Below are 71,656 nucleotides of genomic sequence, written 5' to 3' on the forward strand. Positions count from 1 at the left end.
TCAAGACTCAGGCTATTCCTTTCTAGATGGATATTTTCAGAATGTGGCTTCTCCTCTTGGTCCAGAGGACCAATAGAGGCCAAAAGCTGGTGGTTTTCAGGGATGTCTAAAGGGAGTAATGGAGGATCCTGGTTCTCCATGGCAATCTGGTAGGCATCCAGTGGTTCTAAGAGCATGGTGTTAATCTCACACAAATTCTTAATCTCTGTTTGTTCCTGGCTTTGATTTGGAGGCAATGCCAAGAAATCAGTAGAACTCTGGACTGGAGTTATTGTGGAAATGTCCCCAAGTTCAGTTTGTGAGTTTTTCTCAATTATTTGGCTTTTTCTGTTTTTGCAGGTGTACGGGAATTCTGGAGGCTGTGGCAGACAAAATATCTGACTTGGAGAATACAATCCCAAGGAAGCCTCCATCCCTAGGGAAGTTTCCAACACTGCAAAGAAAGGAATCAAGGATGATGGTAAGTAGGATGCTCCCCCTGCCCAGCAATGCACTAATTAGGGAACCTGTGGACTGTGGATAAGGCATTTCTATTAGCTCTTTTTAAGAACTGCGGACTTGTCTCTTTCAGAGGTCCCTGTTAGTTACAGGTGATCACTTGTTGACACAATTTTGGGCTGACACATCATCATGGCAGCATGACTCAGTGGTGGAGCACTTGCCTACTCTCTGGGAAATGCACAAAAACTGTTTTAGGAACTCTCTCATTCTTATACAGGGTCCTCTCAATTCTCTCTACTCTCCCCAGAATGTAAGAACACTTAACAGCCTGAACTAGGAAAGCGTGAAGCTCTTGCTCAGGAAATATATGTGAAAGAACAGATTTTTAGACCCCTGCTTTGGACAGCATCATTGCATACAAAGTTTAAGTCCTGCAGCAAATTAAGGAAAAATTATAGTGTCACTCCCTGGTATATTATGCAGTGTCTTCCTAAGAGATCAAAGTAAAAATATGGGAAATAAATGTATAATGTTGTGGTGTAGGGGGACTGATCTGCAAAAATTGTGAAAATAGCCTCCTTCAGTGTCCTGGAGGTCTCTTAAATGCATCCTGGATGGCCATTATGGAGTCTTGCATTCTTGTTTACAGAGTCTGACAATGTGGAATGCTAAACAAGAATGGTGGATAAAGTTTTGGGACTTAAATATTACAGGTCTGTGGACCACAGCAACTAGCTGTAATCTGGACCCTCATTTGAAAGGTAATCTTAATCCTTCCGCTTCTTGCTAATTGTACTCACTTTGAAAATTTTCTTCTGTAAAAGTTGAGCGAACACTGAGCAGTAGATCCCAGGGTTAGAGACTGATGGTAGGACATTTGTGGGCTGAACTTCCTTCAGCGCTGTCACCATTTCTGGTTGAGGGGCAGTGGCACTACTTCCTGCATATGGCACAGAGACATAGGATTGCAGACAGGGGCCATGTCCTCCACAGAGCAGAGTCCCCAGAGTGTTTTGGTCGTAGTCGTAGAGCTGGCTTCCTTCTTGGTAGGTAAGTAAGAGGCTGTGTCCCTGATTTGGAATCTGAACAAGCCTGGCATATAGTGTTGGATACACACAGACCATGACATTGGCTTCAGAAGTTTTGTCATATTGAGATGTCATAGATATGGAAGAACCTGCTGTGTCCTGGTCAGTGAGAGTCAGATTAAAGTCCCCAAGTGAAGATGAGTTCTTTTCAGCCCTTCCTGGAATATACCACTCAAAAATACTTGGATAGGAGGCAGGTGCCATGGGCATCTGGTTCTGGCCAGTAACCCCAGACACCATGGCTGTGCTAGCATGTTGATAAAGGGAGGCATTGCCCATGAGAGGCTGGAAGGAGGTGCCAGGTTGAGGGCAGTAACCATGCTGAAGTGGCAGCTGGAGCAGAGGTTCTGAAGAAGTTGCAGACACTTCCTGTCCCAGAAGCTGCATTGGTCATCACAGGAAGAGAGAGCTGCAGAGAATGTGCCGTTCCATGTAAAGAAGAATTTTGGGAATTTTCTGTAGGAAGAAAGAGGTTGGTGAAAATATCATGAGACTGAGAGATTCTTAGAATATCGGAGGATGATATCATCCTAAGGTTGTGGCAGTCAGGAAGCCTCCAATACCAGAAATCATTGAGCTACCCCAAATCAAACCATTTAGAATGGCTGCAAGTGGGGGAGCAGTTTGGTACTCTTGTGATCAACTGTCTTTTCTGTCCAATTGGGCACAGTAGACCCAAGTGATCTGCTTCACTCATTGTTCCCTAAAAGCATCCTTCTCTCTGACCTCTCTTTCCTTTGAGTGGGCCATAGTATTAACTTATGAATATGCCCTAGAGCTGAAGCATTTTAGAACTTCTAGAACACTTAACATTAACAGTTTGTTAAGTGAGGAAACAGAGGGTCAGAGAAGTAAGATTGATTTGTTCAGTATCAGTACAGGGTCATAGACAATTACTCCCTTGCCTGGACTCTGTGCTCTAGACAAAGAGCACAAGTCAGGGAAATAGAATTTTATTTTTCCCTCTTCATAGAAAACAGTTCTGGTATCACCACTGTTTGCTTGTGCAGCTCTCCTGCCATTTTCTAGAGTTTACTTGTACCATTCAGATGGTATATTTAATGGATCTTTTTTTAATATTTATTTTTTTGTTTTAGGTGGACACAATATCTTTGTTTTATTTGTATGTGGTGCTGAGAATGGAACCCAGTGCCTAACGCATGTTAGGTGAGCACGCTACCACTGAGCCGCATCACCAGCCCAATGGGTCTTTCTTTACCCTCTTAAACCTGGCTTTTGATGCTACATCAAAATGACTACCTGAGAGTAAGTTTCTTAAGAAATGCTTTCTGAAGAAAAATGTTATTTAAACTCTGTGATCTTCAGGTTACTAATCTGGAAGGTGATTACAATAATACTAACAGCGATAATTCATCCATGAACCAAAATGTAATATTACTTAAGATTCATATGAAGGATTATATAGTATGTTCTGGAGTGACAGAAAAGTAAAAATGAAAAACAGCATAGAACTAAAAAGAATGCATAGATAACTGATGAAAATTTGGAAATGTAGCATATTTTCTCACAAATGAAGTTCTGTAATCATGCACAAAATATTATGAAAGAGAATGTTTCTAGTCTATTTTCCTGAATACTGTTAACCAAAACACTGCCCCCACCATTGAAGGTGATTTTAAATGAATTTCTATCCAGTGCATATAGGAAGAGAAACTCTATCAGCCAACATAAGCAAGAAAATTAAGTAAAAGTGACCACAATGTATGTAGCTACCTATTTCAAAAACAGTGTTATGAAGCCAGCTGCAGTGGCACACATCTGTAATCTCAGCTACTCAGGAGCCTGAGGCAGGAGGATTGTATGATTGAGGAAGACCTTGGCCATTTAGTGAGACAGTGTATCAAAATAAAATTTTAGAAGGGCTGGGGCTGCAGCTCCTTGGTAGAGCACTTGTCTCATACATGTGAGGCACTGGGTTCAATCCTCAGCCCCACATAAAAATGAATAAATAAAGATATTGTGTCCATAAAAAGGGGGGGGGACCTGGGGATGGAGCTCGTGGTAAAGTGTCCCTAGGTTCATTCCCTGGTGCTGCAAAAAAGCAAAATCCAAACCAATCTCTTTCCCACCACATGCAAAAAGCAAAAACCAAAGCAAAAGCCCACTATGAATTGGGGGGGGGGACTGTGGTCCCAGCATTCAGGAGGCTGAGGCTATGGGGTTGTTGGAGCCCAGGAATTCAAAACCACCATGGGCAATTTAGCAAGATCCTGTCTCAGGACCTCAACAAAATGTGCTGGGGATATAGATTGTGGTAGCATGCCTGCCTAGCATGAATGCGACCCTGCATTTCAATCCCTGCATTCATTCCCCAGCACTGGAAAGAAGAAAGAAAGGAATGAAGGAAGGAAGGAAGGAAGGAAGGAAGGAAGGAAGGAAGGAAATTTTGGCCAAAGTATAGAATGAAACAAGAAGTGTAAAGTAATTTCATCACTGTGCTTGTTCATCTTCCTCTAAATATTACCCACACCAAATAAATGGTATGAATTTTACTATTAGAGTTTTCAATTAATATAAAACCATTTTCTGATAAACATTTCAGTCAAAAATCAGGAAAAATGCTTGAAAATGAACATAAAATTTACATTTGACCTCAAAATCTAGTTTATAATCATGTATAACAGGAATATGTTGTCTCTAAAGTCTGAAAAAAAACATCACCACTAGAATATCATAATACATTTAAATCTATTTTTTTTTAATGGTTACTGGTGCTGGGAAGTGAACCCAGGGCTTCACACATGCTAAGCATGCACTCCGCCACTGACCTACACCCCAGTCCATATAGAACAACCAAAAAGAGGGGCTGGGGCTCAGTGTTAGAGAGCTCGCCTAGCACACGTGAGGCACTGGGTTCATGCCACATATAGATAAAGATATTGTGTCCAACTGAAACTAAAAAAATACATATAAAAAAATAAAACCCAAAAAGACTTCATAAAATTATTTTAGATAAATGTGGAATTAGAGATGTGGAGCTTGAATTTTTATCCTTTTGTAAGTCTCTCTTTTGATTTTTAGGTTTAAAAACCATTAATGACTCTTGAAAGGTATTCTACTTTAGAGAGTAAACTCTTGGAAAACTACCTGTCACACAAAGGAATATGTTCATCTGATGCACGTTAATGAACATCAGTTTTTCAAAATCCATCTAGTTCAAAAATCAGAGTAAAGTAGAACATGGAGATTGCTGTTGCCCCAGCCCTGTCTATAACCACTTTCATGACATGTTTGTATGAAGAATCATTTCTAAAACATACCTCTAAAATGTTCTTGTTCAAACTGTCAACATCATCGGTGTTCAAAGAGGTCATAGAAAAACTGTAACAGACTTTTCTGATAAACTGCTTACTCCAGTGATACCCTAATTCAAGTCTTAGTTTCCTTGCTAGTCCATTAATCTAAACATTCTCTAAACCATCCTCTATGAAGATTCACTCTATGCTGTCTGTTGGTTTAAATAAATCTTTGCTTTTCTTCCACATCCATCCCAACCAACCTCCTTTTTCTTGAGAACATCATGCTTTTCATCTCTTTTATTCTGACATTTTCTTCTCCCTTATTTTTATATTTTTTTCCTCTACCGAGTTCCTGTTGCCTTCTGCTTAAACAGCCTCAAACTTGCTCCGCAAGAACATCTGCCTCCTTACAGCCCTGTCCTCCTACTCCCCTCTCCCTCTTTCTCTTTTCACCTAGTTTAAACAGAAAACTCCCAAATATGTGAATGCCCCTTTTTTGAACAGCACTAAATTTGAAATACTGAAGTGGAAATCTTGGTAGAGGGAAACTGTTCCAGAAAACCTCTTGGTTTCCACCCTGCCTAGGATTTGTCTCTTTCAGTTGAAACAAACACAACCATAAAAGCTTATTTCATTCTCTATAAACATGTCCCTCAAGGGTCAATATTAGAAAACAAAGGGACCAGAGCATGGGCAGTCTGTTATCTTCCTGTAGCAGATCAGGAAACAGATTTTGTGAGAGAGTTAAAGATGGTCCAGTCCCATACCTAGTACATGTCAAAGTCAAAAGTGAAATTAGGTGTCCAGATTTCTAGTTCCATCCTTTCCCTATTATTCTAAGCTCTTTTCACACCATTAGTAAATTGAAGCAGGGAAAAGTCTAACGAAAAACTTTAAAAAGTTTTTTTTCCTTACCTGACATGGTCAGAGAAGAGGTCACATCAATTGCAGATACAAAGGATGAGGAGACCACCCCAGAGGATGTGTGGGTGGCTGAGGCTAGAGAATGCATGTTTCCCAGTATGGGGTTCACTGGTCAGTGTTTACTGTCCACTGGCCACTCTGATTATTGGTTACTGGTCATTGGTCACTTGCGATGATCCAAATTTGTTTACAACTGCATGGCAAGACTAAGATTCTAGCAGGTGGCAGTAGGTTTGGTGGGAGAATGATGTCACAAAACTGTCAGTTTAAAGGTATGAGGTAGCCAATAGGGTGGTCAGATTCCCATGAGAAGGTGGGATTGGGTGGGGAAAATGACAAGAGAGTTGATTGGGTGGAGAAAGTGAGAGGAGAGTTATAATAGAAACTAAATGGCTCAGTTCTGGACAAGTGAATCTCTGTAAGAGGGACATAATGGGCTCACCTCATGGCCTTCCTCCGCAGGCTCTTGTGTTAGGGATATCATCTCCGTGTTCCTTCTAAATGTTCATTAAAGTATTATGCATATGTTTTAAATTATGTTTCACAGTGTAAGAGGTAATAGTGATACATTACTATATTAACGTATACAGTTAATATCCCTGGAGAAGGAAGAAAGAGACATCTAAGTTGAGCAAATATAGTGGTTCTGGAACCATAGAAGTTGATTTGATTAGTGAAGTTACTGCAGTTTTCAAGGATTCAGAAAGGGATTAAAAAGTTTTTGTGTTTTTCTTTCTTTCTTTTTTTTTTTTTTTAGTTGTAGATGGACACAATACTTTTATTTTATTCATTTATTTTTAAGTGGTGCTGAGGGTCAAGCCCTGTGCCAAACACATGCTGGGCTAACGTTCTACCACTGAGCCACAATCCCAGCCCTAGGGGGAAGTTCCTTGAGTGCATTCTCTGGGGAATGATGTGGCCCAAGATTCTCTTTAGTTTCTCCTTGACCCCTATTTTCTTTGGCCTGGGCTGGGCCAGGTTAGACTGGTAACTCTCTTCTGCTCTCCTTCCCCCACCCCTCTTCATTGTAGACATTTTTTCATGGACAAGCCTTGAGTCTGCATTCTTATACACCTTGATATTACTTTCTTTTGACTTCCAGGAGCAGGGGTCTTCTTTTCTGTAAGTTGATTCTTTGAAAAATGAACTCTGAACAATAGAAGCAATTCTGGAGAGGTGGAAGACCTAGCTGACTGTAAAATTTCCCTCTCCGTATTTTTGTTGTCGTTCTTTAAGTTATAATTTCCTGAGAACAGCTCCTTGGTCACGTAGACTTTCTGCCATCAGCCTCTTCCATATGTGAGAAGCACTGAGGATCCTTTCTGTCTTCTTATGTAAGAGGATCCAGTGTGGCAGTTACTGTGACTTCCTCCCCCTTGCAAACAGCCTCTATAGAATCTTGGGCTTCTCACATTCTTTGTCTTGCATGTTTGGGTGGAAGGCCAGGAGAATAGTTAGAACATTAGGATAACATAAAAAAGTATGGATAACATCAAGAAAAGAGAGGTTAACATGGACTTTTAAATTTTAACTTTTTGTTAGAAACAAGTGAACTCATTGAGGTCTCATTTTGTGTTAATAAAAGAGGCAATTTTTTTTTTTTTGCTGGGGGGACAAGTCCTTGGAATTTAAACCAGGGACACTTTCCCATTACCTCACATCCCCAGCCCTTTTTATTATTTTTTTTAGAGACACGGTCTCATATGTTGCTTAGGGCCTTTCTAAGTTGCTGAGGCTGGTCTTGAACTTGCGATCCTCCATCTTCAACCTGTTGAGTCTCTGGGGCCACAGGTGTATTCTACTGCACCTGGCTCATTATATATATATATATATATATATATATATATATAAAATACATATATAAAAAATAAACACATATAAATTAAATGTGTATATATAAATTTAAAAAATATATAATTTTTTAAAAATAGCTAGGTTGGAAGCCCAAAAACTGTCATGAATTCTATACAGTGGATATAAAAATCTTAATTGTTATTTTCTTTTTTGTCATATGATCGCATTTTTGTCACCCATTAATGTGTTTGTAGTGTATGCATAGCTATTTTAGACTCTGGGTTTTCAGCTCACTTTTCTTTTTGTCATATTTGAAAGAAATGCAACATTGTAAGATATATTGCATGTTTTTCCTTTGATGATAGTTTGTGCTCAAGTACTGTGAATTAACTTAATCTGATATATTTGTGTAGACATGCAAAGAGAGGCTTGTGGGAAAAGCATTGTGGTTATGCTATGCACCCAAGGAACAGGTGTGTCTGTTCAGCCCAAATTTATCTAAATAGCTTTTGCTTTTCATCCCCCTAGAGAGTGTTTGTTTTACCAATTTCTCCTGTAATGTGATAAAGTAAGTCAGGACTGAGATGGTAATAATATATATATGAGCACTGAGCTGGTTTGGGGGAGTACAACTATGGGATTTAATGATTTTCCTTGGTGGTAAAGATTTTTTTTTTTTTTGTGGGGGTGTTACCAGGATTTGAACTCTATCACTGAAACCACATCCCCAGCCCTATTTTATGTTTTATTTAGACCCAGGGTCTAACTGAGTTGCTTAGCACCTTGACATTGCTGAAGTTTGCTTTGAACTTGCAATCATCCTGCCTCAGTCTCCGAGCTGCTGGCATTACAGGCATGTGCCACTCCACCCAGAAATGTGGTAAGCTGTTTTTTTAAAAAATTATTCTGTTAGTTGTCAATGGACCTTTATTTAATTTGTGGACTTCTTTAGAGAGAGTGAGTAGATAGTGTGATTCACAATGTCAAGAACCCACAGGAAGACAAGCGCATATATAGAAAAAATTGCTCATAAATAAAGCTAAATATTGCATATAGAGGCCATTGTTCCCATCTCTTACACTGCTAATTATGGAATATATATATATATATATATATATATATATATATATATATATATATATTTGCTGGTTATGTGTGGGATAATGCTTATCTAAGAGGGACTGGCAGTACAAAGATATGGCTTGAACTATGTCAACTTTTTCAGGGTTTTTTTTTTCTTTTTAGTTCAATTGCATACCTCAGATAGCTTATTTCTATAATACTGGCATGTAATATGAGACTAAGTACATACAGTGAGTATCTGCAAGCCAGATCATTCCATAAGTTCTCTGAGAAATCAAGGGTATCCACAGCTACTATAGGTTTAGGATATAAGAACAAAATGGTGGAGACGGGTGCAGACCTCATGAATTCAGCAAAACTTTTTATTCAGCTATGGAGTCATGCATTAGATGGGCAGACTTTTTGGTTAGAAATGTCTACTGGTCTGGATTTATATAGGTTACACACTGGGAGGTAACTTACCCATTGAAGACTTTAGCAGCACGTGGGCATTCAGGAAAAAGGTTGCAAAAACTAGAAATTTGTTTTTATTGGCAGTGTTTTCATAGGGCAAGAATGGAGGGTGCATTGTCCTATCACTGAGAATGGATATATTGGGACAGGTCCAATGCTTGCCCTTTTCCAGGGATGTCTTGTCACCTAGTGATGTTTGCTTCCTTCCCAGCGATTTTTATGTCACTGGGAAAGGAAGTATTGGGAAAGGATCAATGTTATCAATGTTCTGCCTTTTCCCTCCCTCCCTCTTCCTAGGCCACACTGTTTTGGCGGGTTGTCATTTGCATATCCTTCATTCCAGACTCTGGGTAGGCATAATGAATAGGGCAATGATTTCAGATCTGGCTGCTTCTTGCTGAGAAGGTGTGAAGTAGGAGGACCCCTGCTTTCAGAGTTCTGCAAAAGAATATAGGTTCTCTGGTGGATGAGGCTTAAGAGGAGTATATGTGGGAGTAGACTTGGGGTTCAGGCACAGTCCTCCTTTTGTGGTTTCAGAAATTCGGACTGTGTTCTGGAGGGGGCTTGAGCCGGGTCGGTCACCTCATTAAGAAAATTTTTTGTACACAATTAAAAATAGAAAGAAGAAAGATAATTATAATAACAGTGAAGATTAACTGATTTGCTAGTGGTAGGAAAACAATTTTAGCAGGTCCTATCATTGGGAAGCCTATTTCCCTCAATCACGGCCATTGTATCCCTTTCAAACTCAAGGTGCACTTTCCATGATCTTAGGAGTTCGGGTCCTTTGGAGCATGCAAACATGATTAACTTTAGAAGCATATTTTCCTGATGTTTTAATCATTTCCATCCTGCTTGACAGACCCTGCAGAAGAAGAATAGAAATTAACTGTATAGTTATAGCTAGTAGCCCAGCTATAAGTGTAGAAAAGTATTTCAAAGGCTTGAGGGAAGAAATCCCTTTAGCTAAACTGCCACAAATTTCTTACCAAAAATAGGTCTTTTTGCATTAGCTATGGCAGAACCTGAGATTGTGTTTTAATCCAAACAAGTATTTCTATGAAAAGGATCAAGTCCCATTAGGTGATTACATACATTTTGCCATTGAATCTCAGTGTCATCATATGGATCTCTAGTGACACAAAATTGGGTGATGTTATAATGACACTGAAGTCTCTGAGCCCATCGTAAATCTTGTACTTATTCTCTAGTCAAATAATAGAATCTTTTAGTTGTTGAATTTTGTTTGAATGATCCGGATCCATATGTTCTTGAGTTTGTCAGGTTTTGGTAACATTCTTATGGAATTGTTGAAGGTAATGGGTGTTTGGACCTAATGGTGTAATGTCTCCACTGTAGTGGAGGCAGAGGTAATGATGCCAATCAAAACAACAGTCCCAGCTCTCAGCCCCCAGATGAGCCATTTAGTGTGGTGTTTCAGTGCCTTAGTAGTTCCTGCATGAATGCTACTGAAGGGGCCTTCTACCATGGTACTTTTAATTTTATAAGGAGCCTTTTGGGAGTCATAATAGTTTGTGCTGAACTTTGCCATAGAGTTCAAATGTTGTTGTAGCATACACTTTACACATTTAACATAATATAGATTTTTGTGAGGCATCACAAAATTTGAATGGGTATTTGAATGGGTCTGGACCCTAAAACATAGGGATTATACACACATAATGTGAGGTACAATTCCTTATGGAAGGAAATGTTACGATAGATAACATTTTTCAAGTTATTATATTGAGGATTACCATTCCAGATCCCGAAAGTCTCCTCAGTCAGACCTATTTTCCATATCGTGTCCTGAGTTGGCCCAAAATGCATTTTCATGGCAGGTGATAATTCTCCCTTAGACCAATATCTAGTGGAATTGGAATGGAAAACAGTTCTATAAACCAGATCTGAATTGTCCCTATAAGGTAATTTTCATCCCAAAGGTCTAGATTCAGCATCAGTCAGTTCCCCAGGAGAACCCCAATGTATAACTTGTTTTCCTACAACTGAAAGATTCCGAGGATGGGGTGTTCCACCTTCAGACCATTGTAAAATTTTTGGGGAATGATTTCTGTGCCAATGGTAAGAGCATATGGGTCTGCTTAATGAGTAATTAACATTAACTTCCTGGCATTCAGGTGAGTCTCTGCCAGTGAGGAAAATAAGCCTGGCCTCTTGATCCTGTTATTTTTGGATATATATTAGCCAAATTTTGAGGCCCAGTGTGATAACAATATGAGTTTCTGTGAGAAATGCAAAGAGGGGGTCAGGAGAATAGTCCTGAATAATTGAACAAACATTTTTGGGAGGAGCTGGTAGTCAAGAAAGGACCAGGCAAAAGGCTTGGAATTAAGATAGATTGAAGGGGGAGGATCAAACCATGTTACTGGGTGAGCAGTGACAGGCTGTAGAATGTGGGCCCTGTAAGCCTTTGTGTTTCTAGCCAGGCTGGCAGTTGTGCATATTTTGAAGACCAGCATGAGGAACATCTAATAGGAATAATGAACCTGTTTTCCTCAATTTCCTTCAGTTATCTCTCTTAACCTAACCCCATGGCCTGGGGCTTGTCTTCCAGGCTCAAGAAATTAATATTTTTGCCTATAGAGAGAGGATTCTCACTGAGTACATCATCCACTTCTTGTCTCTGCTGTTTCTGGTCTGGTGTGGCAGTTTGTGAAGTTAAAGATGATATGTGGAAAACACAAGGAGAGGAAATAAATTTGGGTGGGGGTCAGAACAATGAATGTTCCTTGAAGCCAGGGATCTCAAATGAGTTTCAATGTTTGAAGAGGAGAAAGATGAAGGGGGAGTAAATATGATGAATTTAATTTGACTCCTGAGTGCTATTAAGAAAAGGTAGTAGAGGCTGGGGTTTTGGCTCAGCAGTAGAGCACTCACCTAGCACATGAGAGGCACTAGGTTTGATCCTCAGCACCATGTGTAAATAAAGAAATAAAATAAAGATATTGAGCCCAAGTATAACTAAAAAAGTATTTTAAAAAAGGTAGAAGGTTATCTGAGAGAACAACTCTAAGATTCTGGGTGTGAGGGTCAGTGGTTTCCGCAGGAATGGCTGGAAGGTAGGTCATGTGTAGTTGGGTGAGGCCTGTGAGAACAGAATGATAAGTGGTATTAGCAGGAACAGATTTGAAATTGCTTAAATGGATTTGGGATGGGTAGCCGTGTATTTTGGCTGTCGTGGATGTGGTCAGAATCACTTTAAAAGGGCCCCTTCATTTTCTTTTTTTTTTTTTGTAAGGGGATTACAGGTTGGATTTTGAGGCAAAACTAAGTCCCCTATGGAAATAGGAGGAGGGGCCCCTGAAGATTGGGTGTGGGAAGATGAATGTGGGCATATTTCTAGAGGGAATCCCTGAGGTGAGGTAGGAGGCCTTTTCTGACATCGGGAGCAATGCTAGGTGGTTGAGGTTGAATGGTGGGGGGGAATGAGGGGTCTCCCATAAAGAAGTTCAAAGGGGCTGATCATAAGAGTTTTTTTTGGGCAGTGCCTGGATCCACATAAGGGCCAAAGGTAGGAGCTTAATCAAATTCAAGGAATGTTTCTACATAATTTGGTTAAGGTTGCCTTTAAGGTCCTATTTGTCCTTTCAACCTTTCCTGAGGACTGCAGATGATAGGGAATGTGGAAATTCCATTTTATATTTAAAATTTAGCCAATTCTTGGGTAATAAAGAAAGTAACTTGGGGGCCTATATCAGACTGGAGAGAGGCAGGCAAATCAAAACATGGAATTATTGCTTGGGAAATTATGTTGCAGTGGTAAAATCCTTCTTATTGTTAGCAGGAAAGGCTTTGATCCATCCAGTAAAGGTGTCTACTGAGTCTAGGAGATATTTGTTTTTCTTACAGGGGACATGTGGATGAAGTCCAGTTGCCAGTCCGTGTCAGGAAGGTCTCCCTAGCTTGCTGTGTCAGAAATGGGTGTGGTGTCACCTTGGGGTTGGGGTTGTCCTTGAGACAAGTGGTGTAGGATTGAGGAACTTGTTGGAGATACTGAATTTAGTGAATTCTTCAGGAATCATTGGAGGGAGTGCATATCAGGGAAACCTAATAGGACTTTAGTTTCATCAGGGAGAAAGTGGAGTTTTGTGGGCATAGAGGCTTGCGATGATTGAGGGTGGTGGTGAAGAGAGAGCAGCCTGCTTCACTAGCTAGTCCCCTGTATTATTTCCTAAGGTAATGTATCCCTTGCCAGCCTGATGTCCTTTACAGTGCAACGCTGCCATCTTGTGGAATAAAGGAGCAGCTTCAATTAGATTTCTTATGTAATATTAAGAATTCCTGCCTGAGGAAGAAAACCTCTTTCCCTGCAGATTAGGATGTTAGAATGAATTATGTTATAAGTGTATTTGGAATCAGTGAAAATGGCCACCCATTACTAGGAGAAGTCTGGATTTATATACTTTTGAATACGATAACTATCATAATTATCTACGGTTTAATCTGTAATTTAGTACTTTTTTCTGTCTTGAGACACACTGTTCTTTGCTCTGCTAATTGTAGGTGAATTCAGAGTTTTCCTAACATGTTGAGTCCTGGTGCCTGATAAGCATGTGCAGATATTGCACTGAGCTGCATTCTTAAGTCTGTTTTGTTTTTGGAATTTGCTAAAACATAAGTGTTACCTACTTTAGCATGATACCTATTATGTAATAGTAACTGAGGAAAAGTCTGTCTATGAATAGGAGTGTAGGTTGACACAATTTTGTTAGATTAAGCAGTATCCTTCTAAATTTAAAGTTGTGTATCCTTAATTTCAGAAATTCTATTTCTAGGAATTTCTATTTCTAGGTATAGTTGTACTTATGTGTAAGGATATTGCATTGCATGGTCTGTAACAGAAGACCCAAACCCAAACCAAAAGCTTGTAATAGAGGTCCATCCATATGGGACTGGTGAAGTGAATGCTGTTATTTTCAGTTATGTTACTTATAGTCCATGCAATTCTCTATGGTCATTAAAAAACTTGGAAGGATATAAGTATAAATCGAGAAAAATCAATATTCTAGGCACATCGTAGAGAACATATCCTATGCTGTAGAGGATACACATATATGTGAAAATACAAATATCTATAAGAGACACAAAATGTAAATGTAAACACTGGGACACATCTCCAAGAACACATCAGGAACTGGGTGCAGAGGGACCTAATTTTTTATTGCAGGTCCTGTACCATTTGAACTCTGAAGTACTCACAGAAACTCACAGACCTGTGCTACGGCCATGAATGGCGCTGTCATCGCCAAAGTCCTGTTTGTCAACCTAGCGACTCAGCAAACAGGTCTGTGACGCCATCACGAAGGGCGGTGGCGCAGGCGCAGTGGTTACTCCCGGGCACTGTGTGGGTAGCTGCAGTTCGGACCGGCATCTCATTCTGGCACAGGGAACCTACAGACGTCTTCGACCCTTTGACTCGCTGGCATTGGGTGGACGGCTTCTTGGTGCCCACATTAGTCAATGGCGTCATGGCCGCAGTGGCTGGGGCCGGGCACCCGACTTTTCTGGACATCTCTCAGCAAAGAGGAAGGATGGAAACCGCATCGCGAAAAGGTAGTAAGCCCTGGGTGCTGGGGATGGCCCTTCTCGCTTCTGGGCGTGGGCTCCATGTCTTGTGTCTTAGCCTCTCACTGTCGCTGTAGCGAGCTTGGCACATGGGCCAAGCTGGGATTAGAGACTTTGACCCTGGCTGCGCCACCTGCAGAAGCTGAAAGACATAGAGGTCAGTGAATTCGCCCACCCTTTTAAAAGGGAGGCTCTGTCCATTGCTCCTCGGGTCAACTAGTGCTTTGAGACGGGACTTGGTTTTGGGGATGCTCCTTAATCATCCAAATGGAACCTCTCCTCGATTCAACCACAGAATATATGAATAAAAAGATTTAAATTTCAGCCAGGCGCTGTAGTGCACGCCTGTAATCCCAGCGGCTCAGGAGGCTGAGAAAGGAGGATCCGGAGTTCAAAGCCAGCCTCAGCAATAGCGAGGCGCTAAGGAACTCAGTGAGATCCTGTCTCTAAATAAAGTACAAAATAGGGCTGGGGATGTGGCAGAGGGCCCCTCAGTTCAATCCCCAGTACCAAGTAAATAAATAAATAAAAGAAAATAAAGTTGAATAGCTTTTTCAGAATCTGCTTGAGACCTTTCATGAAAAGTGGTTTTGCATTATTTCCAGGAATTGGGGAAGTCAAACTGGTGCTTCCTGACAGGTGTCACCTGAGAGATCTTCCTGTAGACTTCCAGATGGTTAGTGTTGAGACTCTGTTCATATTTGCTATGAAACAGTTTACTTCTTGAAAGCTTCCAAGCTTCCTCTCTTCCTTTCCAACCTTACATCAAGTCCCTTTCATTTGATCTCCTGAATATGTTTTGAATTGGGCAGCTTTTCTCCTTCAACATCATAATGCAGGTCTTGCCTGACCTATTGCAGTGGAGTCCAGTGGTGTCCATAGATCTATTGTTACATTCTTCCAGTATGTTCTTTGCACAAATCTTTTAAATAGGTCATTACAAAAAATTGAAATTGAGCCAGGCACAGTGGTACATGGCTGTAATCCCAGCTACTTACGAGACCCAAGGAAGGTAGATCACAAGTTCCAAGCCAGGCTCAGCAATTTATTCAGACCTTGTCTCAAAATTTAAAAAATAAAATAAAAATAAGTGTGGGTTCATAGCTTAGGAGATAAATGCTCATAAGTTTAGCCTCAGCACCCAAACCATCTTGAAATTGAAATGGAATAGGAAGAAGTTCATAGTTCTGATAGACATCAGAGTAAAGCATTATTTTGAGAATAAAAGAAATCTCCCTACATGGTCTATAGGGTCCTGTATGGTCTGGGATCCTCTCTGCCTCCCCAGCCCCATTTCTTGCTACTCTTGACTTTCTGTGCTTCAGATTGTATTGAATTAACTACAGTTAATTTTAACTTGTACTGTAGAAGTGAGCGCAAATATTGCTTTTCAGGTTGACTCCTAGTATTTTCAAGAGAAGTTCACAGTCCCTTTCTTTTGGAAGTTTTCTCTTGAAACATAAAGTTTAAATTCTCTACCGATTGAATTTGATGCCATCAGTTGTATGAAAACTAAAACATCATTTATAGTGAAAGAATTGCATTTAAACTATTGTTCTGTGTTTGTTTTAATAACACTTCGGTATTTGGTGCTGGTGTTAGCTTTTGTCAGGGATACAGAAGTTCTGACCATCTGATTATAGATATTGCTTATTTCTGGAGACCTTTGTTCTGTTGCCTTGGATCTGTTTTCCAGATGGGCAGATGGGAAGAAGGAATTTATGGATTACTATCAGGCAGGGATGAATAAGTTAAGTGGCAGAATGAGAAGCAGAGAATAGGGACATGCTTTGTGGGCTATGACTGTGGTATTCCAGAAGCCTTTATTCTGTGTAGGGAGAAAAGGCTAACATATAATTTGACTAACAAAAACATATCCACTAGGTGGAAAGACCACCTCCCAGTTGGACAGAGGATGCCTGAGACTGGATTCATTGCTTTCAAAGTTCTTTTGCAAAAGGTAAGAAAAGTTAATTCTGTATTCTTTCAGAAATCTAAATTCAGTATAGAATACTGGTTTTGCATTCTTTTCCTTTTTCAAATTAATATAGAATTTTAATATACATAGCTACAGATGTATATTTTAACAGAAGATGAAAATTTATTTAATACAAATTGTTCACTATGAAGTTGTTAAAAAACAAACTTTCCTAATAATATACACATCATAAACATAGGTTTCTTTTTGCGGTATGGGTTGAAAGTCCTGGTATCCTCCCTTCCAGGTAGGAACCTGAAGACAAGGAGTGCTCTTTTACTCTTTGATGGCTGCATAGGCCACATGGCCATCAGAGAGTTGGGTTGTTGTGGCCAGCAGAGGAGTAGCATGGACTCTTCAGAGTTAGGGTGTCATCAAGCTGTGACATTCTGTGGTGAAGAGCTTTTTAGCTGGGAGTGGTTCTTTGGGGATGTAGCTACTTAGAATCATGCTACAATTGGCCTCTGTAAGTTACTTGGGGACATTGACTCTGCCATCTCCACCCATTTTACTGTGGTTTTACACATGTGCAAATAATGGAACCCTTATTTGTGGCTGTTTCTGGGACTTATGAGTCACAACTCATGCATCCATATGGTTCACAGTGCCACAGAGCCAGAACTGGGTGTTTGGGAGGAGAGCATTCATATTCAGGCAACCTGAACTTCATTGCTTATGTGCCTAGCCACTATATTAGATCACATTCCTGGAGTAGGAAAAAAAATAGGCCTTTTTATCTCCTACTTCTTATCTCTCAGAGCCATGCCATGGAAGGATTATTCTATACAGTGCTATTATTTATGAAATTATAGCTATTTGGGTTGAATTTGAAGAATTCCCACATATTGTCCAGGATACACAGCTTTTGCAACTTCCTATGCAGTGACTAGCTGCTTGGTGTCTTGTCTGCTTATGCCTGTGACCCTGTGTGCCGGCGCTTCATACACCAGTGTATTTAAAAGCATGGCTAGCTGTAACCAGACTGGAAACATGGAGTAGGTTCTTCAACAATGTCTTTCCTTTGAATGGATGTCCTATGGAATTCAGCCAAATTACTTATTTTCACAATAACATTAAGAAATATCTTCCACTGTTTTCTGCAGTTTTTTTAAAAATTTATTTATTCTAATTTGTTAACATGACAACAGAATGCATTTCAAGTCATAGTACACATATAGAGCACAATTTTTCATGTCTCTGGTTGTACACAAAGTAGAATCACACAATTCATGTCTTCATACATGTACTTAGGGTAATAATGTCCATCTCATTCCACCATCTTTCCTAACCCCTGCCCCTTACCTCTCCCTCCCTCCCTTTGCCCTATCTGAACTTCCTCCATTCCTCTCATGCTACCTCCCAACCCCATTATGGATCAGCATCCACATATCAGAGAAAACTTTTGGCCTTTGGTTTTTGGGGATTGGATTACTTCACTTAGGATGGTATTCTCCAACTCCATCCATTTACCTGCAAATACCATGATTGTATTCTCTTTTATTGTAGAGTTATATTCCATTGTGTATATTACTCTGCTTTAAGAAACCACCATTTCTTTATGCCTTCATCTATTGAGGGATACCTCGGTTGGTTCCATAGTGTAGCTATTGGGAATGGAGCTGCTATAAACATTGATGTGGCTGCGTCACAAGAGTACACTGATTTTAAGTCCTTTGGGTATAAACAAAGAGGGGGATAGCTGAGTGAAATGGTGCTTCCATTCCCAATTTTCTGAGGAATCTCTATACTGTTTTCCAGAGTGGTTGTACCAATTTGCAGTTCCACCAGCAGTATATGAGTTAACCTTTTTTCACCACATTTTCTCCAACATTTATTGTTGCCTGTATTTTTGACGATTGCCATTCTGATGGGAGTGAGATGAAATAAATGACAGCAGAATGCATTACAATTCTTATTACACATACACAGCACAAGTTTTCATATCTCTGGTTGTATATAAAGTATGTTGACACCAATAGTGTCTTTATACATCTACTTTGGATAATGATGAATTCCTCTATTCCTCCCCCCCACCCCACTGTGAGTCAGCCTCCTGATATCAGAGAAAACATTGGCCATTTGGTTTTTTGGGATTGGCTAACTTCACTTAGCATTATCTTCTGTTCATTTCCTTAGCCCACTTATTGATTGGGTTATTTGGTTTATGTATTTATTTATTTGGTGTCTAGTTTTTTGAGTTCTTTATATTTCCTAGAGATTAATCCTTTATCTGAGGTGCATGTGGTAAAGATTTTCTCCCAATCTGAAGACACTTTAGGAGTCTTGGATTTGTTTTTTTGGTGTTAAGCTTTTGAGTTCTTAGATATCCTAGAGATTAGTGCTCTGATTTGCGTGTGGTAAAAATTTGCTCCCATTCTGTAGGCTCTCTCTTCACCTCACTGATTGTTTCTTTTGCTGAAAAGAAACTTTTCAGTTTGAATTTATCCCATTTATTGATTCTTGATTTTGTTTCTTATGCTTTAGGAGTCTTGGATTTGTTTTTGTGGTGTTAAGTTTTTTGAGTTCTTTAGATATCCTAGAGATCAGTGCTCTGATTTACGTGTGATAAAAATTTGTTTCCATTCTGAAGGTTTTCTCTTCACGTCATTGGTTGTTTCTTTTTCTGAGAAAAGCTTTTCAGTTTGCATCCATCTCATTTATTGAATCTTGATTTTCATTTCTTGTGGTATAGGAGTCTGGTAAAGGAGGTCAGGGCCTATTCCTACATGATATAGGTTTGGTCTTACTTTCTTTTAGGCACAGGGACTTTGGTTTCATTTCTAGGTCCTTGATCCACTTTGAGTGGAGTTTTGTGCATGGTGAGAGAGATAGGGACTTAATTTCATTTTGTTGCATATGGATTTCCAGTTTTCCTAGCACCATTTGTTGAAGAGGCTATCTTTTCTCCAGTATGTTTTTGGCGCCTTTGTCTCGTATGGGTTTGTCTCTGTGTCCTCTATTCTGTACCTTTGGTCTACAAGTCTGTTTTGGTGCCAATACCTTGCCATGTTTGTTACTATTGCTCTGTAGTATAGTTTAAGGTCTAGTAAAGTGATGCTACCTGCTTCACTCTTCTTGCTAAGGATTGCTTTGCCTATTCAGGCTCTCTTATTTCTCTTTGGTCTATACCTAAAGGACTTAAAAACAGCATACTCCAGGAACTCAGCCAGATCAATGTTTATTTATAGCAGCATAATTCGCAATAGCTAAAACGTGGAACCAAACTAGATGCCCTTCCATAGATGAGTGGATAAAAAACTGTGGCATTTATACACAATACAATATTACTCAGCAATAAAAAAGAATAAAATCATGGCATATGCAGGTAAATGGGTGGATTAGAGAAGATAATGCTAAGTGAGGTTAGCCAATCCGAAAAAACCAAATGCCAAATGTTTTCTCTGTTATAAGAAGGCTGATTCATAGTGGTGTAGGGATGGGGGAGCATGGGAGAAATAGAAGAACTCTAGATAGGGCAGAGGGTTGGGAGGGGAATGGAGGGGGCATGGGATTAGAAATTTGAATGTGATGGATGGACATCATTATCCTAAAGTACTTGTATGAAGACATGAATTGGTGTGAATATAGTTTGTATTCAACCAGAGATAGGAAAAATTGTTCTCTGTGTGTAATAAGAATTGTAATGCATTCTGCTGTCATATATAAATTTAAAAAACGTTCAAAAATATAATTAATTAATTAAAAAAAGATTCCTTATACAACATGATGAGTACATAGTTCTGTTTTTTTTTTTCATCTTTATTTTGAGGAATTGAATTTTTTATTTGGTTTGAAATATTTTAATTGATACATAATTGAAGATATTTATGGTATACAGGGTGATATTTCAATATATATGTATACACACTATGTATAACAATCAGGGTAAGTGGCCTGTATATTACATCTTAAGTATATATCTGTGTTAGAGAACATTCAAAAACATTATAAGGAGTCATTTTGAAATATACAGTTCATTGTTGTCAAACTCAGTTTCCCTACCCTATAAAACATTACTTTTTTTCCCCCAAGAGCACTCTTACACCTATAAACCATCCTCTCTCCAAACTGCACTCCCCAACTCTTTCCAGCCTCTGCTAATCAGTGTTTGTCTCTCTCTTGGGAGATCAACTCTTTGAGCTTCTACATACACATGAGAACATATAGAAATATTTCCGCCTATGTGAAACCTTTTGGTTACCTCGCTGCAGCATACCAATCTTTCATCTAGTTCAGTGGTAAGTTTCTTGTTTTTTATTCATATTCTTTACTTCTTAATGTTGGAATTCCCCAGGGGTCAGACCTTTGCCATTTTCTCTTTTTCATCTGCATTAAGTGATTTTTATCTAATGCCATGGTTATTCCCTAATGACTCCCAGATTAATTTTCAAGCCCTAAATTATACTGTGAAGTTTAATTTTCTATTCAACCTCTTGAACCCCACATGGGCAAAATAGAACTTGAGTCAATGCTTCTCCAAACCTTCCTCCAGTTTGCCTCATCTCTATCTCAGAATTTACCTAGTTGTTCAGGAAAAAAAAATGTAGGATTCATCTGTTACTCTTCTCTTTTCTTCCTCCTAATATACAAGTCATCAAAAAATCCTAATTTCTCAATCTTCAAAACAGACTGAATCCAAAATGTAACCACTTGTCCATCATCTGTGAGACTAGCCTAAGACTCTTGCCTGGAATATAGTAATAACTTAATTGGTCTCTCTGCTTTTCCCTCAGTTCTCTTCATTCCTGCCTTCCCATTATAGCTTCATATTTCATACAGGTAAGCCAAATTGTACCACTCTACTTCTCAATCTCACTAGTGGCCTCATTTACATATCCGTACCAGGCTAAATGGACCTTTTATAAAATAATCTCTAACTTTCTCCCCTAGTTCTTATGACTCTTTTTTCTTAATCAGTATGCTGCATCCTCACCAGCGTCTGCTATTCCTTAACATGCCACATAAGTTAACATTCAGGGCCTTTTCACTGCCTTAACCTCTCTGCAGAATGTTCTTTCCTAGTGGCATGGCTTATATGCTTATGAGATTCTCTGCCTATATTGCCTCTTTAGACAGACCTTTCCTAACCACCTTATGTATAGTAGCAACCACCTCCACATTCTGTCCCCAATCCCTGCTTTTTCTTCTTAGCACCTGATGGTATATATTGCTTATAATGTTATGGTCAGTCTTCTTCTCTGGGATGTAAACTCTATAAAAGCAGGTACATTATATGGGATACAGCTGTATAACCAGCACACAGAAGTATACCTGGCACATGGTAAGGAGTGCAATACATATTAATTCAGTTTATGAATGGATGAATGGGATTTCTGTTATCCAATAACATAGTTTTTGTTTGAATGAATAGGAAATTAAAGAAAGTTAAGGATGTGCCCATAAAGACAATGATAAATAAATTCATGTTCATTCCTCAAATGATATGAATTTTTTTTAAGACTAGGAGAGTTATTCAGTAGTAGTAAAGAAAAAATTTATTTTTTTAAATACTATTTCAGTTGATGGTGGGCTTTATTTGTTTACTTATTTTTATTCATTTACTGTGCTGAGAATCGAACTTAGTACCTCCCATATGCTAGGCAAGCTCTCTGCCACTGAGGTATAACCCCAGCCCCTCAAAATTTATATTTTCAACAAGACAGTTTACTTCATATGAAATTCATAAAAAGCCTCAGTATTACTTTTGAATGGAAAGTTGCAGTTAGTGTATTTAGGCCTGAACATTTAAAAAGCAAATATATACATATTCATATACACTCCCATACAATAGTTTCATGAAAGCCTATCTGTATAAACAGACGCATCTTCTTTCCTCAACAAATTCCTACCAGGAGGCCATCAGCTACTCAGGACTCTTAGAGTCGTATGTGTTGTATCCTATTAATTTGGTACTGTTGCTCCTGTTTAAGAAAACGTGGTAATATCTACATTGGTTTCACAGAGGCAGAGAAGTATTCTGCATGATTATGTTTGTGGATTATCTACTACTATGCACCTCCTAGTTTACAAAAATGTGGAAAATCCCACCACAAAGCAGATGTCTCTCTTCATGTATAATTTGGTGGAAGGCAGAGCATGGTGAGGATGTCAGTTTTTACTAGTGAGCTGAAAATCTAAATCATGAAATATAGTTAGCCACACCAAGGCCCCCCTGAGCCATGGACAGAAGGTCATTCTGAGTATTCCTTGAAGATGGCAGTCTGTTAGTGAAATGAATAGGGAAACACAAGTTGAGCCACTGGGCCTCTCTAGAATTCAGGAAGGATTTTAATCTGGCATGTTCAATTTGTATGTCAACATTCATTTAACTTTTATCATGTGGTTGTGTTCTCTGATAAGGGGACAGCTGTGATCATGGGACAGAAGAATGATAAACCTTACTTCCTATAAAGACTTTCAAGCCGAGTAACCCCTCTGAGAATAAGTGCTCCCAATACCAGTTCCATTTCTTTTCCCGAAGACAGCTCATGTTTATTGTCCTTTCTTCTGTACTTTCCTGCACCAGAAAAGGAAGCAGCAAAGCTTAATAGAGAAGGGCAGTAGACTAAATTTAAACTATTGTAGTAGTGTACTACTAGAGGTTTTTCTAGGATTTGGAGGTCAATATATGTTCCTTTCTCAAAGGGTCTGTATGTGCACAGGCAGCCAACCATGGTTGTTAAGTAATGATAAAATTGTTCATAGATAGATCTTGCTGCTAAAAAAGGAGTCTAATTTTGCCATTTGAACCAACTCAGTTTTATTTGTAGCAGTCAAACTTTCACGATACCTGTGCATAATATATCAGAGCTGGTTCAGTATACTGGTATCCAGCCTGAGGAGTGCAGAGTCGAAGATCCCAGGAGGAAATAATACCACTAAAGGGCGGTCATAATTTACATATGTGTTCACATACCTTCTCATAGAAATCCCAAATGAAGTACAACAAGAAAGTACTGCTACTCTCCACTGACATTGCAGTAGTGGACAGCCATCCTACATAGTGAATCAGTTTAGACATAGAGTTCATGAATCTACCAGGTTGTCTCTAGAGGACTGCGTGTCATTGGTTTCATGCGAGTGACCACAGAAAGCCACAACAGCCAGTTTTGCAATGGCTCTTTCAGACTGAAGAACACTGCACTTGAAAGAAATGTTGATGTAAAGAAGAGGCTTCATGTCTGAGAAACTACTAAAAGGAATCCAGCTCAGGAGCTGAAGGAATTGTGACCAACAAAAGAGGCCATCCCAGAGAGGAAGGATCTTAAACAGGAACAAAGCCCTTCCTATAGGAAGCAGTGTGCCCTGATCATAGTGTCCAGGAAGTTGGTAAAGTCTTATCTCCGTGTTCCTAATTTTTCATTTTATACCAAATACATTCTTCTTGCAATGTATCTTAACCAAAGATAGAGCCCCCCAGTAAGATCGACTCATCTCTGACACAGTTGCTATAGTGAAGTAGCACAGAGTTGTTCACACAACTCATCTGAGCAGGCACCTCACACGAATGGATATTTTGTAAGCATTCAGGGAAGTTCTGAAGCTGATCTTTTTTTTTTTTTAAGAGAAAAAAGAGAGAGAGAGAATTTTAATATTTTATTTTTTGGCGGACACAACATTTTTGCTTGTATGTGGTGCTGAGGATCGAACCTGGGACGCACGCATGCCGGGCGAGCGCGCTACCGCTTGAGCCACATCCCCAGCCCCTGAAGCTGTTCTAATGGGAGGGATCTACTGTGATTGAGACATTCAGAAAGACTCATCTCTTTTTTTCAACGTTCTTTAGCGTAGCTACCAGAATTTAGCCCAGGTAAAACTGAGTGAAAATTCCATTTTTTTTTTTTTTTTTTTTTTTTAGGATGGACATTAGCTGGACCTAACCGCAGTTTTAGAGGTTCTGGAAAAGGTTGCCGATTTCTTAGTAGAAGCAGTCAGATATAGAAGAACTGTATCCAATGGAGAGAAAAAGAATAAATTAAGTAAATTTAATCCGTTCAAAGAAAGAAACAAGCAATGTTTATAACACAAAGATAGAAGAGGTGAGGAACCCTCAGAGAGCCCAGATTTACTTCCATGAATCCAGCCCAGTGTGGTGAGACTCTGTTGATTCTATATGAGGAAAAGTTCTTTGTTCTCCATGTTGCAGTAATCAGACCCAGCACTTTGCTTGGTTATGACAATGTGGGTCATGGTTAAATTCATTCCTTGTCTGCCAAAGGAGAAAACAGCTTGTCACAATTCTGGGGCACTCCTTCAACTCCACCCAGTGGAAAGTCAAACATCTGCACAAGCAAAGGCCCTTCCCACCACAGCATGGTCTCTCTTGTGTTCCCTGAATCCCTCACAACTGTGCCTGCTACTGTGCATTTCTGGGGGGTCTGTGAAGCAGAGATGCTGAGACCAACCCCAGGGCCCCCTCTGATGCACAGCATGGGTAACTGCCACAGCCCTGTTGCAGTGCACTCGTGGTTCTTGAAAAGTTCCAGGTGGAGTACCATTCTCTTCCTTTGCTCATGCCTAAAGCAGTTTCCCTCCACTGTTATGTCCTTCTCATTAAGACTCAGGTTAAATCTGTTGCATTTCCTTCATGGATTTATTAGCACTTAGTAATGTATTCTTTTAAGTGCCTCCATTCATTGATCTCTGCTTCCTCAAAATTCCTAGTGCTTGTATGGTACATAGTATCAGAATGCTATTTATCTTTTTTTGTGTGTCTTCCATCTCTCCACAGTGATATTGGACACTTTTTGTGGACATATACTCTGTGCCTTATGTATATTTTATATTCCTAGGGCCTACCAAAAGTAGGTTCTCAGAACTTGATGGTATAGGTAGTAGCTAGATCCGTCTACTAAATTTAGAGTTTGGTATTTTCTAACTCTAATATTAATCAGTTCAAGTTAAGGGACTCTGAAAGTAACTAAATACAGAGTCAACAGATCCAAAGTGATTATACTATATAGTCTTTGGTTCCTTCTGTGAAGGATTTGGTACAAAGAAAAACTGACCCTGATTATTTTCTCTGAGAGTCCTGGGAGGTCAATGAAAAAGAAACAGTCTCAGTTCAGGAAAGAGTGAGTTTGTTTGTTTATTGTTTTTAATTAATTTATTTACCAGTTTTCCACAGAGAATTCCACGTGTTTCTACTCCCCGAGCAGTGTTGGCACTGGCTGACTGGAGAAACTGTGGACTCAGCTTCCTGGGCACCTGCACATGGCACAATCAATGGATTGTAGAAATTGGACTGGAAAGGGGAAAGTCTGAGACCATGAGGCTGAATCATTCCAAGCAGACCTCACAGCCGCTAGCACTGGGAGAGCAAACTAAGTCACTAAAATCCCTGCAACTTCAGACATTGAGTTGGGCATTGGGCATCTCACTCTAATGGCATCAAAAACGTGTTGTAAAGTCTCTTCTGCAGCCTATAGCCAGAGCTCATTAGGAGATGTGATTGTTAATTTTAGGTATCAGCTTTACTGCATTAAGGAATAGGAACATGGTAAAGAATTACTTCTGGGTGAGACTTTCAGGGGTGTTCTGAAGGAAATTGATATGTGGTTGTACAGAATGAGTGGGGAATATCTACCCTCAATATGGGTGGGCACAATGCAGTCAGCTTTGGGTCCACATAGAAACACAAGAAAGGCAGAGGTAAGTCACTCGTCTTTTTCTGCCCCTGGGAAATAAAAACTGTTCATTTTAGAGGATGGATTCCAAGACTGGCACCAAGTGACTCCTGGATTCTCAGGACTTTGGACTTGGACTGAGAATTATGCCATTAGCTTCCTTGGTTCTGAGGGTTTTGGATGTCGACTGAGCCACATGAGCAGCATTGCAGGGTCTCCATCTTGGAAAAAGGCTTCTGTGAGATTTCTCATCTTCTGTAATTATATGAGCCATGTTGTCTCTGCCTAGATTTTAGAGTATGTTGCAGAAAGCCTGAGAGCATGGATGGAGGCATGACACAGGATCAGAGCCACCAAAGAGACTTCCCTTTGGGTCAATGACTTGGCATTGTAGGAGTAGGGCAGCCCCTCAAGACCCTAAAACCAAAGAGCCATCAGCCAACAATTCCGGTCTGGACAAGATGAGGGCAAACTGCTAACTTCTGAGAGCTGCTGGGTGAAGTGAGCCCAGCAAAAATATAGCAATGACCTGTCTGAGGCCTTGGGGGATCCAACCCTTTTCTTAGTGTGCACCTATGTAGGACATGGAATCAAAAGAGATTGTTCTCCAACTTTAGGACTTAATGTTTTCTCTTTTTTGTCTGGCCTTGAACTTGGGAATCCTCCCACCTCAGCTTCCCCAGTAGTGGGATTACAGGCATGGGCTACCATGCCTGCTCCAATCACTCCATTCTTCATTTGTTCCTCCCTTTTGGAATGGGGGACTGACCGTCTGATACCTGTTCCACCATTGTATTTTGGAAGCATGTAACTTATTCATTTCACAGGCTCACAACTGGTGAAGGATGAATTGTGTCTTGAGTCTCACCCACATCTGATTTATCGGAACCTTTGGACTTTTGAGTTCATACTCTTGATGCTTCAAGAAAAGGGTAGGCTTTAATTGGTCAAGGTAAGACAAGTGTAAACTACTACTTTCCAGAGCATTTCTAAGAAATTTAGGGATTCTCTGTCAGAATCTAAGAAGAAGGATGAAAAACTAACCTTCCCATTCAACTGAACATTTTATTTTTTTTTTCTCTTTGAACTCATAAGAATATCAGGGTATGAATTTCTAAGAGTCCTACAATAAGGTAGTCTTGATAATGGAAAATGACTTCAGTAGTTATTTACTTCTAGATTGAGTCTTTAGAAGAAAGTTTAGATGCCAAACCCTGCCCCTCTCAAAAAACAAAAACCAGTCTGGTCCCTCTAAAAAGGCATGAAGAAATGGGTCATAAACTGCTTCAGGATACCAAGAATGGACTCAGTTTGTGAGCCCAGTGGAGAAACCCCATGAGAAAGCCAGCAAGCTAAGGTTAGGGAGCAAGTTTCACAGCTATATTTTCATATTAAGAAAAAAAAGTTAGAAAGTATATTAAATTTCTGCACATTCAACAGCAACGTCTGAACTGTTGGACAATGACAATGTTTGATCAGGAGGTGCACAGTCATTCGGCAGTCTGATGATGCCATCTAGCCATGATGAATTAAAGTTTGGCTGAATCTTTTCCTTTCAATTCAGTAAATCCACTTAGTCAATGTATACAAGTAGACACTGTGCTCAGCCTACACAGGGAACACAAATGTGAATGAGACTCAAGACTCAGGTCCTACCTTGTGGGAAGTGAAAATAGTTATTGCAGATAACTCCATGAATGGGTAAATGATCTAAGTTGTGTTGCAGATGAAAAGAGCTCTGAGAGTTTTAGAGAGAACAGAATCAATCTACTTGAAGAGAGGAACTGGAAATCCTTCTAGAAAAGTAGGGAAGACAGAAAGAATAGTTAGAAGACAAATGATAACAAGCCTCTTTGGGCAAGATAATGTCTTGAGAATATGAGAGTTCAATTTCCCTGAAATTAGAATGTGTACAAGGGAACAACTAATGGGAGCAAAGCTTGTCCAGGAAATGGGGTGGAGGTCAAAAGGTCAGGCCTCAGAGCCCAGCCCTCCTTGTCTTCTTCCATTGTACTTTTAAATGGATTTTCAGCAAATTGACTTCTTTAAATGACTACTTGAAAGTCAGTACCTGTCTTCCACAGATTCCTCTAATAATCAAGATATACTCACCATTTTTCCCCATTTTCTTGATTGCAGTCATCAATGACAGGAGGAAAGATGGCCAATAGTTTTTGTGGTTGAACTTAATTATCACCCACTATACACAATGTTTTTCTTGACTAAATTGTTTAAGAATCAAGAATGCTTTCAGGGCAAGCACAATTCAGTAGTCCCCCCCTTTTTTTTTCTTATTTTTTTAAAAGTCATTCATCGAATTGCCCCATTGTACTGTAATTTTGAAGATTTTTTTTTTTTTTTACAAAAAGCCAATCTGGTCTCTAATTCCCTGACCATTTTGAATCTCTGAATAACCTTAAAAGCTGAGTATTTGACATTTAAAGACAGCACCAGCTTTTCAGAAAATTGATATTGCTTCAGCTCAATTGCATGTTTTCAACAAAGGCCTCTTTTACAAGATAGCCAGTGTAACAGAACAGAGTATGGCAGTCCTTATCCAAGGGGGTTCTATTGTCAAAGCCTGGTAAGTGGGATCACAGAGGCAGTCCTGGGATGAATCCCCCAGAATGACACTGGCAGCAAAAACATGGAAGAGGATAACAGCAAATGGACTTGCTCAGTGCTTAAGGGTTCATGGACCTGTCTACCACTGGTGGCTTAGTTGGCTTTGCATTTGTGGTGCATTCTGCAGGGTGTGTGGATGACCCAGGTGAGGTGGGGAAGTATCAATGGGGTGAAATGTTTTCATTCACCTCCAGGGTACTCCCCAAATGGGACAGAGCCCTCCCCTGGCCTTCATGTGGAAGGAGCCTCCATGGTCAGATGGTCAGGACCAAGAATTTCTGAGACACAAAAGAGAAAACAGATGGCATTAGAAAGAAGACCAACATCATCCCAGCCCGTTCTAGTACAAAGTGTGTTTACCTCACAAACTTCTACTTGAAAATATTTAAAGAAAAAAATATGTTGTGGTTCTTATCAAATAAAGTCTGTTTCCTTCAAGAAGGTGGAGCGCATCAAGGAAGCTCAAATCATGATGAGAGTATTGGCATACTCAAAAACCTACAATCCTTGTAGCACAATTAGGTTAGTACAATGAATATAATGAGAATAGGCCAAGGTGGGTTCAGTTCTACCCTCAAGTAGTCATTTGCTATCATTAAGTTGCTCTGCCTAGAGCATCATAAAAGTAGGTACAGTACCTTGTATTTCTTCCATCATTTCTCCTCTCAGCTACCTATTTGCATTTATCCCAGTACCTGTAAGAGCACATTCTGTGAACTTACAGGAGGATTATTAAGTGACTTTATGTGTGGTTATTTTAATTTAATCCGAGTAACTGACATTTTCTGTGCTATACTTTTTCATATTTGTGTCCAAACTTGATTAGGGAAACTTGTCTGGGAATGAGTGTTCATAATTATTATTGCTCACTAAACCACTATTCCTTTCAGTCTAAAACATTGTGCCTCATTTTCATGGCAAGGTATTTAAATTTTTTTTTTTTTCAGTAAGGATTGAACCCAGGCATGTTTTACTACTGAGCTACATTCCAAGCCCATTTTATGTTTCATTTTTGAGATAGAATCTCACTAAGTTTCTCAGGGCCTTGCTCAGTTGTTGAGGTTGGCCTTAAACTTGTGATTCCCCTGAGTCTCCTGTGACTTTGAGATGACAGGCACCAGGCCCAGCTGAATTTTACTTTATTTTTTTAAACGAGTTTGAGAAACATTATCTTTAGTTCTAGTTATAAGTGAAACCCATTCATATTTCTTGTGCCATTGATTGATATGACCACATATCCCAGTCATCAAATGCTTTTGCCGGGGTGTGGGTTGCGGGGGTGGGTGGCTGGGATTTCAGGAAGGTACCACCATATCAGCTTGGAATTTAGATCTTAAAATAACAATTTATTTATATTCAAAAACTAAGCACTCATTTAATAACAAAAGGGCACAAAGTAGTTTTGAATGTGGGGGAGAGGCATGGTTCCCAGTCTGGAAGTTTTCTTTCCCTGTGTCCTAAACTCCAGTAATTTTACAATCTTTCCAGTTATTCTTGCTGTTAGACTCCAGATTTTCTTGAGAGTTTCATTAGTTTCCATAATCTTTAAAAGAAAAGTGGGTATTTGACATGCATTAAAATGTAGTATTCCCTAGCCAGCACTCTCTAGGGTTGTACAAGCTACACAATTCATCTTATAATTCAGAGCCAAAGCCAACTGTCTCTTTCTTGTCTTTTCCATAATTCCATCTTACCTCCTCCTCCACATATTTTTTTTTCTTTAGTTGGGATTACAGCGCCCCTGGGAATCCGCACCTTTTGCTTCATTTATCTAGCCACTGTTTCTGTGTTTTCTACTCCATCCTTTCCCTAGAGTTAGTCATCTCTTTGCCAGTTCTCTCATGTGGTTTCCTCAATATTCAAGTCACATTTCCTTCATAGAACTTTCCCTCTAAACCCTCCTCATGGTCATGAAAAGCTGGGGAACTGCTAGAGATGCAGAGGCACTGCGTCTCCCACAAAGCCTCTTGCGAACCTAAAATGTCCCCAAGATGCCTCATTGATAAAATGTATTGTGGAGGCAGTGAAAGGAAGCAGCAGGAATGAGCAGAGGGGGCGTTTTCAGTAGAGAGGGATGCATCCACAACTGTTTGGAGTGCCCTTCTTGAAGGCACTCAAGCCCAAACTGTCATTCCTGGGCAAAATCACCTAAGGTTGTAGGTCTTTCATATGAAGTAGCCAGGATAGAGCTGGACCTTGCTGGTCAGGTGACTACCCAAGGAGACCAGAGCCTTAAATGGCCTCATGCACAGTGGGTGGTGTAGAGGACACACAGCAGCTGCTCCTTTCAGAGTCCCATGCTCAAAATTCTTACCCACTACATCCAAGACCCTTTATCTCCTTTCCTCCAGGATGATGCCTGGAGGCACGCCCACTAACACCAATCTGTCATTTCACCAATCTGTCAATTATACTCCCAAGGATTTAGGACCAGGGGTGAGAAGCTGGTGAGTGGGGCTAGAATCAACTCCTGCAAAATCTGACCAGTGACTAGTGAGCTCTACAGTGCCTAGCTTTTAAAGGAAAATAGATCCGAAAGAAAGTGAACTCCAGTAGTTAAAAGAAACCAGTGATCAAGCTGACTCTTTGTTTTTAAAATCATTTTGCTTTTGGGTAGGTGTTTCCCAAGAGATATCCCCTCCGTTACACTCACATAAACCTCATATTCAAAGAGCATTGCTGATGCAAGTAAAACAGCCGATTTCCTAAACGAATCATGAATTGAAACCCAGGACATTGACGTTGTTTTCAGCTTGTGTAATTTTCTACCCAAGATTTGTAGCCTGAGGTATTACTGAGGGAGTAACTTATTGCTTAGAAGAGAATATAAGACTGTAATAATACCTATAAGATGTGTTGAAAGTGTTATGTTGAATTAGGACAGAAGAGGCCAGACACCTAAGCAATTTTCAGGAAGCAGATTTATTAATTGCAGGGTTCAGAGGTGCCTCATGCCTAAGAATTCTTCCTCTGAACAAAGATGATAGAAATTCCCTGAATTTTCTACCCCTGGGAGTCCAGTGGGGTCGGTAGGAGGTTCGTATACCAATGGAGTTTCATTCTATCTTTTTAGACAGTCACAGGTTTCACAGTTTTTACCAAGAAAACATAAAAATCATTTTTTTTTAAATTAAGAAGCTTTCAGACTACTCTGTCAAACCTTTTGTGTGCAAACCTGGCATTTTAAAAAAAGAGGAAAGTACCAACCTCAATATCCTCTGCAGACATCCTGCTGATCTCACAAAGAGAAGCTTAATTACGGCAAGAGTCTTCTGGGTGGGGGGTCACTGACCTGCTTTAATAGTGCAAAAGCAATGGGTTCACAAAGACACCTACATGATAAAGTTCCAGCCCCTGAAACCAGGAAAAGGTGTTTATATACCCAAGTGCAAATAGAGTGCCATATTCTACTTGTAGGTATGCATATGATTGAATTTGTACTCACCTTTTTTTCAGTAAGGTTCAGGAGGCCTGCTACCCATTCTGTCATAGGAGACTGTATGTCACCACCTTGAAAATTTATGTTTTGGTTTTAAAGCTTAACTCTGAGGATACTTTCTGAAAATTTATTTGGTATCTCTCTAGAAGCTTGTTCTATGGTAACCTATTTGTCAAAGTATAGCTTAAAGATCCAGCTCAGGTGTACCAGCTCCAGTGCCTTTTTTCTGCCAAACATAATTGTGTATATATCTCTTTGTTTTCCTAAAGTGACTGTGTGGTCATTGACTTTTAAGATGACTGAAAGCACATTGTACGTCATCCTCCCATCCCCAATTAAACACTAACACGTATGCCAATGCAAGGCTTCACTATTTAACTCATGGATCCCTTGCAGAAGTATTTGGGAAGACAGTTGTACACAGCACATAGTAGACCACACCTAAGGTAAACAGTACCCCATCTACTTCTCTGTTGACTCTTTCCCTTCAGAATATGAGTGTAGTAGATTATGCCTAAAGAAATGGAGGCATTGGAGATACTGGTCAAACAGGGCATAGAGTATTGGTCAGGTCCTGGCAGGAGCCAATACAGGACAAAATCTAGTCAATTCAACATTTTGATAAATACTGATTGAACAGCTGGTTCTAGGTGTTAGGGATGTAACAGTGAATGAGTCCAGCAGGTGGATGCTGTTATTGGGTAAGTGCTATTCTTGTGGAAGTAGAGCTCCTAAGGTAGGAATCAGGCTCATCTGCTCCCATTGAGCATAATCCCCCAAGTAACTCATTTTTCCTCATGTTTTTAAAACATTTTTTTAGTTGTGGATGGACACAATATCTTCATTTTATTTGTATGTGGTGCTGAGGATAGAACCTAGTGCCTCACATGTGCTAAGCGAGCGTTCCACCACTGAGGTACAACTCAGCCCCACCTCAGGCTTTTTAAAGGTCTCTTCTCAAAGCTCAGGTTGGTTTCTCTTCTGCTTCATCTTGGGCATGGTTGGCTTCTATTCTGCTTTGACTTATTTGCCTGGCTGCTTGTTCTCCTGGTTTTTCCTGGAGTGGTTTTCTCTGGTCTTCTTGGTCTTGTCCTGCCCATGGCCCTTAGCCTTGCCATTCCTGCTGGATGCAGCTTTCTGAGGTTTGCTGTTAGAGTGCTTGGCTATGTGCACATGGGCCCTACTACTGTCTGCATTCCTGTGAGCAACTTCTTCTAATGCACACTCTAGGTTTCTGGTTACATTTTGGCCTGAGGAGTTCCATCAGGACACTCTGAGGCTTTATGTTTGTTGTTCCTCGCTGGAGCACTAGGACCCTTTATGACACTTGAGTTTTCCTGCCCCTGTTTCACCATGATGGCTCTGGTGCCATTGTATTTTGTTATTGTGGGACTTTCAGGTTGGTCAAAGTCTTTCAAGGAACTGAAAAGCTCAGGATGGTGAATATCCTCTACCAGGGCAGTGAGGTCTGCGAAACCACTGCTAGATTCAGTCCCATTTTCAAGTGTACCTTGGTCCTCAAGACTCAGGCTGTTGTTTCCCAGATGGATATTTTCAGAATGTGGCTTCTCCTCTTGGTCCAGAAGACCAATGGAGGCCAGCAGCTGGTGGATTTCAGGGATGTCTAAAGGGAATAGTGGAGGATCTTGGTTTTTCGTGGTAAACTGGTAGGCATCCAGAGGCTTTGAAAGCATGGTTTTAATCTCATTTAGTTTCTTACTCTCTGTTTGTTCCTGGCTTTGAGTTGGAGGCAATGCCCAGAAAGTAGTAGAACTCTGGACTGGAGTTATTTCTGAAATGTTTCCATGTTTAGTTTGTGAGTTCCTCTCAAGTATTTGGCTTTTTCTGTTACTGTAGGATTTGGGGAATTCTGGAGGTTGTAGCAGACAAAATGTCTGGGAAGTTGCAATCCCAAGGAAGCCTCCATCCCTAGGAAAATTTCCATCTCTGCAAAGGAAGGAATGAAGAAAGATTGTAAGTTGGATGCTCCTTCTATGCAGAAACACTCTAATTAGGGAACCTTCCAACTGTGGAGAAGGCATTTCTAGTAGCAGTTTTTAAGGACCATGGACAGGCATCTGTTAGGAGGTGCCTGTTGGTTACAGGTGATCACTTGATGTCCTACTTTTGGGCTGGCACATCATATTGGTACCATGGCTCAAAGGTAGAGCACTTGCCTACTCTGTGGGAAATACATAAAAACTGTTTCATGGAGTCTCTCCTGCTCATATAGGGGCCTCTCAAATCTCACCCCTCTCCGCAGAGTGTGAGAATACTTAACACCATGAACTAGGAGAGGGTGGAACTCTTGCTCATGAACTATATGTGAAAGGACAGAGTTTTGGACAGAATCTCTGAATAGAAAGTTTAAGTCCTGCAGTAAATTAAGGAACAGTTAAACTGTTAGTACCATGGTACATTTTGAAGTATTTTCCTAGGAGACCAAAGAAAAACAAGGGAAATAAATTTATAATGTGGTGATGTAGGGGGACCAATCTGCCAATACAGTGAAAAGTAGCTTCCATCAGTGTGCTCCTGGAGGTCTCCTAAATGCATGGTGGGTGGCTATTATGGTGTCCTGCATTCTCATCTTATAGAGACTGAGATTGGGAGTGCTGAAGAAGGGGATAGAGGTAAAAATCTCAGGACATAATTCTAATGATCTCTGGCCCCTCAGCGACCAGCTGGAAACTGGACCCTCATTTCAAATGCTGTACTTATTTCTTCCCCTTCCTGGTGTTTGTACTCCCTTGAAAATTTGTTTCTATGATAGGTTGAGCAGACAGAGAGTAGTAGATCCCATAGTAGACATTTGTGGGCTGAACCTTCTTCAGCACTGTCACCATTTCTGATTGAGGGGCAGTGGCACAATTTCCTGCATATGGCACAGAGCTGTAGGATTGCAGGCAGGGTCCATGTTCTCCAGAGAGCAGATTCCCCAGAGTGTTTTGATCATAATAGTAGACCTGGCTTCCTTCTTCGTAGGGAGGTTCAAGGCTATGTCCCTGACTTGGAATCTGCGATGGTGTCACCTAGACAACCTTGGTAGACTGTGATGTATACACAGAGACCATGACATAGGTATTGGAAGTTTTGTCATATTGGACTGTCATAGAAGTGGAAGAACCTGCTGTGTCCTGTTCAGTGAGAGTCAGATTTAAATCCCCAAGTGAAGATGAGCTCTTTTCAGCACTTCCTGGGATATACCACTCAGAGATATTGGATAGGAGGCTGATGCCATGGGCATCTGGTTCTGGCCAGTAACCCCAGACACCATGGCTGTGCTAGAATGTTTATAAAGGTAGGCACTGCCCATGAGTGGCTGGAAGGAGGTGCCACAGGTTGAGGGCAGTAACCATGCTGAAGTGGCAGCTGGAGCAGAGGCTCTGGAGAAGTTGCAGACACTTCCTGTAAGGGAAGCTGCATTGGTTGCCAGAGGAAGAGAGAGCTGCAGAGAATGTGCAGTTCCATGTAAAGAAAAATTTTGGAAATTTTATGTAGGAAGCAAGAGGGAGTTGAAAATATTGATGAGACAGGCAGATTCTTACGATATTTGAGGATGAATATCATCCTGAGGTTGTGGCAGTCAGAATGCTTCCAATATTAGAAATCATTGAGATATCCCAAATGAAACCATTTAGGTTGGCTGCAAGTGTTGGAGCAGTTTGGTACTCTTCTGATCAACTTTCTTTTCTGTCCAATTGGGCACCATAGACCCAAGTGGTTTGCTTCTCTCATTTGTTCACTAACAGCATCCTTCTCTCTCCCCTATCTTTCCTTTGAGTGGACAATAGTATTGACTTATGAATATACCCTAGAACTGAAGCAATTTAAAATTTTGAGAACAGTTAACACTAACAGTTTGTAAGTGACGAAATAGGGTCAGAGAAATAAGATTGACTTGTTCAATATCAGTAAGGGGGTCATAGAAAATTCCTCCCTTGCTGGGACTCTGTGCTCTAGACAAAGAACACAAGTCAGGAGAAAAGAATTTTATTTTCCCTGTTCAGATAAAACAGTTCTGGTATCACCACTGCTATTTTTAGTGTCTCAGTTTGCTTGTGCAAATCACATACCATTTTCTAGAGTTCAGTTTTACTATCCAGATGGTACATTTAATGGGTCTTTCTTTATCCTCTTTGAGCCTGGCTTCCAATTCTACATCAAAATGAATACCTGAGAGTAAATTTATCAAGAAATGCTTCCTGGATGAAAAAATTATTTAAACTTTCTGAGTTTCAGGTGTCTAATCTGGAAAGTGGTTACAATAATACTAGCAGTGATAATTCATCTGTGAACCAAAGTGATATATTAGTTAAGGTTCGTATGGGGGAATACATAGTAAGTTATGGAAAGATAGAAAGGCAAAAAGTGAAAAACAGCACAGAACTACAAAGAATACATAGGTACTAGTGAAATTTTAGATATGTAGCAAACATCAAAGCATAGCAAATTTTCTAATAAACAATGATCTATTATCATGCATACAGTATTAGGAAAGTGAATGTTTCTAGTTTATTTTCCTGAATGCTGTTAACCAAAACACTGCCCACCATTGAAAGTGGTTTTCAATGAATTTCTATGAAGTACATATAGACAGAGAAACTCCTGTTTCTCTTTAAGCAGCAAAATTAAGAAAAGTGAACACATAGGGAGCCACAGTGTAGTTCAATAAAAAGCATATTTCAATAAAAAGCAGTATGAAACCAGCTGCAGTATTACACACCTTGTAACCTCAGCTACTCAGGAGCCTGAGGCAGGAGGATTGCAAGTTTGAGGATGGTCTTGGCTATTTAGTGAGACACTATCAAAATAAAATTTTAAAAGTGCATGGGCTGCAGCTCCATGGTAGAGAACTTGTCTTACACATGTGAGGCACTGGGTTTGATCTACAGCACCATCCAAAAATGAATAAAGATATTGTGTCCATAAAAACGGAAGGGGTGCAGGGGATGTAGCTCAGTGTTAAAATGACCCTAGGTTCATTCCCTAGAACTGCAGAAAAGCAAAATCCAAAGCAACTTCTTTCCCACCACATGCAAAAGCAAAACTCCACTATGAATGGTGGGGTGGGCCTGTAGTCCCAGCATTCAAGGGCTGAAGCTGTGGGATTGTTGGAGCCCAGGAATTCAAAACCACCATGGGTAATTTAGCAAGATCCTGTCTCAGAAGCTCAACAAAATGTGATGGGGATATATATTGTGGTAGCGTGCCTCGTTAGTATGAGACCCTGCGTTTCAATCCCTGCATTCATTACCCAGGACTGGAAAGAAGAAGAAACAAAGGAAAGAAGAAAAGGAAGGAAAGAACGAAGGAAAAAAGTGAATTTTTTACAAAATAGAGAACAAAACAAGAAGTGTGAAGTAATTTTATCAACTGTTCTTTTTTATCTTCCTCTATTACCCCTAAAAAGTAAAAGATATGAATGCCAGTAGGTAGATATTTCAATTAATATAATTTTTTTTCTGATAAACATTTCAGTTATAAAGAGGCAAAGAAAATGATTCAAAATGATCATGTAATTTGTATTTGTCCTGAAATTCTACTTTATAATTATTTTTAACAAGAAAATGTTATCTCTAAAGTCTGAAAAAACCACCACCAATAGAATATAATAATAAATTTAAGTTTAATTTTTTTGATGGTTACTGGTGCTGGGAAGTGGAACCAGGACTCTAGGATGTTAAGCATGACCCTCACCACGGACCTACTCCCCCAGCCTACAATAATTCTTTGATATACAGAAAAACCAAAAAGACTTCACAAAATTAGATAAATGTGGAAATTAGAGCTGTGGAATTGACTTTTTATTCTTCCATAGGTCTCTCTTTTGGTTCTTAGGCTTAAAAATCATTAATGACTCTTTGTATATATTCTATTTTAGAAAGAAAACTCTTGGAAAGATGAAAAATAGGTTCTGCTCCAAAACTACCTGTCACACAAAGGAATTTGTCCTTCTGATACAGGTTAGGGCACATCAGTTTTTCAAAATCCATGTAGTTCAAAAATCAAAGTAAAATAGGACATGGAGTTTTCTGTTGCCCCAGCCCTGTCTATAATCACTTTCATTACATATTTATAGAAAGAATCATTTCTAAAACATACTTTTAAAATGTTCATTTCAAACTGTCAACATCATCTGTGTTCAAAGAGGTCATAGAAAAACTAACAGCCAAGTGTGACTTTTCTGATAAAGTGCTTATCCCAGTAATGCCCTAATTCAAGTCTTAGTTTCCTTGCAAGTTGGTTATTCTAAACATTCTCTAAACCAGCCTCATTTTTTGCAGATCACTCTGTGCTGTCTGTTGATTTAAAATCTTTGGTTCTCTTCCACATTCCATCCCAACCAACCTCGTTTTTCTTGAGAACATGTCCATGCTGAGGTGGCTGAGGCTGTTTCCCAGTATGGATTTCACAGGTCACTGTTCACTGGCCACCAGCCACTCTGATGACTGGTTACTTGTCACTGGTCACTTGCATGCTCCAAATTTGTTTACAACTGCATGGCAAGCCTAAGATTCTAGCAGGTGACATTAGGTTTGGTTGGAGAATGATGTCACAAAACTTGCTGTTTAGTGGTATAAGGTAGCCAATATGGCGGTCAAATTCCCAACAAGAAGGTGGGATTGGGTAGAGAAAATGACAAGAGAGTTGATTGGGTGGAGATAGTGACAGGAGAGTTATAATAGAAACTAAATGGCTCAGTTCTGGACAGGTGAATCCTGCAACAGGGACATAATGGGCTCACCCCAGGCTCACCCCTTCCCCAGGCTCTTGTGTTAGGTATATTATCTCAGTGTTCCTCTTAAATGTTCATTAAAATATTGTGAATATGTTACAAATTATATTTCACAGTATAAGAGGTAATAGTGTATACATTTCTATATTAACAGATACTGTTAATATCCCTGGAGATGGAAGAAAGAGACATCTAGGTTGAGCAAGTATCGTTATTGTGGAACCATAGAAATTGATTTGATTTGTGAAGTTACTGCAGTTTTCAAGGATTAAGAAAGGGGTTAGTCAAAAATTTTGTGGTTTTTTTTGTTTTATTTTTTTAGTTTTAGAAGACAGAATACTTTTCTTTCATTCGTTTATTTGTATGTAATCTGTTGAGCCTATTGCCTCACAGATGCTAGGCTGATGTTCTACCATTGAGCCACAATCCCAGCCCTAGGGTGAAGTTCCTTGAGTGCATTCTCTGGGGAATGAAGTGGTCCAAGATTCTCTTTAGTTTCTCCTTGACTCCTACTTTCTTTGGCCTTAGCTAGGCCAGGTGGGACTGGTAACTCTCTTCTGCTCTCCTTCCCCCACCCCTCTTCATTGTAGACATTATTTCATGGACAAGCCTTGATTCTGCCTTCATATACTCATCAATATTACTTTCTTTTGACTTCAGGAGCAGGGGTCTTCTTTTCTGTGAGCTGATTCTTGCAAAAATGAACTCTGAATAATAGAAGCACAATCTAGAATGGTGGAAGACCCAGGTGACTGTAAAATTTTCCTCTTCTGGATTTTGTTGTACTGCTTTAACTTATAATTTGCTGCAGACAGCTCCTTTGATCATGTAGACATCCTGCCATCAGCCTCTTTCATATGTGAGAGGCACTGAGGATCCTTTCTCTCTTCTTCTTTAAGTAGATCCAGTGTGGCTGTTACTGTGACTTCCTCCCCCATGCAAACAGTCACTATAGAATCTTGGGCTTCTCACATTCTTTGTCTTGCATGCTTGGAAGACCAGGAGAATAGTTAGAACATTAGGAAAACATAAAGAGAGGGTACATAAAGAATGGTTAACATGTATTTTTAAAAAATTTTTATTTTTTTCAGAAACAATTCACATTTAGGTCTCATTTGTGTTAATAAAAGGGGCAATTAAATTTTGAGGGGAGGTGCATTTTCTGGGAATTTAAACCAGGGAAACTTTCCCATTACATCACATCCCCATCCCTTTTTTTCTTTTGAGACAGGGTCTCAGTATATTGCTTAGGGCCTTTCTAAGTTGCTGAGGTTGGTCTTGAACTTGAGATCCTCCATCCTCAGCCTTTGAGTTTCTGGGATTACATCCATGTTCCACTGAACCTAGCTTGTGCACCTTCCCCATATATATATGAATGTAAATTTATATATATAATTATCATATATATATTTGCTTATTTTATATTAGCTAGGTAGCAAGTCCAGAATCTGTCATGAATTCTATAAGATAAAGATCTTAAGTCTTATTTTGTTTTATGTCATATGATCTGATTTTTGTCACCCATTAATGTGTTCATAGTGTATAGATGGCTCTTTTAGGCTCTGGGTTTTCAGCTCACTGTTTTGGGTCATATTTTAAAGAAATCCAACATTGTTAGACATATTGCATATTTTTCCATTGATGATTGTTTATGGTTAACTTTTGTGAATTAACTTAACATGATGGATTTTTGGAGAAAAGTAAAGAAGGGCATTTGGAAAAATTCTTTTGGTGAGTTATGCTGTGCACCCAAATAAGAGGTGTGTCTGTTCAGCCCAACTTCACCTAAAAAACTCCTTTGGTTTTGAACTTGTGGAGAGTGTTTTTTTTTCACTGACTTCTCTTATGAGTGTTATAAAGTAAGTCAGGACTGAGTTGCCAAATACACACACACACACACACACACTCACATTCAGCTGGTCAGCTGGTTTTGGGGAGTAAAACTATGGATTTAATCATTTTCCTTGATGGTAAGCTTTTTTTTTGGTGGGGAAGGGTACCAGGGATGAACTCCACCACTGAGACACATTCCCAGCCTTATTTTACATATTATTTATTTATTTATTTATTTGTTTATTTATTTATTTATTTTTATTGGTTGTTCAAAACATTACAAAGCTCTTGACATATCATATTTCATACATTTGATTCAGGTGGGTTTTGAACTCCCAATTTTACCCCAAATACAGATTGCAGAATCACGTCGGTTACACATCTACATTTTTACATAATGCCCTATTAGTAACTGTTCTATTCTGCTACCTTTCCTATCCTCTACTATCTCCCCTCCCCTCCCCTCCCATCTTCTCTCTCTACCCCATCTACTGTAATTCATTTCTCTCCTTGTTTATTTTCCCATTCCCCTCACAACCTCTTATATGTAATTTTGTATAACAATGAGGATCTCCCTCCATTACCATGCAATTTCCCTTTTCTCTCCCTTTCCCTCCCACCTCATGTATCTGTTTAATGTTAATCTTTTCTTCCTGCTCTTCCTCCCTGCTTTGTTCTTAGTTGCTCTCATTATATCAAAGAAGACATTTGGTATTTGTTTTTTAGGGATTGGCTAGCTTCACTAAGCATAATCTGCTCTAGTGCCATCCGTTTCCCTGCAAATTCCATGATTTTGTCATGTTTTAGTGCTGTATAATACTCCATTGTGTATAAATGCCACATTTTTTTTTATCCATTCATCTATTGAAGGGCATCTGGGTTGGTTCCACAGTCTAGCGATTGTGAATTGTGCTGCTATGAACATCGATGTAGCAGTATCCCTGTAGTACGCTCTTTTAAGGTCTTCAGGGAATAGTCCGAGAAGGGCAATAGCTGGGTCAAATGGTGGTTCCATTCCCAGCTTTCCCAGGAATCTCCATACTGCTTTCCAAATTGGCCACACCAGTTTGCAGTCCCACCAGCAATGTACAAGTGTACCCTTTTCCCCACATCCTCTCCAGCACTTGTTGTTGTTTGACTTCATAATGGCTGCCAATCTTACTGGAGTGAGATGGTATCTTAGGGTGGTTTTGATTTGCATTTCTCTGACTGCTAGTGATGGTGAGCATTTTTTCATGTACTTGTTGATTGATTGTATGTCCTCCTCTGAGAAGTGTCTGTTCAGGTCCTTGGCCCATTTGTTGATTGGGTTATTTGTTTTCTTATTGTTTAATTTTTTTGAGTTCTTTGTATACTCTGGATATTAGGGCTCTATCTGAAGTGTGAGGAGTAAAAATTTGTTCTCATGATGTAGGCTCCCTATTTACCTCTCTTATTGTTTCTCTTGCTGAGAAAAAACTTTTCAGTTTAAGTAGGTCCCATTTGTTGATTCTTGTTATTAACTTTTGTGCTATGGGTGTCCTATTAAGGAATTTGGAGCTCGACCCCACAATATGTAGATCGGAGCCAACTTTTTCTTCTATCAGACGTAGAGTCTCTGATTTGATATCTAGCTCCTTGATCCACTTTGAGTTAACTTTTGTGCATGGCAAGAGGAGGGGATTCAGTTTCATTTTGTTGCATATGGATTTCCAGTTTTCCCAACACCATTTGTTGAAGATGCTATCCTTCCTCCATTGCATGCTTTTAGCTCCTTTATCAAATATAAGATAACTGTAGCTTTGTGGATTAGTCTCTGTGTCCTCTATTCTGTACCATTGGTCCACCCACCTGTTTTGGTACCAGTACCATGCTGTTTTTGTTACTGTTGCTCTGTAATATAGTTTTAAATCCGGTATCGCTATACCACCTGATTCACACTTCCTGCTTAGAATTGCTTTTGCTATTCTTGGTCTTTTATTTTTCCATATGAATTTCATGATTGCTTTATCTATTTCTACAAGAAATGCCATTGGGATTTTGATTGGCATTGCATTAAACCTATAGAGAACTTTTGGTAATATCGCCATTTTGATGATGTTAGTTCTGCCTATCCATGAACAGGGTATATTTTTCCATCTTCTAAGATCTTCTTCTACTTCTCTTTTTAGGGTTTTGTAGTTTTCATTGTATAAGTCCTTCACCTCTTTTGTTAGGTTGATTCCCAAGTATTTTATTTTTTTTGAGGATATTGTGAATGGAGTGTTTTTCCTCATTTCCGTTTCAGAAGTTTTGTCGCTGATATACAGAAATGCTTTTGATTTATGCGTGTTGATTTTATATCCTGCCACTTTGCTGAATTCATTTATTAGTTCTAGTAGTTTTTTTGTAGACCCTTTTGGGTCTTCTAGGTATAGAATCATGTCATCTGCAAATAGTGATAATTTAAGTTCTTCCTTTCCTATTTTTATGCCTTTAATTTCTTTCGTCTGTCTAATTGCTCTGGCCAGTGTTTCGAGAACTATATTGAATAGAAGTGGTGATAGAGGGCATCCCTGTCTTGTTCCAGATTTTAGGGGGAATGCCTTCAATTTTTCTCCATTTAGAATGATGCTAGCCTGAGGCTTAGCATAGATAGCTTTTACTATGTCGAGGTAAGTTCCTGTTATTCCTAGTTTTTCTAATGTTTTGAACATAAAGGGATGCTGTACTTTGTCGAATGCTTTTTCTGCGTCTATTGAGATGATCATATGGTTCTTATCTTTAAGTCTATTGATGTGGTGTTGAACCATCCTTGCATCCCAGGGATGAATCCTACTTGATCATAGTGCACAATTTTTTTGATATGTTGATTTTTTTTTATCTGATTCGCCAGAATTTTATTGAGGATTTTTGCATCTAGGTTCATCAGAGATATTGGTCTGTAGTTTTCTTTCTTTGAGGTGTCTTTATCTGGTTTCGGAATCAAGGTGATGTTGGCCTCATAGAATGAATTTGGCAGACCTCCCTCTTTTTCTATTTCCTGAAATAGCTTGAAAAGTATTGGTATTAATTCTTCCTTAAAGGTTTTGTAAAACTCTGCTGTATACCCATCCGGTCCTGGGCTTTTCTTGGTTGGAAGTCTTTTGATTGCTTCTTCTATTTCATCTATTGATATTGGTCTGTTTAAGCTGTGAGTATACTCCTGACTCAGTCTGGGGAAATCATATGACTTAAGGAATTTGTCGATGTCTTCAATATCTTCTATTTTATTGGAATATAGGTTTTCAAAATAATTTCTAATTGTCTTCTGTATTTCTGTAGCGTCTGTTGTGATATTGCCTTTTTCATCCCGTATGTTAGTAATTTGAGTTCTCTCTCTTCTTCTCTTCGTTAGCATGGCTAAGGGTCTGTTGATCTTATTTATTTTTTCAAAGAACCAACTTTTAGTTTTGTTAATTTTTTCAGTAGTTTCTTTTGTTTCAATTTCGTTGATTTCCGCTCTGATTTTAATTATTTCTTGCCTTCTGCTACATTTGCTGTTGTTTTGCTCTTCATTTTCTAGGGCTTTGAGATGAAGTGTGAGCTCATTTATTTGTTGGTTTTTCCTTTTTTTGAGGAATGACCTCCAGGCGATGAATTTCCCTCTTAAAACTGCTTTCATTGTTTCCCATAGATTCAGATATGTTGTGTCTGTATTTTCATTTATCTCTAAGAATTTTTTGATTTTCTCCTTTATGTCTTCTGTAACCCATTGATCATTCAGTAACATATTGTTCATTTTCCATGTGATGTAGGATTTTTCCTTCCTTCTTTTATCATTGATTTGTGAAGTTAAAGATGATATGTGGAAAACACAAAGAGAGATATCTTGGTGGGCGTCAGGACAATGTATATTCCTTGAAGCCAGGGATCTCAAATGAGTTCTAATGTTTGTAGAGTAGAAAGATGAAGGGGGAGTAAATATGATGAATTTAATTTGACTCTTGAGTGCTATTAAGAAAAAGTAGTAGAGGCTGGGGTTATGGCTTAGCAGTAGAGCACTCGCCTAGCACATGCGAGGCGCTAGGTTTGATCCTCAGCACCATGTGTAAATAAAGAAATAAAATAAAGGTATTGAGCCCAACTATAACTAAAAATATATTTTAAAAAAGGTAGAATGATATCTGAGAGAGCAACACTAAGAATTCTGGGTGTGAGGGTCAGTGGTTTTCTCAGGAATGGCTGGGAGGTAGGTCATGTGTAGTCGGATGAGGCCTGTGAGAACAGAATGATAAGTGGCATTAGCAGGAACAGATTTGAAATTGCTTAAATGGATCCAGGATGGGTGGCCTTGTAGTTTGGCTGTTGTAGGTGTGGCCAGAATCACCTTAAAAGGGCACTTTCATTTTTTTTTATCTTTGTAAGGGGACTACAGGTAGGAAAGGGGAGAGTTAAACTAAGTCCCCTGTGGAAATAGTAGGAGGGGCCCCTGAAGATCTAGTGTGGGAAGATGAGTGTGGGCATATTTCCAGAAGGCATCCCTGAGGTGAGGTAGGAGGTCTTTTGGGACATCTGGAGGAATGCTAGGTGGTTGAGGTTGAATGGTGGGGGAGCAACTTCTCCCATAAATTAGTTCAAAGGGGATGATCATAAGAGGATTTGGGGGCAGTACCTGGATCCAGAGAAGGGTCAAAGGGAGGAGCTTAATCAAATCCAAGGAATGTTACTACTTAATTTGGTTAAGGTTGCCTTTAAAGTACTATTTGTTTTTTCAACCTTTCCTGAGGACTGCAGATGATAGGGAATGAGGAAATTTTATTTTATATTTCAACTTTAGCCAATTCTTGGGTAATAAAGAAATTAACTTGGGGGCCTATATCAGATTGGAGAGAGGCAGGTAAATCAAAACATGGAATTATTTCTTGGGAAATTATGTTGCAGTGGTAAAAGCCTTCTTATTGTTAGCTGGAAAGGCTTTGACCCATCCAGTAAAGGTGTCTACTGAGTCTAGGTGGTATTTGTTTTTCTTACAGGGGACATGTGGGTGAAGTCAAGTTGCCAGTCTGTGGCAGGAAGGTCTCCCTAGCTTGGTGTGTAGGAAATGGATGTGGTCTCACATTATGGTTGGGGTTATCCTTGAGACAAGTGGTGCAGGATTGAGGAACTTGTGGGAGATACTGTAAATCTGAAGAGGGTAGGTGTAGTGAATTCTTCAGGAATCACTGGAGGGAGCGCATATCAGGGTGGAGTAAATTTTGTAGGTAAGATAATAGTACTTTAGTTTCATCAGGGAGAAACTGGAGATTTGTGGACATAGAGGCTTGTGATGATTGAGGGTGGTGGTGAAAGAGAGCAGCCTGCTTCACTAGCCAGTCCTCTGTATTATTCCTAAGGAAATTAACACTTGCCAGCCTGATGTCCTTTACAGTGCAACTCTGCCATCTTGTGGAATAAAGGAGCAGCTTCAAGCAAATTTCTTATGTAATTAGCATTAGAATTCCTGCCTGAGGAAGAAAACCTCTTTCCCTGCAGATTAGGATGTTAGAATGAATTATGTTATAAGTGTATTTGAAATCAGTAAAAAAAATATTGATTGATTTGTTTCTGGCTCATGATAAAACTCGAGTGAGAGCAGCAAGTTCAGCTTGTTGAGATGTGGTGCCTGAGGGGAGGGGAGCAGCCTCAATTAAATGGGTGAGGACAAAAGAAGAATCTGCTGTAATCTTTCCTTGAAGTATAGCATAGCCTCCAAGGTTTGGGGACTGTTAGCAGAAAAGGACCAGGCTGGATACAAACTTCGTGGATCAGCACAGCTTTTATGTAGGAACAGGGTGCTGCCTCTGATGAACCCACGTCTCAGAAGGTTGAAAATGAGCCATGGGCCAATGGGGAATCAATGCTTATGTAGGTTACAGAGAGGTGACTTAATTAATGAGGACTCAGGATACAGGTTTGGGAGAATTTGAAAATTTGTTTTTACTGTACAGTGTTTTTACTTGGAGAATAATGGAGTGTCTTGGGTTAGCATTCAGTGTTTAACTCTTTCCCTTCAGAGTCCCATTGTAGTGTTACTGGGAAAAGATTTATTTGTGGAAGGATCAATGCTCTGGCTTCCTTTCTAGGGATTTTTCTGTCACTGTTAAAGAATGCAGTGGGAAATGATCAATGCCATCAATATGCTGTTTTTTTCTTTACTCCCTCTTTCCGTGCCACAGTATTTTGGAGTTTGACATTTTCCATATTTAACAAGGACTCTTTCTGGGAGCTTCCGATTATGAACCAGTCTGGGGAGTCAGGGATTGGCTGATTAGTTATATGTGAAAAGGGGTTCATTAAGAAATCAAGGGTGGGGATGGGGTTTTGGCTTAACAGTAGAGTGCTCTCCTTGCACGGGGGGGGGGAGGGCGGGGGGTGGCCCAGGTTGGATCCTCAGCACCACATAAAAATAAATAAATGAAATAGAGGTATTGTGTCCAACTACGACTAAAGAATAAATATTAAAAAAATAAAAAAAAATAGAAATCAAGGGTGTCAGGAGAAGAGTGAGAAATCACAGGGGCAGAGGGGTTTTTTGTTGGGAGAAGAGTACAGGGTTTAATAGGGAGTCTTGCTGCTAGTTAGAGGATCCAAGAGTTGTGCATGCAGTCATTGTACTCTGGTTGGGGGAATGTTGGTGGAATGGAGAGAAATGACCAGCAGCTGAGAAGTTCTGAAAGAGAGTGTATGATAAGAATAGAAAAAGGCTGACATAATGCAAATGTCAAAAAAAAAATTATTCTGGCCTCAGGGATCAGTAGATCTACAGTCTCTAAAAACTTTAGGCCTTAGGGCCAACCTAGATAAACTAATCTAATTGTTTGGATGAGAATGTCCTGGGGTGGGGGATATTCCCTTTCCCTGATTTCTGGTAAAGAAGTCCCAAGGACTCCTTTGTTCTTTTTGTCTGAGTGGAGTGACAGGAAGAAAGGCTTATTAGGGATTGGTAAATAAAGAGTTAAGGATTCCAGAGGAGAATTCTGGAGAGTAGAAATGGTGGAAGAAAAGGAATGGGGAGATGGAAGAAGATCTAAAAGATTCCCTTTTGAGGCTTCATAAAAGGATTTGGGTATGAGAGGGAATTTGGGTATCCAGATGTGAAAATAATGAAAAAGGCCTAAGAGGGCAAGCTTATCTCTTTTAGTGGAAGATAGGGGAATGTTCTTTAAGGCCTGGAGTCATTCTGAGGGTATTGTATGGGAGTTGGGGGGTCAGTAGGATACCTAACTATTGCACCTGAGGGGAGCAGAGCAGGGTCTTAGATTGAGAGACCTGGTACCCTAGGAGGCCAGGGCAATAAGTAGGGTGTTGGTGATGTTTGGACAATTTGGGGGATGGGCTACGGAGCAGGAGATCATCTACATGTTGTATGAGATGGCTGGGGGATAAATTTAAGGTGGGCATGTCTTGTTGGAGAGCCTGGCCAAAGAATTGGGGACTATCATGGACGCCCTGTGGGAGAGGAGCTGAGGTGAGCTGCTGAGACACATTAGTGCCTGGGTCAGTCCAGGTAAAGGCATAAGTGAGCATGAGGAAGGATGGAGGGGAATAGTGAACAAGGTAGCTTTCAGGTGGAGCACTGAGAAATGTGTGGTGGAGGCTGGGATATGAGATAAGGGTATAGGGACTGGATACTGCAGGATATGTGGGAACACTTGCCTCATTGATTTTCCTGACATTCTGTACTAGCCAGAATTGGCCATTGGGTTTCTTTATTCTGAGTATGGGGAAGGTGTGAGGAAAGGTGGTTGGTATGAGGAGATGGACCTGTAACAAGTGGGAGATGATTGATGTGCTTTAAACCTCTGAGAGTCAGGGAGTTAATGGATATTGGGGAAGGGAACATAGTGGTATTTTTTAGTTGGATATGAACAGGAGAGTGGTGTTTAGCTATTTTAGGTTGAGAAGTATCCCATACTGTGGAGTTAATTCCAATGGGCAGAGAACAATCAGATACTTCGGGGACTCAGGGACTAGATCTGGGCCAGAATGTATTAAGAAGATGGTAGTGGAGTTTAAAGGGGGGATGATGATTGAGGCTTTTACTTTGTGGACCAGCTACTGTCTCAGTAGGGAGAAGGGCAACATGGCATAACTATAAAGAATGGATAATGAGAAGGATCGAATTGTGCAAAAAACTGGAGTGTCTTTAGTGGATATGTAGGGGTTCCTGAGAGTCCTATAATGGGGGTGTCTGCCAAAAAAGTGGGCCCATGCCGTTGTGTCAAAAGTGAATGGCTTGCCCCTGTGTCAATCAGAAATGAAACTGCATTGCTGTACACCCGCCATGTAACCTGGGGCTCCTCAAATGGACAACCTGAGGAGGTAGAGGCAGTGGAGCCCAGGCCCCCTCATTCTAGAAACTCAATGAATGGGACATGGGAAGGGGTAGCTGCACCAAGGGTAATGGTGTCCTTGCCTGGGTGTAGCTCGCCTTCCAGTGTCCTCATTACAAAAATTATAATTTTTTTTAACTAAGCAGTGTTTTTACAGGGCAATAGTGGAGGGTCTATTGCACTGCCACAGGAAAGGATATATTGGGAAAGGATCAATGCTTGCCCTTTCCAGGGATGTCCTATCATTGGGTGATGTTTGCTTGCTGCCCAGGGATTGTCTTGTCACTAGGAAAGGATGTATTGGGAAAGATCAATGTTATTAATGTTCTTCCTTCTTCCCCCTGATTTCTTCAAAGGCCACACTGTTTTGGAGGTTTGTCAAGTCCACATCATTGAAAAGCAGTAGGCCTAAAACCAGGAGGAATGTGGTGTATTGTTAGCTTTCTGTTACTATAACAAACACCTGAGATAATCACCCTATAAAAGAGAAAGGATTTCTTTTGTTTCACAGCTTTGGATGATTCAGTCCATAGTCAGTTGGCAAGGCAGCACATGTTGAAAGGGAGTTCATGGTGGAACAAGCTGCTTACATTATGACCTGGATAGAAGGGAGAGAAGGGTGGGGAAGAGGACATATTGGGTCCTATTTTCCCCTTCAATACTGGAAACCCTCAAACCTCAATGACCAGAAGATATCCTACTAGGCATCCCCCGTTTTTTTCTGGTAGTAAGGATTATGAGCTGTCACCAGCTCCTCTTTTAAAATCTTATTTTGAGACAGTATCTTGCTCAGGTGCTCAGACCATCCTGGAACCTGAGATCATTCTGCTCAGCCTCCCAGGTAGCTGGGCTTATAGACATACAACATTTATCCTGGTTTAGGCCTCACCTCTTAAAGGTTCCACCATTTCCCTCTAGTGCCAAGCTGGAGACTATGGGACATTCTAGATCAAACTTTATAGCATGTGGTAAGATCATTATTGAGAGCAATATAATTTGTACATACTGAAATATGCAGGTTCAAATGCTGTTTGCCACTCCTGTTCCCAAGCTTCATCACAATGTTGTTTTCCATGCACTTAATTCTATCTTGCAGTCTCAGCATCATCATATACTCTAAAACTAGTCTAAAATGTGGTCTGAAGAACCTAAAGAGCCTTGGTATAACATAGCATCAAGTCCTCCCCGACCTAAACCATCAGTTTTTATACTAAGCTTATTGTCCTAAGGGACAACCCCATCCCTACATTTTGTACTGATCAGGATGACTGGGACTCATCTTCGTTCACCCTACCATACTATCTGTCACTGAGGTCCTTCCATATTCTCTTCTCAGTTTTATTAAAGATTGGAAACCCTCAAGCATCCATATGGTACATAGGTCCTACCAAAAACTGTCACATTTTATTAGAGTCAATTATTTCACAGTTGCTCCAAATATCCCTTACTCCTGTCTCTATTTTCCTGTCCATGTATTAGGTATCTGGAAAAAATACCTAAAATCCTCCAATGACCTCCCGTGAGGCTTAGGATTAGAATTCCTACTCTTTACCTGGATTGCAGAGTGATTCAGCCACTGTGGCCTCTCTGACCTCATCTCCCACTTTCCTTCTTCCTTGCTACTCTCCAGCCACACCATCAGAACATCTGCAGTTCCACTGCAGACCTTTGCCCAGCTGATTACTCTCATGAAGTGCTTTTGTAGTGCTCTTCACTTGGCTGGTTCCATCTTATCATTCATGTCACCTCCTCAGAGAGAACTTCCCTGTCCATCCATTCTAAGGAGCTACCCAGTTACCCTGTATCAGTTGGTCTTGTTTCAGTTTTCTTGATAGTCCTTACCTCTCTCTGATATGGTTTGGTTGGTGTATTGTCTTTCATTGCCCACTAGAATATGATGTCCAGAAAGACAGGAGATTTTCTGACTTGCTTCCAGCTCCCTTCTCAATGTCGACATTGTTTTGGGACCCCAGTAATGTTCAATACATATTCCCGGTTGCCCACATATTACTTAGGTCAATGTTGTCTCCTTATACCCAAAATCAGTTCCATGGATGGTGTAGCCAATTATGGTGATAACTACAATGTGCGAAGCTAAACCAACCGTTATGTTCCTGGGACCAAGAATTCTTCAAAAGGCAGTCCTTGGTAGAAGCATAAAGCCTCAAGGTTAGATGCCTTCATTAGCTATTATGTTTGGGAATCTATGCTAGCCAATGGATCCACAATGAAAACGAACACATCCTGTTTTGATAGATTTCATAGATGTTGGCTTAGAGCCATCAGAAGAACAAATAATTTTAAAAGATGAGCAAAGGGTCTGAGGTTGTGGCTCAGTGGTAGAGTGCTCACTAGCATGCATGAGGCACTGGGTTTGATCCTCAGAACCACACAAAAATAAAATAAAGATACTGTTTCCACTTAAGCTCAAATATAAATATTTTTTTAAAATTCAGCAAGATCCTTGGGAGGATTTAGGTGGGTTGCATGCATTGAAACACTACAGCAGCCTATGTAAAACATTGCTAGGGAACACAGGTTATCAGAAAGCAGAAACGGAATGTGTATTAAAGACAAAGTGTTCACACTGGTAAGATGTTTGCTGTGAACCCATTGGGAATATAAAAAGACAGAATTTGAAAAGTAGATACTTGGGAAGACAAAGATGGGATGAACTGGTTCAAATATAGGTAAATACACAAATGCATTGCAATTTTTAAAATTGTACATTATTATTGTAGGTAAATTATCTTCTTTATCACATGGAATTGGGATTACCTGATGATGTTGTCCCTTAAGAAGGGAGGTGACTTAGCCTTTGAAGAGGTGGGCATTAAGCCCACAAAATGTGGGCATTCAAGAAAAAGGTGGCAGTAAAACCATACATGTAAAACCATAACATGAAGAGTAATCTGTGGTTTGGAGCACCACCTATAGTTTCTTTAAAGACTGGTATCTCCTGTCAGCAAGGAAATGACAGATTTGGAAAACATGTTCTTCCTCATGCATGGAAAGATCTTTAATATGTGTGTCTGTTAAAATTAATGATTAAATGTGTACCTGATGGATTGGTTGTATTTTATAAATACTCTGTTCCTTTTTTATGGCTAGTTAGCTATGCTGTATGTAATTTATATTAAGTAATTCAAAATCTTTGTTTCAGTTAAAAGTTTCATCTCAAGGTTGAGAATTTCTAAAAGAGTTAAATGCCATAAGAAACTTCAGGGTTCTTTGGTGTACTTCAGGTCAGGGATTTTATCATTTTCTATTTGGTTTACACATTTACTTTATAAAGTGGGTAGTAAGCAGACACTGTAACTGTTTTGTATGTATAATTTTGAAAAGTTTTTAAAATTTATTTGTTCTTTTTGTTTATACATGATAGTAGAGTGTATTTTGACATATTAGGCTTACATGGAGTACGACTTTCCATTCTTTTGTGTTTGTTTGGTTTTGGGGGAGGAGTTTAGAGAAACATCCTTTAATGGTGTATACCTCAGCACACTCCCACACCCAGATTGGAGTGGAGTCAAAGAAGCAGGGATGAGTGGGTGACCCCACAGAGCCTCACATGGCAAAGAGGAAGAGGAAGGTGACCATCAAACAGAAGAGCCGATGGCCTTAAAAGGCATAGGAGAAGAACTGTTGCTTGAGAGATGGGTTCCTACCAGGGACAGAGATCAACGCCAACCCAGGGAGAGGAGAAAATGAGAGTGGGGGAGGGTGGAGGGCACAGGAAGGTGAGGGGAAGGTGACTGTGAGGGTCTAACCTGCACATACCCTGGGGATCTGATAGATAACAATTTGGCAACTCCAAGTGAACCTGGCTGGACACACATTTAGATTCTGGTTTAGATGTCACTGGCATAGCCAGTGGTCAAGCTGGCTTTATAAAATGGCTAATAAGCAACCTGGTAACATTTTTGTATTTCTAATGTTTAAAAGTTTTTTTTTTTTAATTATTGATCATTTTGTTTATACATGATAGTAGAGTGTATTTTGACATATTAGGCATACATGGAGTATAACTTTGCATTCTTTTGTGTTTGTTTGGTTTTGGGGAGGAGTTTAGAGAAACATCATTTCTCTAAATACAGTTCCAAACCAGCCTCTGATCTGGTCACACCAACAGTGGCAGCCCTGCCACCAATGAACTTGTCTGCTGAGTCAATGTCCCAGGAGACAGTCCTGTTCTGGAACTTCTGTCTGGCCACCTGGAGAGGAGCTGGTGTAGGAAGGCTGTTTAGATGAGTCCTGTGGTCTGCTCAGAAGGGAGACAGTCACAGGCCTGATTAGACCCCTGGTACAACAGCGGGTCAGAGCTGGAGAAATAAGCAGTGCCTGGGTGGTCTGCATTTTTTCAGTCTCTCAACTTTAGTCCTTGGTCTCAGTGTTCAGCTGCCCAACCCACGTATTTCTAACTTCCCATTCTTGTGGTTGTTTGTGGGGTGAAGATAACTGGTCATGTACTCACACATGAACACAGAAAACCTACGTCCAGTTCATTCTACTGCCTTTCCTATTCCCACCTTCTTCCATCCCTTCATTCCTCTTTCTCTAATCCAATGAACTTCTGCTCTTCCCTCCCCCATCCCCCAACATTCTGTGTTAGCATCTATGCATATCACAGAAAATTCAGCCTTTGGCTTTTGGGGGATTGGCTTATTTCTCTTAGCATGACAGTCTCCAGTTCCATCCATCTACTGGCAAATGCCATGATTTCATTCTTCTTTATCACTGAGTAATATTCCATTGTATATAGATACCACATTTTCTTTATCCATTCATCTTTTAAAGGGCTCTGTTGGTCCCATCGTTTAGCTATTATAAATTGAGCTGCTGTAAACATGAATGTGTCAGCATTAGTATAGTATGCTGATTTTAAGCCCTTGGGGTATATGCCACTCAACAAACATGTACTGATCAGCTCTTATTTTTGAGACACTGTTTAAGACATGGGACACATGGAAATGAACAACATATGAGAAAATTTTGTGCCCTCAAGGGTCTTACATTTTAGGAATTGACGGGCAAGGGAGTGATGGAAAGTCTAAACCACAAAGACAACAAAGAATTAAATTACACAGTGTATTGAAAGGTTCACAACACTGTAGGAGATGTGGTCCCTGGTGAAGGGAATCAGATGGAAGGAAGGGAGAAACCCTGAGAGGTGATTGCAGTTTCAAAGAGTGTAGTCAGACAAAGCCTCCTTGAAAGGTACAATTTGAGAAGAGGCTTGAAGGAGGTGAGGAGTGTTTTTTAGGCTTAGAACAGCAGGTGGGCTCAGGGGGTCTGGACTGGAGTGATTGAAAGGGAGCATAGCAGTGGAGCAGGCAGAGCCAGAGTCTGTGAAGCAGTACAGCCTGTTTTTGTGAATAAAGTTTTATTAAAACAGAGCTAATGTCCATGTGTTCTCCTATTTTGCATGGCCACGTTCATGCTACAAGTGCAGAGTGGAGCTGTGGAGACAGAGACAATCTGGCTCACAGACAGTTATGTATTTACCATCTATCGGTCTTTTTATGGAAAATGTGTATGTCCCCTATCATGGATAGAGAAAGGCAGTAAATGGTTAGGGATTACGTTAGAGCAGAAATCGGGGAATGGAGTTAGAAGTGGGTAGGTTCTAGATGTGATATGAAGAGAGGGTAGATGAAATTTACTAAAATTCCAAGTGTGTAATTGGGAGAGAGAGAAAGGAGTCAAAGAATGTCGAAGATTTCTGGCCTGGACAACTGGAAAGATGACCCTATGGAAGACAAGGAAACTGTGTATAGACCCGACACCCCACCCCCACCCACAGGGGAAGGAGAGCAAATAGGAGATTCCTTCTCTGATGTGTTCAGAAAGAAGATACAAAGAAAAGAAAAAGACACATTTAGACTAGAAGCCATGTCCCCATTCTCCACCTATCCAGCAGACTACTCCCTTTTCCTGTGGCCAGATGTCCCTCCCCCACGAACCTTGAGATTGCTTCTCACTCAAACACCAACATAGCAAGCAAAGACACCAGGTGCCATGGTCGTTACAGGTGACTCACAGTCTGCCTCAGAGTCTTAACTAGTCTGGGGGAAACGAAGCTCTGCTTCAGGGAACTGAAACCTGCAATATCCCCAATTTAAAATAATTATGTTATCCATCAAGATTTCAGAAACATGCAGGCAGCAGTGCAGTTTGGAGTCTCCTAAAACAAAGAGAAGAAAAAGACACATTTGGCCTAGAGGCCATGTAAATAGATGAAAGAAAGCCAAACCCTGGAGTAGCATTTACCACAAAAGTAGAGAACACAGTGTTCCCTAGGAACCTCAGAACAAGAGGATAGGGCAAACCACCAGCAGGAGGCACCAGACCTGCCTGGCAGCAGCACTTGCAGCAGAGGAAATGGGAGACAGGAGGCTTTCAAGGCTCCAGCAGGCATTCCTGCAAAGCCCTGTGGGCCAGCAGGAGAAGAGCAGCTGAAACAGAGGGGTTCTGGCCAACCCCAAAGTGAGTGCAGTAGGTCTCCTACAATATGTATTATACGATGTATAATCAATATGGTACAACAGCTATTTACATAGCATTTACATTGTAGTTACGATAAGTAATTAGAGATGATTTAGATCATTTGAATGTGTGCAGTCTCTCTTCAACTCTGTGGAATTTGGTGTCTGTGAGGGGTCCTGGGTGCAATTCTCTGTGGATACTGAGGAGCAGCTGTAAGTACAAATGTCCCACATTCAAATCGGAAGGGCTGACGCTGTCCAGCCCCTAAACTCTCTTGAAAAATGAACAGCCAATGCTCCTTTTCAGGACAAGGCCTCACCCAGAGGAGAAATCGCTGGGAGGAACAATAGACACAAAGGATAAACCTCCGTGTGGAAACAGCCAGAAAATTTTAGAAAATAAGTTGACATGTTTTTAATACTTCAAGAAGGAAGAGGAGGAGGAGAAGGAGGAGAGCAAAGGGAGAATGGGGAGGGACAGAACTGGAGGGAAGAAGAAGAGGTGGAGGAAGGAGAGGTGGAAGTTGCCGTTCCATCACATAAGAAACTCTATCCTCAACCATGCTTTTACAAAGAAAATGAATTTTGCATAAAAGTGCATAGCAAGAAAAGAAGGAAACCAAATCCCAAATAAAGGTATTCTAAGAAACAGGAGAATAGCATTCTTTCAGACGATGAAAACAAGTCAGAAAAGAACCCCCTAAGCACAACAGATGGTAGCCCACTCTTTCAAAACTAGCTAAAAAACAGAAGGCCAGGCAATGCAAAATAGGACAGAACCTGAGAGGGGAATGGAAAATTATATCATGGATATAGCTTTCTGTTTGGGATTGTGAAAAGTTTTGGATTTGGATAGTGGATAATGCTTGAACAACATTGTGCATGTACTTAATGCTATAGAGTTAGCCACATAAAAATGGTTGAAATGTTAAGTTTTATGTTTCATAATAAAAAAGAACAACATAAGTGGAAATTAGATGAGATGGTAGAAATCAAAATAAGACTAATCTAAAAGGGAAAACATGAATGAACATAATAGATAATATCTAAAAAGAAAGAATAATGAATTAAAAAAAATGAAACACATGATAAAAAATATCCCAGAGACCTGATAAATAGGAAAAGCAAGAAAGCCAGGCAAATTCTACAAAGAAGAATGCAAATACACATAGGAATTTAATATGTCATAAAGGTTACATTTCAAATCTGCAGGTCAGATAATTTAACAAATTGTGATACATACATTTTGGGGTTAAATATCTCTGGAAGTTTCCAAAATGTGGGAAAAGGCGATGTCTCCTGTGGGAAGAGTGGTGAAGATGGTGACTGGCAATTTTGAGGGAATGGAAAGCTGTTGGGGCTGCTGGGTCCTGCAGCTGTTGGCAGGTTGCTCCTTGTGCATGCGCACTGTGCTTGCGTTGGGTGGAGATGGAAGCCAAGGAGTGATTATTTTCTTGTGAGCTTTGGTTCATGGTAATGGTCCCTGAAGACAGCGCTTGCCAGAATCAATGGAGGAGAACTTGGCAGGACTCTCAGTTCAGTATGTATCCCCCTTTCAATTGTGATCTCTCTCCTCTACCCTCTACCCTAACCTCTATATGTTGTGCTCTGAAAGCCAGGTTGGCTGCCTGTGGGACAGACCAGGTTGCCTTGTCAACACTGAGGTCTCCAGGCCACAGGCCTCAGATTGAGGCTTTGCTTCTCTGCATACAATTTGATCCTAGAGCAGTAGATCATTAGTAAAGTGTCACCGAGTGATACTGACCTTGTGTGAGAAGGTTAATTGAAGTAGTGCCTCTCTGCTGCCCTGGTGCATGATTGTTGAGTCAATGGTGATTTATTCCAGGCCGTGTTCTGGGTGGGCCTCATGCTGCTGCAGTTCACTAGGCCAAGTCCCAGGTTATCAGCTGCCCTCAGGATAGCTGTGAACCCTTGCGGCTCCCCTGGTAGAGTCCCCGTGTTTTGTATCCACCTTTCCCACCTAGGATCTTCAGGGACCCAAACATGGTGGAGATGTGTCCTGAATCTTATTTTGTAAAATGCCTTCTGGTAGGTCAAAAGACCTAGGCCATTCTGCATGAGAGTTGAGAGATTTTTGCATTTCTTCTGGTCAACCTGAACCCATCTCCTACCATTTTCAACTTGATTCACATTTCATCATTTTAACCCTAGTTTCAAACATTGTGTTATTGGTCAGCCATTTTGCCAATTCCTGATTCTTCCAGTAAGCCCATACATCTCTCTTCTTTTTGCCTTACTAGTGCTGTATCATATGCCTTCCTCTTTTCCCCATTCCTAGCCTTTACCCCTGTTCTCCTGGCCAACTTTCTTCTCATGCAGGCTGTGATCCACACCTCTACCAAACAAAACCACACTTAACAGCCATTCTAACGCCAAAGTCCTGTTTATTATCTATTAATCAATTCCACTACATGTCTTTATTCAACGTTATTGTTTTAAAAGTATATTGGAATGAGTACGTATTTATACCTCTATGAGGAAAAAGGTTTGTAGCCAAGTGGTAACACAAGGACTCTACATTATCTATTAATAAATTCTATTAAATTACTTCATTCAATTTTATTAAATTGTATTAAATGTATTAGAATGAATAAATTTGTGCCTACATATCTACATATTTATAAAAATTTGTATCTATATATGTGTAGAAAACTATGTAATCCCCAAGCATATCAAAAAGTCTCTTTATAACTTATCTCTCAAACTATTCTATTACATATCTTTATTCAACTATCTTAACACTTAAAAACGTATCAGTGTATAACTTTGTATCTATGTAACTCTATATATGTAGAAACCTATTTGGTATTCAAATGATACCATAAAGCCTCTCTATTATTTACCTATTAATCAATCTTATAGCATTTCTGTATTCAACTATATTACATTTTGAACTGTGTCTAAATGAATAATTTTGTATGTATCTATCTATCTATGTATATATGTGCAACACTATTTGGTACCCATGTAGTACCCAAAGGCCTCTTTATTTTCTATCAATTCTCAGTGGTACTAAAAGGCCTCTTTATTATGTATACTTATATTATTATATTACATTATTAATTTAATTTTATTAAACATTGAATGTTTATGAGAATAAATAAATGTATATCTCTCTATCTATATACATGTGGAAAACTATTTGGTCCCTAAGAGGTACCACCGATCTCAGCCGCTCTTACATTATGTAGCCATAGTAGCGAGAAATCTCCATCTCTCTTTCCCTCTCAATGAAACACTGCACTCTCCCCAAAGCAGTGTACTTGGCAGCATTCTCCCGCTCTTGTTGAGCCTTCTTCTTCATGGCTTCCCGCTCTGGCCTCTGCTGTTTGGTGATGGGAGTTGATATTACTTGCCCAGGAACATTGGGTTTCCTCCATGGAATTGGTTGTAACGCAAAGTCTTGGAGTAGATATTGGTTTTGAGGCTTGGGCAGTTGTGACTGGGGCTTGGTCCCAACAGTGGGAACGGGTTGCCACTGGAGAGAAGTGCAAGATGATGTTTTGTAAGGTGCAGGCACAGAAGCAGCAGACCGAGGGACAGTAGCCTGGGTAGAAGTGGTCACACCTGACTGAATGGCATGGGTCAAAACAGGCTGAGCTGGCTTGGCAGGACGCATCCAAGATAGGTTGGCAGTAGCTGGTTGGGATTGGTTGACTGCCATGGGTTGAGCTGAGCTAGCAGGGCCAGGCTGGGCAGGGTAAGCCCCAGTGGGTCTCCGTGAAGCCAGAGACTGTGGCCTCCTATTGATTACTGGTCGAGGTGGAGGTTTCTCCAGGGTCAGAAAAGGCAAAGGTACCAATTTAACCTTCCCAGGTGGTGGAGGCTCATAAATGGATGGAGCGGGACCTTCTCCTTTAGCGCTGATATCTGGGTTCTGGGCTTTGACTTGTGATTTCTCAGCACGCTTATCCGCCAGCCATGGTTTCATAGCTGGGCATGGACGGGGGTCTTGGGTACTGCCTGAGTTTCCCGGGGCCCGGGAGGAAGAGAGCCCAGTTTTCTTATCATTCTTCTTCCCCAGTGTGTGGAAAACCTGCACCGACTCCAGCATGTGCATGCCGAGACAGCTCCGAGGCTTTTTAAAGGTCTCTTGGCAAAGCTCAGGTTGGTTCTTCTTCCTCTTCAGTTTGAGCAGAGTTGGCTTCTCTTCTGCCTTGACTTTGTTGCCTGGCTTCTTCTTCTCCTCGGCTTTCCTGGAGTTGTTTTCTCTGGTCCTCTTGGTCTTTTCCTGCCCATGGCCCTTAGCCTTGCTGTTCCTGCTGGATGCAGCTTCCTGAGCTTTGCTGATAGAGTGCTTGGCTGTGTGCACAGGGGCCCTACTACTGTCTGCATCCCTGTGAGCAACTTCTCCTTCCAATGTGCACTCTTGGTCCCTTGGCTGCATTTTGGCCTGAGGAGTTCCATCAGGAGACTCTGAGGCTTTATGTTTGTTCTTCCTCATTGGCTCACTAGGACCCTTTAAGGCGCTTGTGATTTCCTGACCCTGATTCACCGTGATGGCTCTGGTGTCATTGGATTTTGTTATTGTGGGACTTTCAGGTTGGTCAAAGTCTTTTAAGGAACTGAAAAGCTCAGGAAGTTGAGTATCCCCCAGCAGTGCAGTGAGGTCTGCAAAACCACTGCTAAATTCAATCCCATTTTCAAGTGTGCCTTGGCCCTCAAGACTCAGGCTATTCCTTTCTAGATGGATATTTTCAGAATGTGGCTTCTCTTCTTGGTCCAGAGGACCAATGGAGGCCAGAAGCTGGTTGATTTCAGGGATGTCTAAAGGGAGTAGTGGAGGATCCTGGTTCTCCATGGCAATTTGGTAGGAATCCAGTGGTTCTGAGAGCATGGTGTTAATCTCACACAAATTCTTAATCTCTGTTTGTTCCTGGCTTTGATTTGGAGGCAATGCCAAAAAATCAGTAGAACTCTGGATTGGAGTTACTGTGGAAATGTCCCCAAGTTCAGTTTGTGAGTTTTTCTCAATTATTTGGCCTTTTCTGTTATTGCAGATGTATGGGAATTCTGGAGGCTGTGGCAGACAAAATGTCTGACTTGGAGGTTGCAATCCCAAGGAAGCCTCCATCCCTAGGGAAGTTTCCATCCCTGCAAAGGAATCAAGGACGATGGTAAGTAGGATGCTCCCCCTTCCCAGAAACACACTATTCAGGGAAACCACCTACGGTGGAGAAAGCATTTCTATTAGCTCTTTTTAAGGACCACTGACAGGTATCTGTTAAAAGTTGCATATTAGTTACAGGTGATCCCTTGAAGTCTTACTTTTGGGCTGGTTCATCACCATGGCAGCATGGGTTTTGGTAGAGCACTTGTCTCGTCTGTGGGAAACACCGAAAAACTGTTTCATGAAGTCTCTCTTTCTCATATAGGGGCCTCTCAATTCTCTCCACTCTCCCCAGAATGTAAGAACTCTTAACACCATGAACTAGGAGAGGGTGGAGCTATTGCTCATGAAATCAGTGTGAAAGGTCAGGGGTTTTGGACTCCTGCTTTGGACAGCATCTCTACATACAGAGGTTAAATCCTTCAGTCAATTAAGGAACAATTAAATTGTCACACCCTGGTATGTGTTGATGTATTTCTCTAAACCAAAATAAAATTAGGGAAATATATTTATAGTGTGGTTATGTAGCTGGACTGAGTGCAGGACCCTTATCCGCCAGCCATGGTTTCATAGCTGGGCATGGACGGGGGTCTTGGGTCCTAGAGGTCTCTTAAACGCATGGGTGGCCATTATGGTGTGCTGCATGCTTCTCTTACAGAGTCTGAAAATGGGGACTGCCGAACAAGATTGTGGTTAAAATCTCAGCACTTGAATTCTAGGGATGTGTGGACTCACAGTTACCAGCTGAAAACTGGACCCTCCTTTCGAATGGTAATCTTATTCCTTCCCCTTTTTGCTGTTTGTACTCACCTTGAAAATTTGTTCCTTCTATACTTTGAGTGGACACAGAGTAGTAGATCACAGGTGTAGGGACTGATGGTAGGACATTTGTGGGCTGAACTTCCTTCAGCACTGTCACCATTTCTGGTTGAGGGGCAGCGGCACAAATTCCTGCATATGGCACAGAGCCATAGGATTGCAGGCAGGGCCAATGTTCTCCAGAGAGCAGAGTCCCCAGAGAGTTTTGATCATAGTAGTAGACCTGGCTTCCTTCTTGGTGGGGTAGTGAGAGGCAATGTCCTTGATTTGGAATCTGAGATAGTGTCACCTGGACGAGCCTACCAGACAGTAGTGGATACCCGGGGATCATGACATTGGCTTCGGAAGTTTTGTCATACTGGGATATCATAGATAGGGAAGAATCTGCTGTATTCTGGTCAGTGACAGTCAGATTAAAGTCCCCGAGTGAAGATGAGCTCTTTTCAGCACTTCCTGGGATATACCACTCAGAAATGCTTGGATAGGGGGCAGGTGCCATGGGAGTCTGGTTCTGGCCAGTAACCCCAGACACCATGGCTGTGGTAGCATGTTGATAAAGGTAGGCACTGCCCATGAGTGGCTGGAAGGAGGTGCCACAGGTTGAGGGCAGTAACCATGCTGAAGTGGCAGCTGGAGCAGAGGCTCTGGAGAAGTTGCAGACACTTCCTGTCCCAGAAGCTGCATTGGTCACCACAGGAAGAGAGAGCTGCAGAGAATCAGCATTTCCATGTAAAGAAGAATTTTGGAAATTTTCTGTAGGAAGAAGAGGGTGGTGAAAATATTGATGAGACAGGCAGATTCTTACAATATTCGAGGAATAATGACATCTTAATGTTGTAGTAATCAGGAAGGCCCTCATTCCAATAATCATTGAGAGACCCCAAATCACTCCATTTAGGATGGCTGCAAGTACTCTTCTGATTACCTGCCTTTTCTCTCAAATTGGGCACAGAAGTCCCAAGTGGTCTGCTTCACACATTGTTCCCTAAAAGCATCCTTCTACCCGTCTTACCTTTCCTTTGAGCCTGCACTAGTATTGACTCCTGAATTTGCCCTAGAACTGAAGCATTTTCAAACTCAGAGAAAACCCCAACATTACCAGTTACCAAATGAGTCCTCCAAGGGTCAGGGAAGTGAGACCGACTTGTTCAAAATCAGCAACAGATTATGGAAACTTACTCCCTGGCCAGGACTCTTGTTCCAAAGACCAGAAATCTGGAGAAACAGAAATTTGTTTTTCCCTGTTCATAGAAAATCGTACTGATATCACCACAGTGATCTTTAGTATCTCCTTTTGTTTGTCCAGGTCACATCATATTTCCTGGAGTTCAGTTTTATCATCCAAATGATAATTTAAGCGTCATTCTTTGCCCTCTTTCAGCCTAACTGCTGATCCTACATGAAAATGACTACCTGAAATTCAGTTTCTCAAGAAATGCTTCTTGAAAGAAATTGAAACTTTCTGAGCTTCAGGTTCCTCATCTTTAGTGTGGTTATAACAATACCAACAGTGATAATTCATCCATGAATAAAAGTGTCATATTACATAAGATTCATGTGGGGGCTGAGATTATGGCTCAGCGTTAGGGCGCTTGCTTAGCACATGCGAGGCCCTGGGTTCAATCCTCAGCACCATGTAAAAATAAATAAAATAAAGGTATTGTGTTGAACTACAACTAATAAATAGATATTACAAAAAGTTTCATTTGGAGGGAGTTACAGTATGTTCTGGAAAGATAGAAGCAAAAGTCAAAACCAGCTCAGAACTAAAAGGAATGACTAGATAGTAATGAACATATGTATATGTAGCAAAAGTGAGTGTATATCAAATTTGCTAAGAAATGAGTTCTGTGATCATGCATACAATATTATGAATGTTTCTCTTTGATTTTAGTGAATACTGTTAATCAAAACAAAGCTCATAATTGAAGGTGAGTTTGCATTCTCAAGTAGTACATATAGACAGAGAAACTATACTAAAAATGTGTGTAATTTTAAGTAAAGTGAACACAAATTTAAGTAAAGTGAACAGATGGGTAGCCACGTGGAGAAGCGAAAACTAAAGCCAAAACCCATGATGAATCTGGGCATGGTGTGGTGGGCCTCTGGTCCCAGCATGTGGGAGCCTGAGGCAGTGGGATTGCAGGAAACCAGGAATTCAAAGCCACTCTGGGCAATTCAGCAAGATCCTATCTGAGAAAACAAATAAAATATCCTGGAGATATAGCTTGTGGTAGCATGCTTGCCTAGCATGCATGAGACCCTGTGTTCAATCCTCAGAACTGGAAAGAAGAGAAGAAAGGAAGAAAGAAAGAATGAATGAGAGGAAGGAAGGAAGGCATAAGGAGCAAGGCAGGGAGGGAAAGAGAGAGAAATGGAGGGAGTGAGGGAAAGAAGAAGGAAAGGAGGACAGAAGGAAGGACACAAGAAATTTTGTACATACTAGAGAAAAAAACAATAAGTGTAAAGTAATTTCATTACTGTTCTTGTTTCTCTTCCTCTAAGGATTACCAACACCAAATAAAAGACATTAATTCCACTAGGTAGATATTTCAATTAATATAAACACATTTTCTGATAATCCTTTTGGTTATTTAAAAAAAACAGAAAAAATGCTTTAACAAAATCATAGAAGCCTAGTTTATTATCACATTTAGAGAAAAATCTTGTCCCTAAAGTCTGAGAAAACCATCACAGTATAATAAAATAACAAATTTAAAACAATTTTTGTCTTTTATTCTGATATTTTCTTCTCCCTTTTATATTAAAACAAAATTAATACAAAAATGTTTGATCTACCCTACACCCCAGCCCCGAAAAATTATTTGAAATGTAGACAAAACAAAAAGTCTTCACATAATTATTTAAATAAACTTGGAATTAGAGGTGTGAGCTTGAATTTTTATTCTTATATAGTTCTTTCTTTCGGTTCTTAGATTTAGAAATCATCAATGACTATTTGTATATTGTCTGTTTTAGAAAAAAAAAAACCGTTGTAAAGATGGAAAACAGCTTCATCTTGACAGCTTATATGTCACCAAGGAATGTGTCCTTCTGATGCAGGTTTGGACAAAACATTTTTTAGAAATCCCTGTAGTTTAAAAATCAGAACAAAATAGGACATGGAAAATGCCATTTCCCCAGCTCTGTCTAGAACCACTTTCCTTGGCATGTTTGGAGGAAGAATAATTTCTAAAACATACTTCTAACATGTTCATGTTCAAACTGTCAACATCATCTGTGTTGAAAGAGATCATAGAAAAACTGTAACAGCCAAGTGTGACTTTTCTGATAACCTGCTTACCCCAGTGATACCCTAATTCAAGTCTTAGTTTCCTTGCTGGTCTGTTAATCTAAACATTCTCTAAACCAGCCTCTGGGAAGATTCAATCTATGCTGTCTGTTGGTTTAAATAAAATCTTTGCTTTTCTTCCACATCCATCCCAACCCACCTCTTTTTTCTCGAGAACATCATTCTCTTCATCTCTATTATTCAAACATTTTCTTCTCCTTTATTTTTATATTTTCTTCCTCCACCGAGTTCCTGTTGCCTTGTGCTTAAACAGTCACAAACTTGCTTTCCCAAGAACATCTGCCTCCTTACAGCCCTGTCCTCCTGTTCCTCTCTCCCTATTTCTCTTTTCAGCTAGTTTAAACAGAAAACTCCCAAATATGTGAATGTCCCTTTTAGGAACAGCACTAAATTTGAAATACTGAAGTAGAAATCTTGGTGAAGGGAAACTGTTACAGAGGAAACCTCTTGGTTTCCACCCTGCCTAGGATTTGTCTCTTTCAGTTGAAACAACACAACCATGAAATCTGATTTCATTCTCTATAAACATGCCCCTCAAGATGCAAGAAAAGTAAGGGACCAGAACATGGGCAATCTGTTATCCTCATGTAGCAAATCAGGAAACAGATTTTGTGAGAGAGTAAGATAGTCCAGTTCTATACCTAGTACATGTCAAATTCCAAATGAAATTAGGTGTCCAGATTTCTAGTTCTATCCTTTCCCCTATTATTCTAAGCTCTTTTGACTCCATTAGTAAATTGAGGCAGGTAAAAGTCTAATGAAAAACTTTAAAAAGTTTCTTTACTCACCTGACATGGTCAGAGAAGAGGTCACATCAATTGTAGATACAAAGGATGAGGAGATCACCCCAGAGGATGTGTGGGTGGCTGAGGCTAGAGAATGCATGTTTCCCAATATGGAGTTCACTGGTCACTGTTTACTGGCCACTCTAATGACTGGTTACTGGTCACTGGTCACTTGCGATGATCCAAATTTGTTTACAACTGCATGGCAAGCCTAAGATTCTAGCAGGTGGCAGTAGGTTTGGTGGGAGAATGATGTCACAAAACTGGCCGTTTAAAGGTATGAAGTAGCCAATAGAGTGGTCAGACTCCCAAGGAGAAGGTGCGATTGGGTGGGGAAAATGACAAGAGAGTTGATTGGGTGGAGAAAGTGACAGGAGAGTTATAATAGAAACTAAATGGCTCAGTTCTGGTAGGTGAAGCCCTGCAAGAGGGACATAATGGGCTCACCCCATGGCTCCCTTCCTTCAGGCTCTTGTGTTAGGGATATCATCTCCATGTTCCTCTTATATGTTCATTAAAATATTATGAATATGTTATAAATTATGTTTCACAGTATAAGAGGTAATAGCGATACATTACTCTATTAACATATGCAGTTAACATCCCTGGAGATGGAAGAAAGAGACATCTAGGTTGAGCAAGTATAGTGGTTCTGGAACCACAGAAGTTGATTTGATTAGTGAAGTTACTGCAGTATTCAAGGATTCAGAAAGGGGTTAAAAAGTTTTTTTTTTTTTCCTAGTTGTAGATGGACCCAATACTTTTATTTTATTCATGGGTCAAGCCCAGTGCCTCACGCGTGCTAGGCTAACGTTCTACCACTGAGCCACAATCCCAGCCCTAGGGGGAAGTTCCTTGAGTGCATTCTCTGGGGAATGATGTGGCCCAAGATTCTCTTTAGTTTCTCCTGATCCCTACTTTCTTTGGCCTGGGCTGGGCCAGGTTAGACTGGTAACTCTCTTCTGCTCTCCTTCCCCCACCCCTCTTCATTGTAGACAGTTTTTCATGGACAAGCCTTGAGTCTGCATTCTTGTACATATTGATATTACTTTATTTTGACTTCCAGAAGCAGGGGTCTTTTTTTCTGTGAGTTGATTCTTTGAAAAATGAACTCTGAACAATAGCAGCAACTCTAGAGAGGTGGAAGACTTAGTTGACTGTAAAATTTCCCTCTCTGGATTTTTGTTGTACTCCTTTAACTTATAATTTCCTGAGGACAGCTCCTTGGTCATGTAGACTTTCTGCCATGAGCCTCTTTCATATGTGAGAGGCACTGAGGATCCTTTCTCTCTTCTTATGTAAGTGAATCCAGTGTGGCAGTTACTGTGACTTCCTCCCCCTTGCAAACAGCCTCTATAGAATCTTGGGCTTCTTACATTCTTTGCCTTGCATGTTTGGGTGGAAGGCCAGGAGAAAAGTTAAAACATTAAGAGAACATAAAAAGTATGGATAACATCAAGAAAAGAGAGGTTAACATGGACTTTTAAATTTTAACTTTTTGTTAGAAACAAGTGAACTCATTGAGGTCTCATTTTGTGTTAATAAAAGAGGCAATTGTTTTTTTTTTTTTTTTTTTTTTTTTTTTTTTTTTGCTGTGGGGACGGGTCCTTGGAATTTAAACCAGGGACACTTTCCCATTACCTCACATCCCCAGCCCTTTTTATTTTTCTTTAGAGACAGGGTCTCACTATGTTGCTTAGGGCCTGATGGATTTGTGTAGACATGTAAAGAGAGGCTTGTGGAAAAAGCATTGTGGTTATGCTGTGCACCCAAGGAAGAGGTGTGTCTGTTCAGCCCAACTTCATCTAAATTGGTTTTGCTTTTGATCCCCTGGAGAGTATTAGTTTCACCACTTTCTCTTGTAATGCCATAAAGTCAGTCAGGACTGAATTGGTAATAATATATATATATGAGTACCTAGCTGGTTTGGGGGAGTACAACTATGGGATTTAATCATTTTCCTTGGTGGTAAGCTTTGTTTTTTTTTTTTTTTTTTTTTTTTTTTTTTGTGGTGGTGGGGGTTTACCAGGGATTGAACTCTACCACTGAGCCACATCACTAGCCCTATTTTATGTTTTATTAGAGACAGGGTCTCACTGAGTTGCTTAGCACCTTGCCATTGCTGATGTATGCTTTGAACTTGCGATCTTCCTGCCTCAGTCTCCCAAGCTGCTGGGATTATAGGCATGTGTCACCCTACCCAGAAATGTGGTAAGTTGTTTTTTAAAAAAATATCCTGTTAGGGCACGCTGCCGCCGCGGGCGCCGAGGAGCACATCGCGGACGCCCCTGCGCCCGGCCCGGCCCGGGCTCCGCCGCGGCGCCTCCCTCTCCTCAGTCTGAGCCGCAGCGCTCGGCGGCGGCGGCGGCGGCGGCGGCGCCGCCTGGAGCCCGAGCGACCCAAGGCGGCGGCGGCGGCGGCGGCGGCGGCGGCGGCGGCGCCGCCTGGAGCCCGAGCGACCCGCGGCGGCGGCGACGGCGGCGGCGGCGCCGCCTGGAGCCCGAGCGACCCGCGGCGGCGGCGGCGGCGGCGGCGGCGGCGCCGCCGCCTGGAGCCCGAGCGACCCGCGGCGGCGGCGGCGGCGGCGGCGGCGCCGCCTGGAGCCCGAGCGACCCGCGGCCGCCGGCGCCGGCCGAGAGCGATGGGACTGGGCTGAGGCGAGGCGGTGGCGGCGGCGACAGCGGTGGCCCGGCCCCCCGCGGCCTCTTGTTTGCTCGGGCCGGGAGGCCGCAGAGGAGACGGTGCGGCAGCGTGGCGAATCTGTCAGAAACATCCTAGGATCTTGGTGTCTGGACATAGGAGTTCTTCAGTTGTTGTGAAGCATAAGACCTTTCAAACCACTGTAGATATGGACAAAGAAGAAAGGAAGACTATCAACCAGGGTCAAGAAGATGAAATGGAGATTTATGGTTATAATTTGTGTCGCTGGAAGCTTGCCATAGTTTCTTTAGGAGTGATTTGTACTGGTGGGTTTCTTCTCCTCCTCCTATACTGGATGCCTGAGTGGCGGGTGAAAGCAACTTGTAAAAGAGCTGCAGTTAAAGAATGTGAAGTGGTGCTGCTGAGGACTACTGATGAATTCAGAATGTGGTTTTGTGCAAAAATTCGTTTTCTTTCTCTGGAAAATCATCCATTTTCAAATCCAAAATCTGTAACTGATAAGATTTCAAATGGCCATGCAGTTCATTTAACTGAGAATCCTGTTGAAGAGAATAGTCATGAGATGAGTAAATATTCACAGACTCAGACACAACAGATTCGTTATTTCACCCACCATAGTGTAAGATATTTCTGGAATGATACCATTCGCAATTTTGATTTCTTAAAGGGGCTGGATGAAGGTGTTTCTTGTACATCAATTTATGAAAAACATGGTGTGGGACTGACAAAAGAGATGCATGCCTGCAGAAAATTGCTTTATGGTGTAAATGAAATTACTGTGAAAGTGCCTTCTGTTTTCAAGCTTCTAATTAAAGAGGTTCTCAATCCATTTTACATTTTCCAGTTGTTCAGTGTTATACTGTGGAGCACTGATGAATACTATTATTATGCTCTAGCCATTGTGATTATGTCCATAGTATCAATTGTCAGCTCCCTATATTCCATTAGAAAGCAATATGTTATGTTGCATGACATGGTGGCAGCTCACAGCACTGTGAGAGTTTCAGTTTGTAGAGTAAATGAAGAAATAGAAGAGATATTTTCTACAGACCTTGTGCCAGGAGATGTGATGGTCATTCCTTTAAATGGAACAGTCATGCCTTGTGATGCAGTACTTATTAATGGCACTTGCATTGTAAATGAAAGCATGTTAACAGGAGAAAGTGTTCCAGTGACAAAGACTAATTTGCCAAATCCTTCAGTGGATATAAAAGGAATGGGTGAGGAAATATATAGTCCAGAAACACATAAACGACACACTTTGTTTTGTGGAACGACTGTTATTCAGACTCGTTTCTACACTGGAGAGCTCGTCAAAGCCATAGTAGTTCGAACAGGATTTAGTACTTCCAAAGGACAGCTTGTTCGTTCCATATTGTATCCCAAACCAACTGATTTTAAACTCTACAGAGATGCCTACTTGTTTCTGCTGTGTCTTGTGGCAGTGGCTGGCATTGGGTTCATCTACACGATTATCAATAGCATTTTAAATGAGGAAGAAGTTGGGGTAATAATCATAGAGTCTCTTGATATCATTACAATTACTGTGCCACCTGCACTTCCTGCTGCAATGACTGCTGGTATTGTGTATGCTCAGAGAAGACTGAAAAAAGTTGGTATTTTCTGTATCAGTCCCCAACGGATAAATATATGTGGACAGCTGAATCTTGTTTGTTTTGACAAGACTGGAACGCTTACTGAAGATGGTTTAGATCTCTGGGGGATTCAACGAGTAGAAAATGCCCGATTTCTTTTACCAGAAGAAAATGTTTGCAATGAAATGTTGGTAAAATCTCAGTTTGTTGCTTGTATGGCTACCTGTCATTCACTTACAAAAATTGAAGGAATGCTTTCTGGTGATCCACTTGATTTAAAAATGTTTGAAGCCATTGGATGGATTCTGGAAGAAGCAACGGAAGAAGAAACAGCACTTCATAATCGAATTATGCCCACTGTGGTTCGTCCTCCTAAACAGCTGCTTCCTGAATCTATACCTGCAGGAAACCAAGAAATGGAGCTGTTTGAACTTCCAGCTATTTATGAGATAGGAATTGTTCGCCAGTTCCCATTTTCTTCTGCTTTGCAACGTATGAGTGTGGTTGCAAGGGTGCTAGGGGATAAGAAAATGGATGCGTACATGAAAGGAGCCCCTGAGGTCATTGCCAGTCTTTGTAAACAAGAAACCGTTCCTATTGATTTTGAGGAAGTTTTAGAAGATTATACTAAACAAGGCTTCCGTGTGATTGCTCTCGCACATCGAAAATTGGAGTCAAAACTGACATGGCATAAAGTACAGAATATTAGTAGAGATGCCATTGAAAACAACATGGATTTTATGGGATTAATTATAATGCAGAACAAATTAAAGCAAGAAACCCCTGCAGTACTTGAAGATTTGCATAAAGCCAACATTCGCACTGTCATGGTCACAGGTGACAACATGTTGACTGCTGTCTCTGTGGCCAGAGACTGTGGAATGATTCTACCTCAAGATAAAGTTATTATTGCTGAAGCATTACCTCCAAAGGATGGGAAAGTTGCCAAGATAAATTGGCATTATGCGGACTCACTAACACAGTGCGGTAATTCATCAGCAATTGACTCTGAGGCTATCCCAATTAAGTTGGTTCATGATAGCTTAGAAGATCTTCAATTGACTCGTTATCATTTTGCAATGAATGGAAAATCATTTTCAGTGATATTGGAGCATTTTCAAGACCTTGTTCCTAAGTTGATGTTGCATGGCACTGTGTTTGCACGTATGGCACCTGATCAGAAGACACAATTGGTAGAAGCATTGCAAAATGTAGATTACTTTGTTGGGATGTGTGGTGATGGTGCAAATGATTGTGGTGCTTTGAAGGGGGCACATGGAGGCATTTCCTTATCAGAGCTTGAGGCTTCGGTGGCATCTCCGTTTACCTCTAAAACTCCTAGTATTTCCTGTGTGCCAAACCTTATAAGGGAAGGCCGTGCTGCTTTAATGACTTCCTTCTGTGTGTTTAAATTTATGGCATTGTACAGCATCATACAGTACTTCAGTGTTACTCTTCTGTATTCTATCTTAAGTAACCTAGGAGACTTCCAGTTTCTCTTCATTGATCTGGCAATCATTTTGGTGGTGGTATTTACAATGAGTTTAAATTCTGCCTGGAAGGAACTTGTGGCACAAAGACCACCTTCAGGCCTTATATCTGGGGCCCTACTCTTCTCTGTTTTATCTCAGATAATCATCTGCATTGGATTTCAATCTCTGGGGTTTTTTTGGGTTAAGCAGCAGC

At 40.6% G+C, this 71,656-nt stretch overlaps 3 protein-coding genes, 1 long non-coding RNA gene and 2 pseudogenes across 4 annotated transcripts in view; 2 read left to right on the top strand and 4 right to left on the bottom strand.

The window, feature by feature from the left end:
- LOC124084867 (uncharacterized protein C2orf78-like) overlaps window positions 1-5,801 on the bottom strand; it is a 7,287-nt gene extending 1,486 nt beyond the window's left edge. Inside the window, 4 exon segments of the mRNA XM_046432273.1 lie at window positions 1-433; window positions 1,238-1,830; window positions 1,832-1,985; window positions 5,705-5,801. The exon segment at window positions 1-433 is cut by the window's left edge and continues 1,486 nt beyond it. Coding sequence (XP_046288229.1) covers window positions 1-433; window positions 1,238-1,830; window positions 1,832-1,985; window positions 5,705-5,801 — 1,277 coding nt within the window.
- A 17,179-nt stretch (window positions 5,802-22,980) lies between these two features.
- LOC124084836 (centromere protein I-like) lies at window positions 22,981-28,376 on the bottom strand (annotated as a pseudogene).
- Window positions 28,377-29,112: 736 nt separating this feature from the next.
- On the bottom strand, window positions 29,113-35,781 carry LOC124084837 (uncharacterized protein C2orf78-like; annotated as a pseudogene).
- Window positions 35,782-57,136: 21,355 nt separating this feature from the next.
- The window catches only part of LOC131423735 (uncharacterized), a 33,694-nt gene continuing 19,174 nt past the window's right edge, over window positions 57,137-71,656 (top strand). Inside the window, exons 1-3 of the long non-coding RNA XR_009225673.1 lie at window positions 57,137-57,206; window positions 60,688-60,804; window positions 61,456-61,568. This is a non-coding gene — a long non-coding RNA (uncharacterized LOC131423735). The remainder of the gene's footprint in view (window positions 57,207-60,687; window positions 60,805-61,455; window positions 61,569-71,656) is intronic.
- Window positions 58,866-65,814, bottom strand: LOC124084899 (uncharacterized protein C2orf78-like). The gene is made up of 3 exons (XM_046432347.1): window positions 65,718-65,814; window positions 61,608-62,369; window positions 58,866-60,781 (listed from the first exon to the last, which is right to left on the bottom strand). Exons 1-3 carry the CDS (start codon window positions 65,812-65,814, stop codon window positions 58,866-58,868), a joined length of 2,775 nt encoding a protein of 924 aa, XP_046288303.1.
- The window catches only part of LOC124084898 (polyamine-transporting ATPase 13A3-like), a 7,217-nt gene continuing 3,902 nt past the window's right edge, over window positions 68,342-71,656 (top strand). Inside the window, exon 1 of the mRNA XM_046432345.2 lies at window positions 68,342-71,656. This exon is cut by the window's right edge and continues 3,902 nt beyond it. Within this exon, the coding sequence (XP_046288301.1) occupies window positions 68,563-71,656 (3,094 nt within the window). The 5' untranslated portion in view covers window positions 68,342-68,562.

Source organism: Marmota monax, unplaced genomic scaffold (genome assembly GCF_021218885.2).
Source record: "Marmota monax isolate L192 unplaced genomic scaffold, Marmota_monax_Labrador192_F-V1.1 WCK01_AAM20220418_F8-fsc00106, whole genome shotgun sequence".
Classification (NCBI taxonomy): Eukaryota; Metazoa; Chordata; class Mammalia; order Rodentia; family Sciuridae; genus Marmota; species Marmota monax.

Coding starts and splice junctions, on each gene's coding strand:
- LOC124084899 (XM_046432347.1), bottom strand. CDS start 65,814: ATGCATTCTCTAGCCTCAGCCACCCACACATCCTCTGGGGTGATCTCC. Junction 62,370..65,717: donor CTCTTCTCTGACCATGTCAG/GTGAGTAAAGAA, acceptor TTCTTCCTACAG/AAAATTTCCAAAATTCTTCT. Junction 60,782..61,607: donor AGAAGGAACAAATTTTCAAG/GTGAGTACAAAC, acceptor ATTCCTTTGCAG/GGATGGAAACTTCCCTAGGG.